The sequence below is a fragment of the Equus przewalskii genome, chromosome 3, assembly GCF_037783145.1.
Source record: "Equus przewalskii isolate Varuska chromosome 3, EquPr2, whole genome shotgun sequence".
NCBI classification, from domain to species: domain Eukaryota; kingdom Metazoa; phylum Chordata; class Mammalia; order Perissodactyla; family Equidae; genus Equus; species Equus przewalskii.
The window spans coordinates 2019333-2091421 of record NC_091833.1 but is presented as its reverse complement, the minus strand read 5'-3'; the positions used below and the strand labels follow the sequence as shown (position 1 = coordinate 2091421).

General features: G+C 47.7%; 1 long non-coding RNA gene across 3 annotated transcripts; it reads right to left on the bottom strand.

Moving 5' to 3' along the window:
* Positions 1–41343: 41343 nt before the first annotated feature.
* On the bottom strand, positions 41344–65450 carry LOC139082629 (uncharacterized). Of its 3 annotated transcripts, XR_011538835.1 has the most exons (5): positions 65330–65450; positions 61939–62095; positions 61166–61344; positions 58550–58687; positions 55484–56879 (listed from the first exon to the last, which is right to left on the bottom strand). It is a non-coding gene; the product is annotated as an uncharacterized lncRNA (long non-coding RNA). The 3 variants fall into 3 exon arrangements; XR_011538833.1 differs by lacking the exons at positions 55484–56879; positions 58550–58687 and adding an exon at positions 41344–41892; XR_011538834.1 differs by lacking the exon at positions 58550–58687.
* Between the last annotated feature and the right edge of the window lie 6639 nt (positions 65451–72089).

Genomic DNA, 72089 nt, shown 5'->3' with positions numbered 1-72089 from the left:
TTGAAACCTGACAGTGGCGCAGACCCCAGCACTGCACTCCCAGGCGTGTCTCGAGAACATGCTGGACAGCTCCTTCCAGCCCCCGGAGGCGGCTCCCAGAGCTGTTGCCCTCTGTGTCCCACCAGTCCTCCCAGCCTCCCTTTGTGAGATGAGTCTTTAAATGGGGAGACAAGTTATCTCCCCTCCAAGCCACCCTAGGAAGACTCCAGCATGGCTCGCACATTGCCATAGAAAGCACCAGGGGAGGAGAATAAATCTTTACAGATCTGGCCTGCAGTTCTGCACAATTTAACAATTGGCAAGGTCGTGGAAACAGGCCAGGGTTGTTACCATGTTAGCATCATTGCCATTGAAACAGATGATGAAACCAGGAGCAGCCGAAAGAGACTCTTGTCCCCCGTGCTGAGCGTCTGAGAGAGGCGATCATGGGAAACTGCCCTTACCCCACCCCTGGGCGGGTCCACCAGGCAGAGTCCACACAGGACAGTTTCAGTGGGCACTGGACAGACTCGGGGAGTGGGTGGCCAAGTACAGTACTGGGGTTCACATGCATAGAAGGCCAGGCTGAATCCCTGACAGATTGCAATGATAACATATTTAAAGCTAAATATATGACCAGACACTACATTTATAAATATTTTTGCAGCAAATAGGGTGGAACTCAGATCTGAACCCATGCCCGATGCCAGACAAAGCTAGGGGCCTCTCATCTGCACTAACAGCTTTAAGCCAGCTTCCCTCTGCCTGTGGAATGCCGGTCCCCACCCCAACCTCATTCATCTGCAGTCACTTCCTCTAGGATGCGCTCTCTGATGACTTACCCTGCCCCAGACTGTTTAGAAGTCACTGGTGGGAGTTTCAGAGTTCCTGCAAGGTACAACTCTGCCCCCATTTCAGCCCTTCTTGCACTCGGTCTGCTGCTCATGCAGCCCAGGAGGGGAGAGGCCACAGGGGTTCATCCGCTGCCTCTGCTCATCTCTCAACCCAGACAGAAGCACTGCGTAATGCTCATAATGAATCAGTCTATAATGGTCTACCCCAGAGTGTCCCAAACTGTAAGGTGCATAGAATCACAGGGTGGGTTGGGGGTGGAGGTTCCACTGAACCTGGGGCCAGCGTAGCCCCGCTGTGACACACCTGGCTCTGGAGGCCAGCCTGTGTAGTTTGTGTCCTGACTCTGCCCCTTACAACCCGTGGGGCCTTGAGCAAGTTACCCCACCTCCCTGTGCCTCAGATGCACCACCTTAACCATGGAGATGATTCTAACATTTCCCTCATGGTGTGGTGAGGGCTGGCCAGGAAAACACGTATTCTGTTTGCGTCCTAAGCGCCGGGTCAACGTCAGTTGTTCTTACTAGTTACTTAATGCACAAGTGGAGACACGTCTCGGCTGGGCCTTGACCCAGAAGAATAATTTCAAGCAGCGCTCGAAGTCCATACTGGAGACACTGGAGGCCAAAAGAGAGCTACCACCCAGGTGTTATGATTTAATTTGCAGAGTCATCTGCCTATAATAACATTTTAAACAAGATACTTGTCCACACGTTGACACATAGTGATGTAAATTCAAGCCATGAATCTCTCCCTAACGGCCAGGTGCCAGTGAGGCTCTGGGCGCCTGACTCGCAGGGCAGGTCACCTTGTCTGGCTCGGACCTGGCCTCACCCTCTGTGGAGGCCCCAGAACCTCAGCCTCCCCTGGGGCCAGCACTTTTCACGCGGCTCCATCTCTCCCTCAAGGGCTTGTGTCCTGACTTTAGCAGAATCGTGGAGCTGAGTGTTGCCAGATGGAAGAAGGTCCATTCCAACCTCACGCCAGGTAGACAATGGCAGGCGCAAGATTGTGATTCATAAGAAATATATGTTTGGTCATTCCAATGGCCAAATACAGTTCTCATACATGTTTGGTCTTTGTCCACGCTTCCTGGCTCAGAGCTCGCCAAACCCTTGGAATTTCCTGAGCAATAAGAGCACGAAGAGCATCTTCTGTTACAATATTTGGTCTCTTGTTCCCAGTTCCTAAAATTACTTCATAGGCATAAAAGTGAAATGGATGTCTTGTTACGCATAACCCATTCCACCCCAACTGAGTTTATGTAAATGAGCTGACTTTTGGAAAGCCCCTAAGGATGAGGGCTGGTTGCCAGGGGAACCAACCAGGAATAGAGGAGTAGAACTTTTGGTCCCACCCCCTGATTTCCACGGAGGGGAGAAGGGCTGGAGGTTGAATCAATCACCAATGGCCAATGATTTAATCAATCATGCTTATGTGACGAAGCCTCGATAAAAACTCAGGAGGGGGTTCAGAGAGCTTCCAGGTTGGGGAATAAGTGGCTTTCACATGCCAGTATACTGACCTCAAACTCCATGAGGACAGAAGCCGCTTTTTTGGGACCTCACCCTATGTATCTCTTCATCTGGCTGTCGGTTTGTATTGTTTAATACCGTTTGCAATAAACTGTGAGTAAACTAGATTCTTGAGTTCTGTGAGCTATTCTAGCTCATTAACGGAACTCAAAGAAGAGATTGTAGGAACCTCTGATTTATAGCCCGTTGGTCAGAAGCGCAGGTAACAACCTGGACTTGCAATTGGCATCTGAATTGGGGAGAGGGTGGTCTTGTGGGACTGAGCCCTTAACCTGTGGAATCTGATGCCGTGTCAGGATAGGGAGTGTCAGAATTGAGTTGAATTGTAGAACACTCAGCTGCTGTCACAGAATCGCTTGCTGGTGTTGGGGGAAAGCCCACCCCTCCCTGTCTGAATTGGTGACCAGAACCTTTAGCAGTTCACAACAAAGCAGAATGGATGAGTCCTTCCTGAAGAGAAGCAGTTACATTGCTTCTGGGTCGATATAATTGAGTCAGTCCTGGCTAATAAAGTGTGTCTTGTCTGGCCTTAAGAAATTTTCTTTCCTCTACACTCCAGGGAGAGAACCCTGGTACTCACCACTATTCTCTTCGTTCTCAAGACAGGGTCTTCTCCCAGGCTGTTCCCTCTGTCTGCACGGCTCCTTGGTCCCATGCATGGCGTGTTCGTTCTGAGAGGTCTCACCTGAAATAGTCCCTTCCTAGACAGGTTTGACATGTGTACCCTGCCATCATTCTCTCTCCGAACACCTCGTTTGTTTCCTGCATAGCACTTGCCAGTATTTCTAATTGCATATTTTTCTTTGTTTGCTTCCATTTTGTCTGTCTCCCCTGCTAGACTGTAAGTGCCACGAGGGCAGGGCCAGGGCCATGTCCATTTTACTTTCTACTCCGTCCCGGCACCCAGCCCACAGTCATGATGGCTAACACATGTTGATGACTCACTCTACAATCATACTTTTCTAAGAGATTTCCCCTGCTTCATCTCCTCCTTTCCTCACACCCCTCTGTGAGGTAGGTTGTATTATTAGACTAATTTTTATGGATGAAGAAACTGAACCATAGTGATATTCAGTAACTTATTCAGGGTAACCTAGGAAGTAGGGGACCCATGCGCTGACATCAGAGTTGGCCCTCATAGTACAGGAAACCATGCCATCTGTCATGTCATAGATGCTCAAAAAGAATCTGCTGACTGAGTGAATGATTAGAAGAACTCAGTTCAATACAACCCAGTTGGAACCCGTCCAACTCAGTTAATTCACTTCAACCAGTGGTCACTGGGTATTTCACAGTGCTCACTGGGTACTTAGCAGTGCTCACTCGGTATTTTGCAGTGTACTAGGGGCTGTGAAGGCCTTACCCTCAGGGATGGTAATGGTGGCTGTGATGAGAGAAGCCCTTATGTGAATGATTCAGTCCACTTTCTCTGGTTCTCTGTCACCCGCCTGCTCAGCTCATCAGGGAACTTGAGTCTCGTGAGTCTGAGATGCACACAGCATTCCAGGGTCCCGGCTTCCACCTCACTATATCCATTTATAGATATAGACTCCAAGGTCCAGAGAAACCAAGTAACTTGCCCAAGGGCACATAGCTAAGAAGGGCCAGAAAGAGGATTTGAATCCCCCCAGACTGGCTCTGGAGCACCCATTACACTACACAGTCTCATAGTTAAAAACAAAAGATTTTTTAAGTCTTTTAGGATGCACCAGATTAATTCAGCCTGAGCTTTCTCACAGGCAGCTGAAGACACAGTCAGCTGCGGGCAGGCAATGACGTGTCTGCAGCGGTATAGCCAGGGAGGGGCTAAGCCAGGGACCTCAGGCCAGCACAGTGCCCAACTAGCTTCCACATACGTGCATCTCCATGGCCAAGATCCTGCCTCTAGTAGAACAAGATGTCAGGGATCAGAAAAAAACAAATGTCCCATTGAATACTTCAAAAACGATGAGACCTGTGCAGGCAAGAGACGTGAGTTCAAGTTTGGCATCTTTTTCTGGAAATTCTCTCCAACAGACTTAGTTCAGCCCTGAAGCCAGTTACCAGAGGTACCAGGTGCAAAGCATCAGTTTCCAAACTTCAGCCATTCCTATTGCTACCTTCCAAGAGTTTGTCACAACCACGGACCACCTACATTGCTAATTACTTAATGCTTTAAATAAACTTAATTGGAAAAAAACAAATAAAATTATTTTTAAACTTATGAAAAATACAGTTATTTAAAAACAGTCGTTAAAAAACTCTAAGTGGAAAATGAGTAATATTAGGTGGTAACAATAAAAATGAGCACAATGAAAACAAGACAATGTTATTAAATTCAAAACGGACATTGTTGCCTAACCTCATCCTGAGGTGTGCTCTGTGCTGGTTATAAAGTGAGTGAAACAGTGACACAGAGGCGCACAAGGCGCATGGGTACCAGACCAAGCCCTTCTCCTGGATGGAATCAAGAATAAGGCAAAATAAAGTTGAAAAGGGAATCATTTTCTCTCTAGATGAATCAATATTATTTAATGCCACTTGATGTCGTGGGCCACCCAAACCCTCTGTGGGCACCATCAGTAGAACACATGGCACACTCTGGGAGACACTGAAGTGGGGGAGGAAAGTACACGGCCTCAGGTCCTTTCTCTGCCCCCTGCTAGCTTTAGGTGACTCACTTGTTTTCTTCGGTCCTCAGTTTTCCCCCTGCAAAACGTGAAGTTAGACTAGAATTCCGTTCCCAGGTGAGCTCTCTTGCCTTCTGAGGCTCAGCTTCTACAACTCAACTCAAGGCGAATGATGCGACTTTGAGCAAGCCGCTGCACACAGAGGCATGGCTGTGCCTGTCAGAGCAGCTCAGAAACACCGATTCCACACAGGGCTCATTCCTGGGCCGAAATCAAGTTTCATGACTTCCTGGAAAGGTTTCCTCCATTGGTAAAGGCCGTTCAGACATGTGAAGAAGAGCTGGGGCCTTGGGCAAGAGGAGGACTCAGTAAATAAAAGCCTATTCGATCCTAGAAAACCAGCCTTAGTGGGCAATTGGAGTGGCTCGCTTTGTTTAGAATATTCTGTAACCAGTAGGATTATCTGTGATGATAAAATTCATACCTCCTAGCCTTCAAATAAAGATGTCCCTGGGAGGTTATTGATGGCATCATTGTTGTTGAAAAGAGACAGGAAGAGTGGCCGGGTGATCCCATTGTGTGTGGAATAAAAGGGCTGAGGAAACAGATCTATTTTCGTATTAGCTAACCGCAGACCATTGCACCCCCAGATCGACTCATTCTTGGGCCATGACGGCTCCCCTCCAGGAAGCCAGGATGTGCTTCCAGCAAACAAGCTCAGGCCTGGACACCCTCAGGGCGAGGGCCTGATTTAGGGGCACAAAGAAATGCAGGCACCGTATGCTCCTACGACTGCCAGGCACGCATGCTCCACACACCTGGGCCCACGGCTTCTCCAGCTGCAGCAGCAGATGGCCCCCCACCACCTTCTCTGCCCATCACATTGTCTCTGGTCACCCCTGGAGGCACAGTAAACTAGAGGACAACACTCGGCCCTGCCCAAGGTTGAGGAATAGCTTGGGAGCCACAAAACCGACAGCTTCATTCCGTGGGACTAAGCATTAATTCCCTGTGTTTTCCAAATTCTGCACGAGGACCACAGGGTGCAGCCAGGAAGTGCCAGAGCCAGGCTGACTGGCCGCAGTCTGGGGTCTTAACCGCGCTGTGCAAGCCTCTGACCACGGCAGGCAGCCACCGTGGGGGCCGAGAGCTGCGCTCTGGAAGGCCGGCAACCTTGGGTTTGACTGAGAGTTGTGCCACTAAGTCCGTCAGCAAGCCTCAGTTTTCTCATCTGTAAAATAGGGGTCGTGACATTCAGTACCTCGCAGAGTGTGAGGAATAAATGAGGTGAAGCCTGTTCTGCCCTCAGCATGGAGCCTGGCATGTGGGAAATGCTCAGAAGAGGCCAGCGATTGGTACTGCACATGAGTTCAGCAGCGACAGCTTCTCCCTCCCCTGCTGACTCCAGGCCTGGCTGGCTCTCACAGCTGCCACCACGGAAGTCCCACATTCTCCTCCAAGCCTCTTCCAACTTCGCCTTGAGAGTCCTGGAGGTCAGAGAGTCCTGGAAATGACAGCAGCGTCCCTCTGGTCGGTTTGCAGATGAGGCTGGAAAGGACCAAGACTTGCCCGGCCTCACGAGGAAATGGCAGAACCAGGAATCCCAGGAGCCTGACACCCGGCTCAGGGCTGGGCTCACCCAGCTCCTTCCACTGACCTGATTCTCACCTCACCCTGAGGCCCTGGGGGCTCCATCCTTCTCCAAAACTGCCTCTCCGGTGGAGCCAGGCTGGGCTGGGGAAGGGGAGCCTGGGCCCGCAACTCAGCCCACTCACACAGCAGCTGCTTCCGGCACAGAAGCCGTTAAATCTGCCCCATCCGCCCTCTGCACCAGCAGCAAACCAGAGCTTCTCCCCTCCCCCACAGGCCTGGGCACCTCTCAAATCTCAGCCCTGCTGCTGCCTCACCCGAGCTGGCGTCCGTCACCTCACCCCTCTTGTGCCCTGTCCTTCCCCTCGCAGCAGCCAGCCCTCCCCACTAGTCAGAGTTAGGGCAGACATAAAAGTCACCAAAAATAATTGACAGACTCACCACCTGCGCAGATAAGCGGGTGAGGCGGGGCCCGCCCCAGACTGAGGAAATGGGTGCTTCCCCACCCATGCCGGGTCTTTAAAGTGCCAATGGGCAGGGCCTGCCCCAGGCCAGGAAGTCAGAAGCCGTGAGGTCCGGGCCAAGCTTGGCAAACCTTTCCAGGCTATTCTAACGCACCTTTGTGACTGAGAGCCACAGGTGAAAGCTCGGTTTCGGGGGAAGGAAGTGAACTTCTCCATGAGCCTTTGCCGGCCACGCTTGGCTGCAGGGGCCTCCCGGCCACCGGCCTGCGTCGGCATAGCAGTCACGACCCCAGGCTGCCTGGGCCCCGGTCCTGTTTGATCACTGACTCTATAGACGTGTGACCTCTGGGGGAGGGTTTGAGCCTCTCTCCTCTGTACACGGGACCGAGAGGGCACCAACATCACAGCGCTCTTGAAGGAGTGAAAGGAGGCGACGTTGCGAGAAGCCCCCAGGGCAGCCCCGGCCACACAGGAGGTCCTCGATGGATGCGGCTCTCTCCGTCTCAGGGCACTCCCCTGCCCTGCGCCACGTCCTTTCTCCAGCCCTGCTTTGGAATCAAACAGTATGAGGACACCCAAATGAGCTCACCAAGCTCCTGCCTCCACTTCTCCTCTCCGTGGACACGTGACGTGTCTACTGGTGAGCTCAGGAGACGCACGCAGGAGCCGAATGCCAAGGATGGTTCCAAGAGTGTTGCTGTGGAAAACAAGGAGAAAAGCTTTCCATCTCTCAGCACTTGTTGGGGCAAAACCACAATGAGACCCTTACTATGTTTTGGTGACTCCAAATTTTGTTTGATGCTCTGGATTTTTTTTTTAATGTGTAGTAATGCTCCAGATTTTTCAAAAGTATGCAATTATGCAACGTGGATACAAACCATCATTTTTAAGAGCTCCGGGCGGTAGCCCTCACTGTAAACACAGTGATGAGCTTGCCTGTGTGGCCTCCGGCTGCAGCGGGATTGCTAACAGGCAGGGTTTTCTTTCTTTGAGGGGCCCGGCCCCAGGAGCTGGCCCTCAGGACACCCTCGGGGGAGGAGGCTCGAGGCACCGTGAGGTGAGGGCCTCTTTCTCCTGAGAGAACCCCTCCAGCCCTCTACAAAGGCAAGCTCGCCTCAGAGTCTGGGTTTGAGCTTAGGACTTTAAGCACCAAGTCCGGCCCACTTTTCTCATCCATGAAATGGGTGACATTTGAATAATGACATTGTCCTCACTGGGCTATTTGGGGGGTTAAGTGAGATAACATATGTAGGAAAACACTCGATTCGCTGCAGAAAATGGATCAGGCACAGCTTGAACAAGCTTGTTCTTTTCCTAAATCCTTCATCCTGAAAAACGCAAGCCAGCTCCTCCTGCCTCGACAGGGAAGCCCTGGATCTTTGGGAGCCTATTAGCTGAGCCAAGTGGAGAGTTAAACATTCAAACTGACAAGGGGGTGCGGAGCTATTTCAGAACACCCCACTGCCTGGCAGATGGTCCTGGGCCAGACGGCTCGGGAGGAAGGGCCGGGGGAGGCAGCCAGGTGTTGGTGGTGGCAGCCGCGATGTGAGAGGGAGAGTTCACTTGTCCACCTCCCGCCGCCCTCAGAGCCTCCTGCAGACGGATGCCACCCGGCCCCGCCAGATGTGCAGTCTGGGAAGGGGTCCAGGCACAGCCTTGGGAAAGGGGGCAATTAACCCCACGCCAGGGCCTGCTCTGGCGAAACAGGAAGTAGGTGAGTGTGTCCCCGTGCCTTTCGGCTCCCTGCTCACGGTCCTCACCATCCACCAGTGGCCGTCCGCCAGGCAGAGGTTGAGTCCCAACTCGGCATCTCCTGCCTCTCTCTCTCTTCAGCGCCACCCACCAGACTTAGCCATCCCAGCTTCATCTGCCCAGGACTTCGTTCCCACCTGCTGAAGCAGTTAATCACTTGTGACAATTCACTCTGAGGCCTGAGAGCCGATGCGTCTCCCTGCCGGGCCTCTCCATGCCTGACTGACTCCCGGTAGATCTTCAGTGCCTCCTCAGGTCAGGGACGGGAGCAGGCGTGCCGGGCTTTTCACGTCGTTTGGGGCGGTGGCTGCTCTACCATGTGAGAGGGCCCTGCAGAGAGAGAGTCAAGGAAGTCGACTCTGCCACGCGCTGCTGTGCAGCTCTCATGAAGTCTAACCTCTCTGAGCCTCCGCTCTGAGCATCCAGGGTTAAACGGAAATGAGAGGAAGGGGTAACAGAGCAGTGCAAAGACCCGGCTGGCACTAGCGTGCAGGTGAGGGAACGCCTCTCCCACACCTATCACCAGGCCTTGCCACCTCCTAATGCTGAGCTGCACTTGGAGGCCAGGGGCCAAGCATGCACTGGACTCACGTGGCACTGAAGGGGTGTACCTAAGGTGCTCTGGTTCGGGGGCTTGTGTGAGTTTCCTGGGGCTGCCATAACAAAGGGCCACAGGCTGGTGGCTTAAACAGCAGAAATGTGTTGTCCTGCAGCTCTGGAGGCTGGAAGTCTGAAATCAAGGTGACCGCAGAGTTGGTTCCTTCTCAGCGCCATGAGGAAGGGTCTGTTCCAGGCCTCTCTCCTTGGCTTGTAGATGGCATCTTCTCCCTGTGTCTTCTCAACCTCTTCCCACTGTGGATGTTCGTCTCTGGGTCCAAATGTCCCCTTTTATAAGGACATCGGACATACTGGATTAGGGCCCACGTTTCTCAGTGTGACCTCATCGTAACTCAACTAATTACTCTGTAAGGATCCTGTCTCCAAATAAGGTCACATTCTGAGGTTCTGGGGGATAGGACTGCAACATATAAATTATTTGGGGGCAGGCGCAATTAAACCCATGACAGGGCTAAACACGGCTCTGCTGTCACCCAAGTCTGGGTTCCAGTGACAGGGACCTTACTTAGATGAGCCCTTCCGTGTGCATAAGCCTCAGTTTCCTCACCTGTCCAATATAGATAATAACAGGCTCTCCCCAGGAGGGGCGTGTTCAGGAAGAGCTAAGACAAAACCTGTAAAGCGTCCCACACACGGCTCGGCCCAGCCAGCATGGAGGGGCTGCTCCGCCCATCCTCCCCGAGTCAGGATGCCTCAGTCCATGTTAACGGGGAACAAGGCGCCAGACTGAATCCTCAGCCGTTCGGGGTCTAACCAAGCCCCCAGTAGCCCAAGCCTCGAGGAAAGGCTACATTGAAAAGAGTAAAGATTGCATTGCAATTAAAATTCCTTTGGTAAAGAAGCAAAAGATTTGTGGGAGCAAGGAGTATGAAGCAGAATTCACCTTTCAGATAATAGCATTGGATGTTATTTTACGTTTTTAACAGAAGTGAAGGTTTTTCCCAAGCTGACTCTTCCTGGAATCTTGGTTTCTTTTGTCTTTGGAGGAAGCAGACAGCTCAGGACTGAAGTTCTGGAAACTTGGAACCATTGTCTTGCAATCCTCACGTTCCTCTCATTTCACAGTCATTTTCAAATATTGTGAAGGACGAAAAGGGAACAGATTCCTGCTTAAATGTGTCTCCAGTCCCCCAAACCTAAAGCTCCCTTGTCTGCAACAGAAAAGCACAATAGCCAGGTTCCTATCCAATTAGGAGCCTGAGCTGATAGAATATTTCCTGCCAAGAATAACAATTCAAGAGAAAGAGAAAGAGAGGTTTTCTTCTTCAAATGTATGGAAAAAAGTCTTTTAATCAGAGAAGCACATCTTTCTTTTTGTTGCTGAGGATAATATGATATGAAATTTGCCTCAAAACCGCACATAATGAAGATAGAAGAAATCACGGGGAAATTCCCTTCTGTTACTGGACAATTCTGACAAGAATGGGAGAGTTCTGGAGTGTTTTAGTTAGTAAATCTGAATTAGTATCTACTTTTTCTCAAAAGAGAATATTCTCTTTTTATTCAAAGAAATACCCCTAAGTGACTGTGGTAGGCTGAATAATGGCCCCTCGAATGCGTCCACATCCTCACCCCTGGGACCTGTGAATGCTACTTTGTGTGCTACGCTGGTTAATTTTTTTTTTTTAAAGATTTTATTTTTTTCCTTTTTCTCCCCAAAGCCTCCCGGTACATAGTTGTATATTCTTCGTTGTGGGTCCTTCTAGTTGTGGCATGTGGGACGCTGCCTCAGCGTGGTTTGATGAGCAGTGCCATGTCCGCGCCCAGGATTCGAACCAACGAAACACTGGGCCGCCTGCAACGGAGCGCGCGAACTTAACCACTCGGCCACGGGGCCAGCCCCTACGCTGGTTAATTTTAAGTGTCACTTCAGCTAGACTATGGTACCCAGTTGTCTGGTCAAACACCAGTCTAGATGTTGCAGTGAAGGTAATTTTTTGACGTGATTAATAGTTAAATCAGTAGACTCTGAGTAAAGCACATTACCCTCCATAATGTGGGTGGGCCTCATCCAATCAGTTGAAGGCCTTAAGAAGAAGACTAAGGTCCCTCAAAGAGGAAAGAGTTTTGCCTCAAGTTGGTCTTCAGACTCATAACTAAAACATGAACTCTTTCCTGAGTCTCTAGTCTGGCAGCCTATCCTTCAGATTTTGGATTGCCAGCCTCCACAATCGTATGACTCAGTTCCTTAAAATGTCTATGTATCTATCTATCTATCTATCTATCTACCTACCTACCTATCTATCTATCTGTCTATCAACTATCTATCTCCCTTATCCATCCACACATCCTACTGATTCTGTTTCTCTGGAGAACTCTGACTGATACGGATGGCAAAGGAGACTTTGCAGATCTGATTAAGTGAAGCATTTTGAGCTGGGGAGGTTATCCTGGATTATCTGAATGGACCAAATGTACACACAACGGTCCTTATAAAAGGGGTGTAGTAGAAGTCAGAGTCAGAGGGGGAGGTGACAGGAAGACAGGACCAGAGACTGGAGCCGTGGGCTCTGATGTGGGAAACGGGGCCACAAACCAAGGAACGCAGGTGGCCATTAGAAGCTAAAAGTGGCAGAGACAAATTCTCCCCTCAGAGTCTCCAGAAGGAGCCAGTCCTGCCGACCCCTTGACTTTGCGTCTTTTGACCCCCACAACTGTAAGAGAATAACTTGGTTGGTTCTAGGCTACTCAGTCTGTGGTGATTTTTGCTGCAGCAGCAACAGGACACTAATATAGTGACCAGGAGCCGCTGAAGAAACCTGGTTGAGTATGTGAAATTAGAAGTGCTTTTAGAGCTGTGTATTTTTGAATATTTACAATTATCACCATTAAGGGTTAATATCCTCACTATGTAAATAGCTTTTATAAATAAATAGGCAGACATCTCACAGCAAAGAGTATTAATGAGAAATTCATAGAGAAAGAAATGGCAATGCCATAAATGTATTGGCCTTGCTGACAATAACATGTGTAAAACAAAAAAATGAGAGGGTATTTTTGGCCTATCTACTTAATAAATGTCTTAAGTGATAACACTTACTGGGAACAAGGCTGGGGTGAGGCAATATTTTCAAACATGGCAGGTAAGGGTATAAATGATACAATCTGTTAAAAAAATTTTTTTAACTGACTAAACTTTCAAGATCTTATTGGCTTTATCCAGTGATTCATGAATTGGGCAGCATCCAATCTAGCAGATAGAAAGTAGCTCCAAAGAGCCAGACAAGGCAAGAGATTTTGCAGGCAGAAGGGAGCAGGAACAAGGAAGTTGCACTGGGCAAAAAGAGTAAATGGAGTGGCTGGCCCAGTGGCACAGCAGTTAAGTTTGCATGTTCTGCTTCAGTGGCCCAGGCTTTGCGGGTTCGGATCCTGGATGTGGACATGGCACCGCTTGTCAACCCATGCTGTGGCAGGCGTCCCACATAAAATAGAGGAAGATGGGCATGGATGTTAGCTCAGGGCCAGTCTTCCTTAAAATAAAAAGTAGATTGGTATTACAAAGTTACTTCCTTATCAGGGATGGCAGTCGTTTATCAGGTAGATTACCTAACTAATGTTGATCAGGTGATTCTTGATCAACCGGCTTAAGATTCCATTTCTGGGAGAGCCAAACTGTAAGTAAGCCTGGGTTTGGTGATATGGGGTTTAGCATAAGCAACTCCACTTTGGGCCTATTTTCTGGTTTTAAACAGATCATTTTGGAATTGTTTTAATAACATACATCGTGATCCTTGAAAGTTTGCATCCTTTCAGCGCCACGTTCTCTTTAGGAATCCAGCCTCAGGAAGTAATCGGGAGCGTGAGTGAAGGGGCACGTGTAAGTGTTGCGGTGCCTTATGTGATGCAACGGAAACAAGCGATGAATGTCCACCAGTACGACAGGGGTTAAGGAAACCATAGCCACTAAATAGACTGTTTTAAAAGTCTCTGTAGTACAGTGATGTCAGCAAAAATGATGGAGTAAGAGATTCCCAAAGCCCACCACTCCTAAAAGCATTGAAAAAACTGGCAGAAATGGTTGGAATCAGTTTCTGACACTGAACTAATAAAGCTTCCAGCAACCAGGGGGAAGCTTAGTCAAGAAAAGTGGCTGAATCTCCATAAGAACAGTGAGCTTTATCGTGCTTTAATTAACCCTGATCTATTCTCTGCTCCCCAGCTCGGTGGCGGCCTTGAAAGTAACAGCTCATATTCCCAAGACCCGTACCAGAGAAACAGAACAAGCCTCAAGAGCAGTACTCATTAGTTTAGACCAGTCTGGTAGTTCCCTGGAAGACTAGCTCAAAAGGCTTGCTGTGGCCTCACCTAACTCAGTGCTCAGCTGGTCCTAACCCAGCTGCATGGAAGCGTTTGTCACAGGTACTTACGGGCCAATGTTTTAGCTGCTGCTGCCCAAGGTGTTAAATAACAATTGGGGAAAACAACAGACCAACCATGAAGCTTGGGAGGAAAGGCTGGGGAATGAGATGCTTTGGGGAGTAAAGGCTTTGAAAAGCTCCAAACTATTTCTGGGAATCTAGAAGATCACGTGCATTCCCAGGGTAGTGCGCATTCTCAGAAAAGAACTCATACAGCCCTAAAATCTCACCTCTGACTGACATTGAGATTCTGGGCAAAAAAGAAGTGAAGACTAAGGCAGAACTGAGAACAGGCGGGCTGCTTGCTGAAGGCATGCTCCAACACACACAGTCCACCTTCATTGGCTGAGAAACTTTTTTATTCCAGGCATTTAACAAAATCTCTCTCCAATCATTATCTGACCACTAAGCTAATGGAACAGAGATTTCAGTAATCACACATGACAAGGAATACAGACTTTATCAAATTAGTCCAGAAAAACCACTATACAAAGAATCACAACAAGCAGCAAGAACAAGCCTGTGACAGGCAGGACCACCTGGCCTCCAGAGTCTCCATGTGATGACATTCAAGACGTCTAGCTAGCAACCAAAATTTACAAGGCTCACAAAGAAGCCAGAAAGCATGGTCTACACAGAAAAATAAAAGTAAACAACAGAAATCGTCTCTGGTGAAGCCCATATATTGAACTTACTCCAATCAAAAGACAGAAACTGGCAGAACGGATAAAAAATCATCCAACTATAAACTGTCTACAAGAGACTCACTTTAGATTCAAAGACACAATAGACTGAAAATAAAAGAATGGAAAAAAAAAATAAACCACACAAGTAGAAACCAAAAGACAGCTGAAGTGGCTGCACTAACATCAGACAAAATAGACTTTAAGACAAAAACAGTCGATCCAACAAGAAGATATAACAAATACACAGAGGCACGGGCACGCACACACAGTCATGTCTCTTAACAGTGGGATATGTTCGGAGAAATGCAACATTAGGCAATTTTGTCATTGTATCAAAAGCATAGTGTTTACTGTAGGGGAACAAAATTTGCCACCCCAAAGTGTATCTCTTTAACATGAGGATTATTTTAGGCTGATTATATTTACGAAACAAAGGACTCAGAAAGTTTTTTTGTTACCTCCTTCTTAACTTCCTAGCAGAATTCAGATAAAAAACCTGTCTCAGGAAGTGAGCTGTCACCCTAGCACAATGTGAACCGGGTGGTAACAGGGACGAACCTAGAAAAGCCTGTTTGTTGGGCTCTCCTCTGTGTCCTTCTGTTTCTGTGTGACCAAACAAACACCTATTTTCCAAATGTTTGCTCCTTTTCACCTACCTGTGAACTGCCTTCCTTCCCTTTGAAGTCCCTCACTCTCCCCACCCCCAACATCTTTTCTCTTTAGCTGAGGATGGTATTTAAGGTGAGGGCTACAGCTATTTTGGTGAGTTTCTCAGTTTTCCTGGGTTTCTTTCATGTATATACATGTTATTAAAACATTGCTTTTCTCCAGTTAATCTGTCTCACGTCAATTTAATTCTTAGATCAGCCAGAAGAACCTAGAAGTTTAGAGGAAAGTTTCTTCCTCCCCTACAGTACTTTACATAAACCTAGACAGTATAGCCTACTACACACCTAGGCTATTTGGTATATGGTACTAATCTTATGGGACCACAATCATATATGTGGTTCATTGTTGACTGAAACATTGTTATGCAACACATCGCATATATGTATGAGATCCAAAACACATGAAGGAGAAGAGGACAGAATTAAATGGAGAATCATACAGGTTAACTGTAATAGTCAGAGACATTGATACTCTGTTTCAACAATGGATAGAACAAGTAAACAGAAGATCAGCAAGCAGAGAAAAGACTTGAACAATACTATCAACCAACTAGACCTAATAGACATATATAAAATACTCTACTCAACAATAGCAGAATACACATTCTTCTCACATGAATATGGAACATTTCTCCATGATAGACCATATGTTTGATGACAAAATAAGTCAATAAATTTGAAAAGATTGAAATCATACAAAATGTGTTCTCTGGTCACAATGGAATTAAGCTGAAAATCAAAAAAGAAGGTAAACTGAAAAATTCACAAATATGTAGAAATTAAACAACACGTTCTTATGTAATCAATGGGTCAAAGTCACGAGGGGAAACTAGAAAACACTTTGAGATAAACAAAAATGAGAAAACATACAGAAACTTACAGGAGGTGGCTAAAGCAGTGTCAGAGGGAAATTTATAGCTGTAAATGTCTACATTTAAAAAGAAGTTGTCTCAAATTAATATCTTAACCTTCAGTCTCAAGAAAGGAAACAATAAGAGCAGGTAAAATCCAAAGCAAGCAGAAGAAAGGAAATAATAAAGATACGGAAGAGATAAATGAAATAGAGTATAGAAAGACAATAGAGAGAATCAATGAAACCGAAAGTTGGTTCTTTGAAAACATCAATACAATAGACAAAACTTTAGCTAGATTGACCAAGAAAAAAAAGAAAATTAAAATTATTGAAATCAGAAATGAAAGAGAGGACATTAGTACTGCCTTTGCAGGAATAAAAAAATATTATAAGAGAATACTATGAACAATTGTATGCCAAGGATTTAGATAATTTAGCTGAAATGAACAAATTCCTAAATCACACAAATTACCAAAATGACTCAAGAAGAAATAGAACATCTGCATAGATCTGTGGCAAGTAAAGAGATTGAGTGAGTAACAAAAAAGTTTCCAACAAAGAAAAGCTCAGGATCAAATCTTTAAAGAAACATCAACACCAATCCTTCTCAACTTCTTACAGAAAATAGAAGAGAAAGAAACACCGCCTAACTCGCTCTATGAGACCAGCATTACCTCGATACCAAAGCCATCACAAGAAAGCTACAGACTACAAGAAAAATGACAATACCCCTTATGAATATAAATGCAAAGATCCTCAACAAAAAATTAGCAAACTGAATCCAGCAGTGAATAAAAAGGATTATTCACCATGGCCAAGTTGGATTTATCCCTGGAATGCAAAGGTTGTTTAACATAAGAAAATCAGTCAAGGTAGTACACCACATTAATAGAATGAAGGTGAAAACCCCACGCAATCACCGCAATTGATGCAGAAAGGCTTTTCATAAAACCCAACACCATTTCACAATAAAAACACTCAACAAAGTAGGAAAAGAAGGGAATTTCCTCAATCTCATAAAGGTCATCTATAAAAAAAACCCACAGCTGACATCTTATTTAATGGAGAAAAACTGAAAACTCTCCCCCTAAGATCAGGAAAAGGACAAGGATGTCTGCTCTCACACATCTGTTCAAAGTGTACTGAAAGTTCTAGCAGGGCAATTAGCAGGAAAAAGAAATAAAATGCATCCAAATTGGAAAGGAAGAAGTATAACTATTTCTATTCACAGATGACATGATCTTATACATAGATAATCCTAATTATATAATCGACAAAAAATTGTTAGAACTGGTAAATGAGCTCAGCAATGCTGCAAGATACGAGATCAATATACCAAAAAAATTGTATAAGCAATGAACAATCCTAAAATGAAATTAAGAAAACAGTTCTATTTATAATATCATAAAAATAAAATACTTAGGAATAAGTTCAATGAAACAAGTGCAAGTCTTGTAATGCAAACTACAAAACATTGTTGAAAGGAATGAAAGAAGACCTAAAAAATGGAAAGATATTCATGAATTGGAAGATTTAATATTGTTAAGATGACAATACTCTCCAAATTGATCTATAGATTCAGTGCAATCCCTATCAAATTTCTAACTGTCATTTTTGTGGAAACAGACAAGCTGGTCCTAAAATTCATATGGAAATGCAAGGGACCCAGAATGGCCAAAGTAATCTCACAAAAGAAGAACAAAGACAGGGAACTCATGCTTCCTGATTTCAAAATTTACTGTGAAGATACAATAATCAGTGGGGTGCTGACATAAGGATAGACATACGTATCGATGAAAGAGAATTGAAAGCCCATAAATAAACCCATATATCTACAAGAGTGCCAAGGCCTTTCAATGGGGAAAGGAAAAAGTTTTTTCAACAAATGATGTTGGAAAAACTGGATATCTACATGCAAAGAATGAAGTTGCCTTTTATTTCACACCATACACACGAAATGGATATATCACCTAAAAATGGGTGAAAGACCTAAATGCAAAAGCTAAAATTATGAAACTCTTAGAAGGAAACATAAGTGTAAATCTTTGTGACCTTGGATTAAGAAAAAGTTTCTTAAATATGGCACCAAAAGTGCAGGCAACCAAAGGAAAAATAAATAATTTGGACTCCATAAAAAATAAAACTTTTGTGTATCAAGGACGCAATCAAAAAAGTGAAAAGACTATTCACAGAAGGGGAGAAAAATGCTTGCAAATTGTATATTTGGTAAAGATCTAGTATTCGGAATCTATGAAGTGCTCTTACAACTCAACAACAAAAGGACAAAAAACCCATCTGAGAAATGGGCAAAGGACTTGAATAGATATTTCTCCAAAGAAGATAGATAAGTGGCCAACAAACATATGGAAAGATGATTAATGTCATTAATCATTAGGGAAATGCAAATCGAAACCACAATGAGATACCACTTACTATCTACTAAGACAGCTATAATCATATAAATGGAAAATAAGTGTTAGTGAGGATGTGGAGAAATTGGAACCCTCACACAATGCTAATGGGAATGTAAAATGGTGCGGTCGCCTTGGAAGACAGTTTGGCAGTTTCTCAAAAACTTAAGCATAGAGTTACCATCTGACCCAGCAATCCTACTCCTGGGTGTATACTCAAGAGAATTGAAAGCATACGTCCACACGAAAACTTGTACGTGGATGTTCATAGCAGCATTATTCATAATAGCAAAAACAATGGAAATAATCCAAGTGTTCATCAACTGATGAATGCGTAAATAAAACGGGGTATATCCATACAATGAAATATCATTTGGCAATAAAGTGAAATCAAATTACTGATGAATTCTACAACATAGGTGAACCTCAAGAAAGAAGCCAGTCACAAAAGACCACATATTGTATGATTCCATTTACATGAAAAGTTCAGAACAGACAAATCCATAGAAACAGAAAGGAAATTAGTGGTTGCCAGAGGATGAGGAGACGGAAGAATGGGGAGTGATGCCTTAATAGATATGGGGTTTGTTTTTCTTGTTGAAATTATTCTGGAATTAAGTAGTAGTGATGGTTGCAAAGTGCACTAAAAACAACTGAAACGTATGCTTTAAAATGGTTAAATTGGTAAAATTATGTTTTGTGAATTTTACCTCAATAAAAAATTTTTTAAATAGCAAAAGGATAGAAGTAAAAATATGCCACTTAAAACTATTAAGTAAATTTAAAAGAAAACTCTCGTGGCACAGGAAATACCTTATTTAACAAAATTATACATGTATCAGTTTCCAATTAGGTAAAAAACCAAAAGTAAGTGTGTGTGTGTGTGTGTGTGCCTAAGTAAGAAAAAAAATCAAAAGAAATTATGCTAAAATGTTAATGATGATTATCTCTAGGTGTTAATTTATATTTTTCTTCCTTATAGCTTACCTACATATCTGTATTTTAAAAATTATCTGAGTGAACATTATTAATTTTTACTTTTTAGTTACATAGGTAACATGAATATTCTCTCCCTAAAAAAATGTCAAACAGTACAAACAAAGAAAAAGGTTTCCCCCCATTTTCCTCCTGCTGCTTGATCGGTTTAATCCTAGTATAATCAATTTGGTTCACGTCTTCCCAGATCATTGTATATACAGAAGTACATGCACACTCAGAAAGACATCTTGCACTTTTTAAAAGCATAAATCATACATGGACTGAAATACACCTGTTACTCTGCGAGCTGTGTCATCCTCTTACTCATGCATTTTGGGGGACTGTCAGTGTCTTCACGGGGCTCTGCTCCATCTTTTTATCCCCTGCTCGCAACTCCATGGTGCGAATGTGCTACATATATTCAGCCAGTCTCTTGTTGGATAAAATGTTGATTGTTTCTGATTTTTTGCTCTCCAAACAAATTTTCTTGGTTGTACCTCTTTGGGTACCTGGGAAAGGGTCTCCCTAAGGGAGATCTCTAGAAATGGCATCGCTAGGTCATGGGTTACCTGCGCTTAAAAATTGTAATAGATTCCACCACCCTGTTCTCCAGAAAGGACATCTCGACTGGCTCTCCCACCTGCAAGGTATGAAATAAATTGTTTTGCCGTTGCTGCTATTATCAATGTTATTATTATTTTTTTTTGCCACATAGTCCTTTAAAATTAGAAAAGAAGTAGGCATTTCCAGTGTCATTTCCTTTAGCTTGGGCATCAGTCGCCAAGATAAGCACCACAGGTCAGAGTGACTCAAGCTTTAACCCTGGTGCTCACTGATTGCTCAGGAGAAATGGACTTTCTCACAGCACCTCCTCCTTTGTCCTCACCTGCAAGTAAGAATAATTAGAGTTGTCCATGAGAAAACAAGACAGTTATTTGCAGTTTGCAAGGCACTTCTGATGCACAAATCACCCTGTGAGCCTTGAGGCACTCAAGCAAAGTAGCGACGTGCTGGGCAGGTGGGGGTCAGAATCCCAGTTGTGCCCCTTATGGACTATGTTGGTCCTCGAAGGCCCCACGCTCCGCGTCTCCAAGCCCACACACCCTTATCTGAGCAGGGCTAGCAGCCACGCCCACCCCACGGCTGGTGTGTCAGTGCCCTGAGACGATGCGCCCGGCGCCTAGCAGGCCTCCACACAAATCAAGCCGCATTGTGACAAGTTAGAAAGACGTGAGTATGCGGCTTGTTTTGCTAAGGCAAGTTAACACTCTCATGTTCTTCCTGCTGCCGTGGAAGGACAGAGTGTGGTTTGTTTCCACCCCCAGGCATGTCATGCACAATTTGCCCTCACAGAAAGAAGAATATGGCCCTTCACATATGTTTTTTAAAAAAATTTGGTTGCTAATGCTTCCATTTCTGAGCTTGATGGGCCACCAAGTTCTAGTGTGAGAGAACCAGGAGAGAGAGTGTCTTGGAGGAAAGCTGGAGAAGAAAGGCAGGTAATCCTGTCCCAACTCAGCACAAGGAGAACCATGCATCCCAGCCTTGGGAGAGGAGCCACAGAGAACTGGCTCGCAGGGACCATGAAGGCTGGCGTGGTGAACCCTCCAGAGGAACCCTCCAGTGCTTCAGATTTAAAGGACCTGTGAGATCTTAAATCTTCGTAAAACCCCAGTACATTTGCACATCCAGAGATGGGAGGAGGGCAGATACACATCTGCCACTCTAGCTGGGCAATTGAAGGGAAAGTATGGTTGTGTCACAATTTTTGTTTTGCTTTTATTTGCTTCCTGCTTTGTTTTTAAAGGCTCCCTCATTTATCACAAGCCTTTTCAGTTATGAATTGTCTACCAGTTCAGTTATAAGTTTAAGATGACCATCACCAAGTTATCATAAATTTTCAAAATTCTTTCAGTTCTCTGTGAAGGTGTTCTGATAGAATAGAGTGAGTCTAGGATGCTCCAAAGCATGGAACACAGGCCATCAACAGTGGATGATATGGTTCTTTGAGGCCCACAAACATTTCTTAGTTATTCATTTTAATATGCATGTATAGACATATTATTTACACTGGTTTTTCTGCTTATGATAGTGATGCGAAGCTTCCTTTATTAATAAATTTGTTTAAGTAGAATGAATCAATTAAAAGTAAAGATATTAGGTGAAGAATAGGACAAAAAGTTCTGGGATACAGCAAAAATTGTCCAACGATTAAGGTTTGGGAAATCTCATTGCAGGCGAGAGCAATCCACCATGCGTGTTGGTAAAAAGTGAGTGTCATAATCTGTTCTCAATCCTCTTTTGGGCTATGCAGAAATAGAAAAGGGAAACAAAGCAGTTCTCACTTAAGATCCCCTCCGCTTGGCACCCATCTCTTTATAGATTTTTTTTCCTCTTTGTAGCAAAGTCCTCTCTTAAATCCATAACATCCAACCAGCTGTCTGCTCCAAGTGAATTTCTTATGGAGCAGACGCGTGTTACCCTCGAGAACGTGCTTGCCCGCCCCAGCGCTAGACAGCAGGCCCTTGGAGCAGCCCCTGCCTCTCAGCCTGAGCCTCAGTGGAGAGCCGGCGGAGGGCTCTCAACTTGTGCCCAGTGATTCCATCTCATAAAATTCCACCAGAAGATCTCACTAGGAAAATTAAAATAATCTACCTAGCATGTGCAAATTGGCATCATTTACAGATATGGAGAAATATAACTCCAGAAAATATTTGATTTTTACACCTTATGGTTTTAATTAGAAACATTAATTGAACACATATACTGACCTGAAGCTGTCAATAGGAAAATGATATTTGTAAAGGATAAGTCACGTGGCGTGTTGTCACGTGACTGGCACAGATGTAAATATCCCGGCCAAAAGCTCATGTTGAGCGGCAAACACGTTAGGCTTGGAGTTTGGGGATGTGAGTTCTAGCCCCATTTTTGTTCTGACTGTCCAGCTATAGACAAATAATTCCCATCTCCCATCCGTGCCTCAGCTTCCTCATTTGTAGAACAGAGGAGCCATGATCTCCTTCACGTGATTGTTGTAAAGGTCCGTCAGAAAGCTTCCGGTGTTTTGCAAAGTCTAAGGTGTCCTCTGGATGCCTCACTGCAATGTCTCAGCCTCCCTGGTTCCAGGAGCTCAGCTCACAGGGCGCAGAAACAGATGAAGGGTTTGCATCCTCGAGCTCCAACTGCAAAGGCAAATAACTCACAGCAGGACTGAGAATTCCAAATACAGACAGCCTCCTTGTGTTTGCTGCTCCTCTTCAGCGCTGGGCAATAACGGAAGGCAAATATCAGGAACCCAGGGGGGAATTAAAGTTAAAAAGATCCCAGTGTGCTGCGGTGTAATTAAGCATGCAATTAATGTCCTCGTGTTGAATTCAGCTGACCGGGGACACTGGCCACTATTTCAGAGACTGCAAAGGTGCCAAAGTTCATTTGCTCCTTCTAAGTTTTATCTATATTTTATGTTTTATGTCATTCCGCTTGTGTCAGGAAAATAGAAAAATGTATGCACGTGTCTATCTTGCTCCACCAGTCTGTAATTTCCTTGAGGGAAGGGGCTGTATTGGGTTCATCTTTGCTTCCCTCTGGGCATCAACCTCAACCTGACATGTGACCAGTCTTCTCCAAACTCAGGGAGGCCGAGGGTCCCCCAGCACCCATTCTGGGAAGTCCACACTCTGGACTGAATTTGCATACACCTCTCCATTGACAGAAATGAGTCCTATGGTTTTTCTAATTCTAAATGAAATAGATGTTCAATTTATTAATAACATGGTACAGTAGTCCCTGGCAACGTGAGCTTCTTAGAGTGGTACCTGGGGCCCACTGGGCATCCATCTATTCAACAAATATTTACGGAGAATCTTTTATGTGCCAGGCAACGTGGCATGAATGTGGGGGATACAATGCTAAACAAGGCTGTCAGGGTCCTGGCTCTCACGAAGCTTGTATTCTAGAGAGGAGACAGGAAGCCAAGAAGAGGACACGTGTCATATGTTGACCATTGGTGGTACATGTAATAAAGGACACCAAAGAGGGGCAGCGAGTGCCTGAGGAAAGCTAGATAGGAAAAGACCTGAATGAGCTGAGCAAGGGAATCACAGACAGATCCAGGGGAGACCACTTCCAGTGAAGGGAGCAATGTGTTCCATGTCCCGGGATGAGGACTGGCTTGACATGGAGTAAGAACAGAGAAAAACCAAGATTTCTGGAACATAGTGAAGGGGAAGAGTGGCAGAAAATGAGGTCAGAGAGATAGGTGGCGTTACTTCCTAGGGCTGTGTGGGCCACGATCCGGAGTGAAGGAGCCTGGATTGCATCCTTGGAGGAAATGGGAGCCCTTGGAAGGCTTTCAGCAAGGGAGCGATGCAGTCTGATTTGCTTCTTTAAAAGTTCTCTCTGGCTGCCATGTGGCAAAATGGCCATGTGGGGCGTGTGTGGAAGCATGCAGTCCACTTGACAGGCTGGTGCAGGAGGAAATGATGGACTCCTGGACCAGATGGTGGAGGTGAAGATGGAGGCGCATGAATATGGAGCAGATTCCTGTCCCAGGTGAGAGAAGTTGGACCAGATGTCTTCCCTGGTCCCTCCCAACCCTGGGTTTTTACAGCTCTGAGATTGTATGATTTCATGACACCCAAGTTCGGGGTCTCACCCCCCAAGGTTGGGCCCAGTTGTTGGTCTGACCATGTTTCTTAGAGCAGGGTGGTGCAGGGGTGAAACCTCATGGCCCTTCCCTATCTTGAACCTCAAAATCAAGGTCTTTTCTTATAACAGACACATCAGTGTCATGACCACAATCTCAGGCCACCAACTCAGGTGGGCAAGAAGTACATTTTTACTTACCTATTCACTGAATGTGGAAAGCAGAATAATGGCCCCCAAAAGATACCCATGTCCTAGTCCACAGAACCTGCAACTACATGGCACAGGGGACTTAAGCTTGCAGATGAAATTAAGGCTACTAATCAGCTGACTTTAAGATTATTCCAGATTATGCAAGTGGGTCCAGTATAAGCACAAGGGTCCTTAAAAGTGGAAGACGAGGCAGAGAGGGAGGTGTGACTATGGGAGAGCAGAGCGATGCAATGTGAGAAGGACTCCACTCACCATCACTGGCTTTGGAGATGAAGGAAGAGGCCTCAAGTCAAGGATTGTGGGATGCCTGCAGAGCTGAAAAAGATGAGGAAATAGATTCTCCCCCTACAGTCTCCAGAAGGAAAATAGCCCAGCAGATATCTTGACTTTAGCCCAGTGAGAAACCACGTCTGTCTTCTAATCTGTGGGACAAATTTGTGTTCTTTCAAACCACTAAGTCTGTGGTGTTTGCTACACTCAACTTAACGATTGCCTCATGCCCCGGGTCAAATAGGTAGTGGAAATTTATACTCAATTCTATATTTCCCCTTTCCCCAGGATTGTTGCTAAATTCTAGTAGCAGGGTTTTGGGGTGCCAAGAGATTGAGGTGGGGTACCTGGTTCCTGGCTGTGATTTATCCATGCCCATGTTCCGTAAATAAGTGCGTCACGTTGACTGATTCTCGGTTGTCAAAACACACAGGTTGGATCTGTGTCATCCTTCACTCCTGACCTAGGGCTTCTCCCAGCCTGGCTGCTGCTGTCAGCTCTTTGCCTGCTCCTCTCAAGCTGGAGGAAGACAGGGGAGGAGACAGAAATGGCTGATCTCCAATCTCACTAGAGAACCCCAAGAAATGCTGAAAGGCTGCCCCGAGCCCTTTCTGCCTGGACATGGTGGCATTCAGCTCTCCTGCTCTCCTCCACGCTGGGTGCTGGAGAACTCTGCATGAGAGGCCCCACAAGAAGGGTGGCCTAGTCCACTTCGCTTCCAGATCTCCTGCGGTGGGGGATCTTTTCTTAGAAAGGCACCAGCTTCTACCTTCTTTATTCCCATCCAATTCTTCTCTCTCCCTCCCAAACTAAAGAATTTTTATATGCTCTAGGGCAGCAAAAACTGCCTGAAACTGCCAAACATTCTTGTAAATCTTTGTTTTAAGCCTGAAGTTTGGTTATGAATCTGATCTCTTTGCTCACTGATTCTGCTGAGACATCCCTCTCTTGAAGACTGGACAGTGCATGGTCCCCTGCCCAAGGGGGGAGTTTCACGAAGTTGTAGAAAATCTTAAGGAGGGGACATCTTGATTAATACCTCTGGATACTTTTCCTCTCTAGTGTCAGCCAGTCACTGTCACCTTCAAAAGGAAATAAGCCCAACCACCTTGCCAGTGTCTGGGGTGGGGCCTTGACCCATTCATGAGGGGATCAGGGAAGTATGGGATGGCCAGGCATGAGAAAACACTGGCGTAGTCATCAGCTGGACCAGAGTCCCTCAGTCTGGAATCAGAATCAGGAAACAGGGAGTGGCCTAGCTGGCTCGCAGTGAGTAGAGAGACAAGAGGGCCCACAAGGAGAAGCAGAGACGCTGAAGATCAGAAGCGTAGTAGTGGAAAGAGGAAATTTGTGAGGAAGATTCACCCTGAGCTAACTTCTGCTGCCAATCCTCCTCTTTCTTTTGCTTGAGGAAGATTCGCCCTGAGCTAACATCTGTGCCAATCTCCCTCTATTGTGTATGTGGGTCACTGCCACAGCATGGCTGATGAGTGGAGCAAGTCCACACCTGGGATCCGAACCTGCGAACCTGGGCTGCCGAAGTGGAGCACGTGGAACTTTAACCACCCAGCCTTGGGGACAGGCCCAGAGGAGGAAATCTGAATGGAGACACAGCCAGAGGGAAGACCGTGTGAAGACACAGGGAAAAGACGTCCATCTACAAGCCAAGGAGAGAGGCCTCAGAGGGGAACTTGATGTCAGATTTCTAGCCTCCAGAACTGTGAGCATCAATGCTTGGTTTAAGCCACCCAGTCTATGTCAGTTTGTCATGGCAGCCTGCGCCGAGTAATACAGGCCTGAAGACCCTTTGTCCTACAGCCCTGTATTTGAGAGACGACAGCTCGCAAGTGCAGAGTGAGCCTTCCTTCTTGCCAGCTCCTGGGAGCTGCCCTGGAAGCTCGCCCCTCCCTCCCAAGCGAAAACCAGTGCCCCCTCTCCCAGCCTACCCTCCCCTACTCTTCCTGCTTCAGTTTCCTACCTGGGTTTCTAAACCCAAAATCCTTGATATCTTTAATGCAAAAGACCATTCAAGTCTTTTTTGAGGAGAAAAATGCATCTCCAAAGCATGTCGAGAGGAGCTGCTTCTTTCTTGCTCTGGTCTGAATTCAGACCTTCCTAGGCCACAAGTCTTGTGCCACGACCCCTCCAAGTTTTTCTGCAGTAGCAAGTTCTTTTCACTGCCTCTGGAGCAGTGTTCCAGAAGTTTCATACCTTCAACGCTGGTCATTCACCAGATGACGTTAGGTAGAATGCAGAGAAACATTTTCCACATTGACAGTTACGTACTTATTTTAATGTATAGTAGAAAAAAATAAAGCCAGCACATCCAACCTGTGATTTCACAGATAACCGTGGGTTATGCTGAGGCCAACATGGGTGTTTGAATGAACTAAGTAAAAACAGACACAAGGGATATGGCAAAAATCAGGGCAGCACGTGAGAATGGCCAAAGCTGTGAGGACTAGGGTTGTCACAGCAAAGCGAGTAAGCACTGACGGTGGGGACGGCAGCGCTGAGGCGTGGAGAGGAGGCCGGGGCCGAGGGCAGGGAGGGGCAGGAGAGGTTCCAGCTGCCCAGTGTCTCCATTCTTCCTCTCTGTGACTGACCCAGGAAACCCTGACACCCGTGTCTGTGTCACAGGCTGCAGCACATGTGGGAAGGTGGCAGGGAACCTCCCGGGGAGGCCAGAAGAGCCCTCAGGAATTCGTGCTGTCCTGGGGTCTTTCACTTCCAAGCCAGTAGGCATTTGAGAGGCAGGATAGGGCTTCATTTTCTCCAAACTCCTGGGCCTTGTCAAGGCTAGCAACCTCACTTGTGAAAGGAATTTGGTCCAACCTGCCTATGCATTAGACAAATGCCAGCTCTTTACCTGAGCCCAGCCACTCAGCAGCACCCTGCAGGGAACACAGCTGTCACAGACAACTGACAGGACCCGCCCTGCTGAGAGGCCGAGGGCGGCATCCTGGTGAGAGTGGGGGGAGGAGGCAGGAGATGGGGACACCTGCAAATGGGCAGTCTGCCAGGCATGGACTCAGCCAAGCATGGAGTCATGTGTCCCCAGGCATGGGGTGGCACAGCAGCTTAGTCGGCCAGGGTTACGTCTCCCTGTGCAGCCAAAAGATCACTTCGCTGCAAATGGTTATGATTCCCTCATTTGACTGAGTTTTAGCTTGTTAGTTCTAAGGAGCCTTTAAAAAATTGGATATTATGGGAAAGCGTGCAATTGTGTTGGCCCTTTCTGATGTAACTGTACGTCTCCGGCTATATTCATCCAATGGCATTTAAGGCTCATTAAATTTTGAATCCCACATCACCTGCCTTTGGCTCAGAATAGTTCTCTGTGTATCTTTTGTCTCCCAACTCCATTTTAGTGGAAATTGTTTCCATTCGCCTCTCTGATGCCTTCTTCCTGCCAGCAACGCCCGATCTTTAATAATCCCCAATGCAGAATTATGCACCCTGTGAACCTGTCGTTTGGAGATGACAGTGGACCTTGACGGATGTAAACAGCTGACAGTAAAGAAGTGAGGAGCGCTCTTAGATGCTGCCTCGTCCTTCTTGCTCTGGCTATGCGGAACGATGCTCGCGCACTTGCTCACCTTCAGTGTTGCCACTGGCTGGTAGCCTCATCAGACCTTAGATCGTGTCTTGTGTCTTAACCCAGGAAAGTTCCAGGGTCTAACACAGGAGGAGCACATACCCCACCTAAAGGCAGCAGCCATTAGTCATAATAAATAAATCTTACACAGCACTTCATAAGTGCAAGGCACTATTCCAAGCACTTATAACTGGATGACGTGGGGACAATCCCTGCTTCTTTGTAGATGAAGAGACTGAAGCACAGATAAGTTAAGTAAATTGCCCAAAGGCACACAGCAATGAAGCTGGCAGCTTGGATTTGAACCCAGGCTGTCGAGACCCAGAAGCCATACTCCTACCCAGTCCAATACATCCACCACTCACCCCTCCCACTGATGATTCCCACCCAGTAATATCAGACGAGAACTGCCACGTCTTCAGAGCTTTTCAGAGGAAGCCAGAAATCTGAACTTCTGTGTGAAATGTCTCAATTTTAAAGAAATTCTCAAGTAAAATCATTTGTTTGAACGCTGCAAGGGCCAAACACAATATGTCCATGAACAGGAGCTGGTTTGTATGCTGTCTGTGGGAGACCTCTGGCTTAAACTAACTCTTTAAAGAGAGCCAAGTGGCCAAATTCAAACCCTTCTGCGCTGACAAGAAACTTCCTCCCTTCAGAGCTGGGCAGAGAGCCTGAAGAGCAGGTGGAATTCCGCGCTGGGACCCAGGCCGGCTGCCCCGAGAGCCACCGGTCTTCCCAGAGCGGGCAGCTCCTCTGACGGTGACCGTCCGGTTGCTCTAAAGAAGGGCTCAGGGAAGCTGGCCTTGCGATTGGTGGACACCTGCACTGTATGAAATCAATGCAGTGAGTGTAGCAGCCAGCGCAAGAAATGTCAGCTCTCATTAGCCTGCAGATGAATCTGCCCCGTGAGAAGCAGCCTGAGGGAACGACAGGGAAAATGCCAGGAAGCGGGAACGTATGTTGATCACACAAAGAGCACCTCTGACGATGGGTGTCTTTCTCCACAGCCTGGGCACCTGGAACACGAGACTTTGTTCTGCCTCGGCAGCCCGCCCGCCCCAAACAGGAGACAGAATCGTGTTTCCTCATCCCTGGTAGGAGGTTCTGCTAAGTGTTTGCTGACACAGCTGAACGGTCACAAAATGTTATAAAGAGTAAATGACTTGATAATGCAAAACGGTAATTAGGATGTGGTACATGTTTATGCTATTTACATATTTTAACACCCTGGTATTAACATATCCTCCCTCACAGTACATAAATTCTCCAGTCTTTGTGCAATTCGTTCCCGGCTGTCACAAACAGGCGTCTAAAAGCCAGCGCGTCCTGCCCCTTCTCCCTCCTCCTTCCGTATCCGTGATCCTGGAAGCCCACCTGGAGGAGAGTGGGTGCTGGAAAGCCCTCCACTGGGTGCACGGGCGTGGATGCCATTGGAGGAGACTCAGGAGACAGGGAAGTTGTGTTCTCGGGGAGAAAGCTCACTGCTGCTGTCTAAAGGGGTAACAAAAACAAGAAAAACCCAAGGAAACAAAATCCCTGATTCGTATTTCCATGGAGTAGACACTTCCGCCACGGCCGGTTTCAAGCTTCCAACACAGAACACGGAGTTAGGAAGAGACGCACACAGGCGGCTCTCAGGAGGCAAGCTGTCTCTCTAGCACACCATTAGTTGGAGGTCACGGGCCACTATCTAATTGGCCTCAGCGGCTGCTTTAACCCCCCTCTGCATGCAGAGAAACATGACAGGACTGTAGCTGCAGAACTGTGCTGTGTTCCAGATATTTTCCAAGGCGCCAGGACCCAGATCTTTTATTATGCCAAAGAGCTTTCATTGTGGAAGTGGTAGGAAACCACATTGTCCTTGTTACACAAATGGGGAAACTGCAGCCCAGAGTGGGGAAGAATTTCTGCAAGGGCACACAGCAGTCTGGCATCAACATCAGGGGCTGGAGCTCAACTCTTCTTATTCTCAACCCAATGCTCTTTGCTCCATGACCCTTTTCCTATCCATCCGGATTTCTGCCAGTAGATATGGCTTTCCTTTGTGCCTTGAGGTCTCGTCCCTCACCAGCCCTGTGTGTATGAGTGTGTGTGTGTGTGCATGTTGGAAGACAGGGCCTGGCAGGCTCACAGAGCCCTGCATGGTGATGATGGCTGCCAGGAGCAGGAAGGCATCATGGCGGGGAACCTTCCCTGGCAGATACTAGTAAATGGGTGCAGTGGGGAATAGGACCTCCCTGGAGGAAGAGAACTCAGCAATGACTGGTGTGAGGGTCCCGAGTCAGAAATGGGGTATACAACCCAAGAAGGAGAGGCAGGGAGACATTATGGCTCAAATGGAACTTGAAGAGGAGCTGGCCGTGCCCTTGTGTACTCAAGAGGGAAACTGAGACCCAGACTAGGAGACTTACCCAAGTTTACACGATTAGTCAGTATCAGAACCAGGGCTACTGGAAGCAGGTGAGGTAGGATCTGGGACTCCCTGTGAACCTCACTGAATCCAAAAGCAACCTCATATGGCAAAAACAGCCCTGGAGGCCAAACACAGGAGGTTAAACAGTAACCGCCACGGCTGCACGTCTGGAATGAGCTCGGCGGCGCTGCCTCTGCCCAACATGGACCTGTCCCTCCCCTTCCCATCCCAGCCCCGCGGCAGGGGAGAGAGCCAGGAGGCACTGAGATGGCCAAGAAGGAATGATGCTGACGTCATGGGGGGCCATGGAGTTCTGAGGGGTCACTTGGCTGAACAGATGGCGGGCAGATATTGGTTTTAACTCACACATGGTTGAGTAAATAATGTCTAAGTTTTCTTGCCAGCCTGGAGAGCTAAGCAGATCGCGCTGAGTGGAGGTGCCTCCACCTCCCGCCAGCATCACCTGCTCTCTCGGGTTTCATTTCCTTCCCTGTTTGTGCTTTAGAGCACGGCTGGCTGGTCAGGAAGCCGGCGCCCTTGGAGGCAGAAGCGTGTGCTCGGGAAGAGGGAGGGAGGGGGCGGAACGGGGCAGAGGGAGGGGGCAGCCTGGCACTTGATTGCAATGTGTGCCTGGGTAGTACCTGTCAGGCATAATCACAGTCAAAACCCTCACAGCCAGTTTGCCTGGGGGGTTGGTAGTGTTTTAATTCTTGCTAACAAAGAACCTCACAAGACAAGGCCAGGGGCTGCCCTGGGTCTGCCTGTCAGTAAGATGGCTTCTCCATCTGTAGATTTAAGAGCTGGATCTGGTGAACCTTCCAGGTGGGACTCCTGAGTTCTGACCCTGACTTAGCCACTCGCTGGTCTCAGGCATTTCCCTTAACTTCTCTGAGCCTCGGTTTCCCCATGTGTCCACTGAGGAAGTGGGCATTGGCCCGACTGTCCTCAAGGGGAAGAAGCGTTTGAATGAATGAAGCGTGCATGAATGGAAGAGGAAGAATGGAGACTCATGTGGTAGATTAGGCCAAAGAGTGTCTGGTGCAGCAGAAATGCATTCACTCAACCATCATTTTGAGCCCCTACTCAAGCAGGCCTTGGGACACAGAAATGAAGAAGGCATGGCTCCATGCCCAAGGAGCTCACCTCTGAGTGGGAAGGCAGACAAGGGAACAAAATTACAACAGTGGTGGTTGTGAAAGGGCTCTGGGGTCAGAATGCCTGAGCTCACATTCCTGTTTGTTGCCTAAAAGCTATGGAAGCGTGGTCTGGTAGCCTCTGTGCCTCAGCTCCCTCATCTATACTATGGGCATCGTAATAGAAGCTACCTCACTGGGAAGTGTGAGGACAAAGAAAATGCAAGCAAAGCCAGTAACACGGTACCCTGACCCATGACAAAGTCTCAACACATGTCAGGTGTTGTTATCACCCAGTTTTAAGCCAGTGACAGCACAAGAAGGCAGAGAACACAAGGAGAAAGGCTCACCCCAGCCTTGAGGAGGCAGTGGTCACGGAGGGCTTCTAGAAGTGTGCACTGCTGAAGCTTGAAGAACAAGTTAAGAGTCAGCCAGGAAAAAACAAATTCATTCAAGAAATACTGTGGAGCAAGGATTTGGCAGAGTGGGGAGCAAGACAAACAAGGTATCTGCTTTCTTGTATCTCGCATTCTGGACCTGGGGCCAGCAAACTTGTTCTATAGAACCCTTTATAAAGGGTGAGATAGTAAATATTTCAGGCTTTGTGCTCCATAAAGTTTCTGCCATAACTACTCAACTCTGTAGTTGTAGTGTGAAAGCAGCCACAGACAATACAGAGATGAATTGGCATGGGTGTGCTCTCATCAAACTTCAATTCTGATTCCGCATGGTGATCATTTTGCAATACGTACAAATACGGAATCATTATGCTATACATCTGAACTAATATAACATTATACGTCAACTTAATCTCAGTAAAAAGACTTTAATTTTGAACACTGGAATTGGAACTTTATATAATTTTCATGTCATGAAATATTACTTTCCCTTTCTTCCCCCCAACCATTTCAAAATGTAAACACCGTTCTTACCTCCTGGGCCTCCCCAGAAATAGGCCATGGCCTGGATTTAGCCACAGTTCTCAGACTTATTTTAGAGTAACAACAGACGTGGAATCAATAGAAACGTGAAAATTTTGGATAGTGGCCAGTGCTAAGAAGATCATTACTCCTTCTACTGTGAGGCAATCATGAGCGGGAGGGTTCCGGTTTAACTAAGGTGGAAGACTCTCTGAGGAGTGAAATTTGGGCTGAAATCAGAATGATCAGATAAAACCAAATATTCTAATGTCTGGACAGAAGGAGGATCCAGTCAAAGGCAGGCTAAAAGCCCTGAGTGTTAGGAGCAGAAAGCAGGCCAGCGTGTGGCTGGAGCAGAGGATTCATAAGGAATGGAGGGATTGGCTGGAAAAGAGAAAGAGGATCCAGACAAATAGATAGTGAAAGCTCGAGTTTACAAGGAGCCTACCTGAGAGTAAATTCAATGTCTGCAGAACTGGCCTTGGTTTGATTGAAGGAAAATATTTGAAAAGGGATTTACTATGTAAATACCTTTTGTGATTTCTTTTGATATGTAGGGACAAAAGGATGGAATGTGCTAAAGCATGCTGAAACAGTCGGTGTTGGCGTTATTATCTGCCAACTCTAAAGAGGCTATTTCTTCCGCAGAGGATGGGACTGGGCTGAGTTCTCCAGGACCACCAGGCATGGACTGTGCATGACATCCTGCATCCCTGTTAACAAGTCACAGTTGAAATGATGGACTCTGCAGCCAGAGCCCCCAGGCACACGATTTTGTTAATGCCTGCCTTGGTTCTTGGGTAGTGTCACCAAAAGAGTGTGATGAGAGAGATTTGGTCAAAATGTCGATTTCCAAGGTGGCTGGGGGTGGGGGGTGTTCTGGCATTTGATGCTTTCAGTGATGTCATGGGTCCTGGCCCTCTTCCCTGCTGGTCCCTCTCACTGACCTGCTACTTTGGTGGAAAGTATTAAATGTTTCAGAAAGAATTTTTTAATTAAAAAATCTGTCGAAAGGTTTTTCTACACATTTCTGGGTTGCAGAATAGGATAGAGGGGACACCTCCATGCTTGGGAAGTTGTACCAGATGAACCTCTAGATTCTGAGAGCTGAGAAATCTGGAATCCCACTTCTCCTCACACACACACACACGCATGCACCACACACGCATGCACGCACACACACACGTACACACACACTCTCATAATTCCAAACTAAGTGGTTTGCACAGCCATACCCAGTTTAACTTGAGCCTCATCTGTTAAATAAGTACTTTTTTTTTGCCATTCTGCAGCTGTTGCCATCTGCTTAATTTCAATCAATTAACTTTTACCTAAAAACATTAAGTTTCTTAATGCTGCAGCATTGGGCCAATTGTACGATAAATTGTGAGTGTGAAGGAGACGAATTGCTCACGTTTGCCTTCCTGCAGAACAAAGCTACCATCAGAGCCATGTCTTCTCAGGAACTCAGGCACCGTGCAAGGAGGGCCCGGAGCCTTGGGGGCTGGGACCAGGACTCGGGCCCAGAGCTGGGCATCCCAACAGTTATCTGGCCGCGCGCCCATCTTGGGAGCTGCAGCACAGCTGGAGTGAACTGCCACATAGGCAGAGCGGGCTGCTCAGTGGAGAGAGACAGCAAGGTTGATTTCGAGACTGAGCATTGGAGAGACAAAGGGAAATGTGGGATCTTGAGCAGAAGGGAGAAATGAGAGAAGGCCAGCAGAGACAGGAGGGAGAAGGATCATTGGAAGTCTCAGGGGAAGAGCGGGGGAGACCCTGCCCCACCCAAGCCCCCTCAGCCCACCTCCAGTCTCCACGTCTCCAGCCCCACGGCCTCCAGTCAGTCTGAAGACACGACCCGATGCTAAAGTTGGGAAAGCACAGATTTTGAGCTTCAATCTAAATGCTATGCACCATCTGGAGGCCCGTGGAGTCCAGCCCTACTCAGCTCCCAGCCTTGTCTCCTGCCGCTCTCTCCCTTGCTCGCTCTGCTGTGGCCACACGGGACTTGGAGATACGTTGTGGACACTCCCCACAAACCCTGCACCTGCCGTTCCCTGCCTGTGGTGTTCTTCCCCCAGACAGCAGGCTGCCCCTCATCATCCCAGTCCCCACCCGCCCTCTGGGTAGCACACCCTCTGCTCCGCATAGAGCATTGTCTTCTCACTTCTTTATCTACAAGTAAAGTGTTGCTTCCCACCCATCTATTCACTGCTGGACACCCTGTGTGTGAAACAGCGCCCAGCACACAGTAGGTGCTCAACAAGTGTTTCCTGTTGGAATAAATGGAACTCCTCAGGCTGGCTTCTGTGCCTTCAGTGACAGCCACCCTCCCGCTTTCTGGCCTTGTCTCCAAGGACTTCCCTCCGTCTCTTCGCATCTGACTGAGGAGGCCTTGCCCTCCCCAAACACTGCTGCCCAGGCCTGCTGCCGAGCCTGCATTCCTATCGGCCCTGCTCCCTGTCCTGAGTGAAATGACTCCTCAGCACACACACCCCCTCATGCTTGAGCTTCTCCTCCTCCAGGAAGCCTTCCCTGGCCATGCCACCTCCAGGAATCATTTCTTCCTCTCAGCTTGAGCACCATGGACTCTCCATCCCGTCAGAATTACCCAGGAACCTTTGAACGCTAGACCCCAGCACCCTCTTCTAGAGACTCGGACTCAGAGGCCCAGATGGATCCGGGGATATTCTTAAAGCCCGCCTGCTGGTTCTGATTGTCAGTCAGGTTTGGGACTCTGGTCTAGTGGCTCCACTTGGTGCCCAGATCATTTAGACTCTCCCAATGAGACAATAAATGGCTGGAAGGTCGTCAGTGTTATTCACTCCCTCCTCAATATCCAGCACATTCAAGCAAACAGTAAGTGTTCCATAAGCGCCACTTGAGAAAACACAGGTCACAGAGAGCCAGCAGGAGCCGCCTGAGTGTGGAGGAGTGGAGCGCCGGGCACAGCGCTGTCAGGGGGTGAAACCTGGTGTTGGGAGTGGAGCAGACTGGGATTGAGTCTTAGCAGTGACGCTCACCACCAGGGTGACTTTAGGCCATCAGCTTCACTCCCTGAGCTCCATTTCCTCCGTCGTAGATGAGGACGATAGCACCTCCACCTCATGGGGCTGTGGCAAGGACTTGGTACCATCTATCAGGGTAGCGCTTGGCATAGTGCCCAGCATGCAGTAAGCACTCAATGAGTGGTTTCTACTCTTTTGTTACTAAAGCAAGCTTTTCCTGAGAGGCAGAGTGCTCTGAACTCTTCCAGGTGAGTCCAGAGCTGACTCAGCAGCAACACAGGAAGCTGCGTTGTTATCGCCCAGATACCCTCCTCCCCACCACCCACCCCTCTAACCCCAGCTCCCGTCAGGGGTCTACTTGGGCAGCTGCAGAAGTGTGCATCCTGCGTGTATCCCCTCCCAGGCCTCCACTCCCACCCTACCTGCCAATCATGCCACATGGCCGCCCTCCCTGCCCGAGGAGCCTGGCCGTGCAGCAGCCTCACAGCACACGCAGGGCTCACACATGCTCGCCGGCCGCCCGGGATGCAGGCCTGTGTGCTGCCATGGCACAGTGCCCACTCCCGGGCAAGAGCTAGGCCAGCGCACAGCCTGGCAGATGGCAGCAGGGCGGGGGCCAGGAGGGGAGTGAGAACTCCTGCTGGTGCTTGAGGTGAGGGTTGGGGTGGAGGTGTGGGCAAGGGGAGGGAAGGAAGCTTGGCGGGCAGGCAAGAGATGCTGTAATGGCTTGTGTCTGTGGAGCGGACTCCCGCACTGCAGTTTCTGGCTGGGTTTTCCCGGAGGCCTGGCTCAGTCTGGCCTTGCTCATGACATCAAGGCCAAGGGCTGAGGAACTGAAGCTTGCAGGTAAGGATGGTTCTGGGACTGAGAGTCCAGACATGCTATCTTCCTCTACTTCTAGGTCTGAAACCCACCCCATCTCAGTACAATTCAGTGAAATTCAGCAATAATTTTTGGAGTGTCTGTCCCAGCTCCATCCCAAGAACCAGTGTGGTGTCCTGTCAGAAGGCTGGACTGAAGTCAGGGAACTCAGGGCTGGTCCCAGCTTTGTCACTGGACATACCTTCACCCCCCAGAGCCTTGGCTGAGGCATCCAGGTAATGGGGTGGGTGTTACAGTGACAGTTAGGTGAGATGAGAGGACCTGAAAGCCACATGTCCCTCAGGAGAGAAGAAGGAAAGACAAATGAGCAGCATCTCAGGGCGAGGGTCGGGGAACACATGTGCATAGAGCTGGGGGACCTCAAAGAAGGGTGGGGAGAATTTTTGCAGGGACCACTTGGCAAAGTGGCCATGACCTTGGGCTCCAAAATCAGTACACCTGTGTCTTGAGTTCTGGCTCTGCCATGGATCAGCTATGGGACTATCAGAAAGTCAGCTGATTTCTCTGCACATCACTGTCTCGATTCAAAAAATGGGATCAGAATAGTTCTTCCTCCTGCAGGTCCTGAGGACCCAGTGAGATGAGCAAGCACAGAGCCCGGGACACAGTAAGATGCTGTGCTCACTACACCTTCAATCCTAAAGGACCACAGAAATCAAGAACTTACCTTCCTCGAGAAAGCCTCTTCACAGTTGACACAGTCCATTAAAGATGACCAATAACCACAGCTGATATTTATGGAGCATTATCCTGTGCCAGGTGTTTTTAGAATTCGCTTCTCCGTTCAACCCTCCCAACACCCTTGAAGAGAGGGCACACTATTACTCTCCTTTTATAGATGAGAAAAACATGGAACCCAAGTTATGTAACATACTCAGGACCATGTCGTTAGAGTTCAACCATGGGGATTCGAGCACAGGCCGTCTCACTCTCCATCCCTAACTAGCTCATTGCACTGCCTGCCCCCGAGAATATTGCAGGGCATCCCCAACCTAATTCCCTGAAACCAGCAGTGGAGCAAGTTTCTCCAGGGAGCTGGCCCTGGGCAGCCTCTCAGGCGCCGTGACCCCAGGACGTCAGCGGAGACAGAGGCGAGGCCAGCCTGCTCTCTCCCGGTGGCCTCCATGGCCCTGGGTGGCCTGCCTCTGCCAAGCCCTTCAGCCTCACTCTTCCTCCTGGTTCGCTCCCGCCCCGTGGCCTCCTTGCCATTGCGCAGACTCTGCAAGATCATCCTTAGCCAGGTCCTGCCCAGCACGGGGCCTCTGGGCTCGCTGTCCCTTCTGCCTGGGACACTTTCCCTGCTCTTCCTGAGGCTGCTTCATCCAAATGTCAGCTCTTCAGAAGTTCCTCCCCTGACATCCCCCCATGCCACTACGTCCCTCACATCTAAAATGATCTTGCTGATCCGTTTCCTTCCTTTCTAGCTGTCTCCACACAGGGGAGTGTGAGCTCTTGAGTGAAGGAAAGTTCTTGTCACCTGCTGGCCGAGTGAGCTCTCCACAGCACAGAGGGCAGTGCCCAGCACAAGCTAGGTGCTCCATTAACCCTTGTGGGCTGACTGTCTGAAACACCCAAAGAAAGGAGGACACTGGGTCGGGTGTTGGGAGGTGTCCCCCCCGGGGCCCAGCACAGGCACCCTTGGAAGAGCTCTCGGTCTGCTAAAGAAGGGAGCCTGCGAGAGGGGGCTTTCTCCTGCCGCCTCTGATGCTCGAGCACAAAGTCTGGGTCAGAGTGACCTGCTGAACAAGGATGAGAAACGCCTCTGGTGGCAAACTTTTTTCAGATGCAAGTCATCACTGAGTCACGGTTCTTCACAGAGACCCCAGCAGGGCACCCAGAGCTCAGGGACTGGAGCCTGCGGAGGGTCAGGGCCACTGTCTGAGCCCCCAAGCCCCTCATCTCTGGTCTGAGCAGGTGCCTTCCGGGCCCCCATTTGATGCTCCCACCTAAACATCATCTCCACGCCCAGGGGCGCTTTCTCCTGAAAGGCCCTTCTATCCAGATTGTGCGCTCACCACGTGGGAAGCCGGAGAGGAACAAGGGTTCTTTGGAGATGCTAGAGAGCCCTCAAGCCTAAAGACTCAACAACGGAGAGCGGGCGCCTCCACCGGCACCTCAGCCTCCCCACCCGCACAGCAGGCCAGGAGTGTGGGCAGCGAGGGGCCTGCAGTGTTACCATCACACCCTATTTCCACACGCTGCTGCCCTGACGCAGGCACAGGGGAACCACATGCGACTCCAAGTTGCTTTACTTTGCTCTTCTGATGGCTCTCTGCCTCCTTCAATTCTCTTCCCTCTGCGCTTCTCCTCTCCTCCAGAATAACCCTGCCAGAAAGCATAGCCTCTAATTAGGAGCTGTGTGATCTTGGGCAAATTACTTAATCTCTCTGTACTTTAATTTCTCCACTGTTAGGTAAAAATAATAAAAACTACCTACCTCATGGAATTGCAATGATTTAATGTGGTAATGCACATAAAGCACTTAGAACGGTGCCCGACACAGAGCAGGCGCTTAATAGATCACTCCTCTTATTGTTTCTGTTGCTTAAGCAAATGACGCCTACTGATAAATGAATCCCCAAATCTCAGTGGCTGAATAAAGTCCAGGATTGTTTCTTGTTTGCATCACAGTCCACTGTAGGCGTTCCCTCTACACAGTGATGCAGACATCCAGGTTCTTTGGCTGTCTGGAAATGGCTGCGAGCTCAGACTGTCGTTGACTCAGCTGTTGAAGGGGAAAGAAGATGGAAGCTCGCACATAGGAGGGTTGGGAGAGTCTGGTCTGGCAGTGCTATACTCCCGCTCACATCCCATTGGCTGGAATTCAGTCACATGGTCTTGCCTAACTGCAGAGAATACTGGGAAATGTAGTCTAACCGAGTGCCCAGGAGGAAGAGGAGTGGCTTGGTGGACAACTGGTCTCTGCCCCAACTATTCTTTCGTATTATCAGGCCATACTCTCACTCAGAAACCATTCCGTAACAACCCCATATCCACAGGTAAAGCTCCCACTTGCCTCATCCTACCCCAATTTGGCACTGCCCTACCTCTTTACCCTACCCTCACTTCTCTGCAATTTACAGCTGCCCCATCCAAACCAGCAACCTGTATACCTGAAGAGGGTACAAAAAAATGAGGATTGAGACAGGAATACAGAAAGCATTTCACTGTGACAACAACTCATTGTGGGCAAAGCCATGCCAAATTTATCTTTGCATTGCCACCTCCCAACACTGTTCTAGGAATACAGTCAGTAGCTAAGAGATGTTAACTGATCAAATCAATGTCTTTATCTCAAACACATTCTGAATTATTTGATAATTGATCCTGCCAGCAGAAGCATAATGAACAATGGCACTGACTCTCAGCTTCAGCGTCAAGAAGACATCTGAGAGTGGTGGGGACTATGGTGAACTGGTGACACAGACACTAACTGAGAGGACAGCTGTTAGTGCTAACTGATTGTGGCCATTTAGCAGCCAAGCATTTCCAAATCTTGTTTTTAAAGCAAGAAAGGTGGAATTTTCATGTGTAATCCCTGGCTTTTTAAGTGTAAGTTTAATAATGCTTAAAACATAGTATGCTAAAAACAATGGCAAAAATATAGCATAGGGAAAAACCCCACAATGTGGGCCAAACAGAGCACATCTTCAGTGCTACACCAGCCTACAGCTATTGCTTTGCAACCTCTGCTATAGACTATGTCTACGGATGTAGTTGAAGAAAGGGCATGACAATTTCAATGGGTCAACATTGCTGTATATTAAAACAAACAAATAAAATAAGGACTCCATGGAGAAAACAGATCTTGGTCCTTTGGTAATGACCCATTTTTGTATTCAGGTAAGGGCACTGAATAATTCTTTTAGTTCCTTCGGATGTCAAGCTTTTGGGTAAATCAGCACTTCTTTTTCTCTCCAACTCATGGGCACTGTGTTAGCCAGAGCTCTCCAGGGAAAGAGAATCAATAGGATATACGGGTGCATGTATATACATGTCTCCACATATAGGTCCTGAACTAATAGGATACATGCATACATATGGGCTCTGTTTCCCTATAGAACTCTGACATTACATGTGTATATATTTGTGTGTGTGTGTGTGAGTCTGCACGTGTCTGTATATATCTGTGCACACATATACAGAGAGAGATAGAGAGAGTGATATAGTTGCAGTCCAAGTCTAAAGGCCTGAGAACCAGGAATGATGATAGTGTAAGTTCCAGTCCGACTTCCAGCAGGCTTGGGACCCAAGAAGAGCCAGAGTCTCAGTTCAAGCCCGAAGGCAAGAAAAGACCCACGCCCTGGCTCAGCTCCGTAGTCAGGCAGGAGGAATTCCCTCTTTCCCAGACTTTTTGTTCTAGCCAGTCTTCAAATGATTGAGTGAAGCCCCACCCACATTCGGGAGAGCAATCTGCTCTACTCAGCCTACTGCTTCAGATGTTAACCTCATCCATAAACACCCTCACAGATACACCCAGAATAACATTTGACCAAATGTCTGGGCACCCTGAGGCCCAGTCAAGTCGACACATAAAATCAACCATCACAGGGGCCTCCCAAGGCTCCTAGCTTCTCCACCCGCAAATATGGACAGAGACAGCATGGTACAATCCAGTGCTCTGGGTTCTAACTTCAACTCTGTCGCCAAATTGCTCTGTGACCCCATACATCTGTGTCTCGCAATCTTCCCATCCTCTGTGACGTGTGAGAGCTGAATTCCATGGCCCACAAGGTCTTTTCCACCTTAGCATTTCCTGCTGTCGTCTGCCATATGGACTTGGAAGCAAAGCAGACCATATTTACCAGGCACACCTCTTGTGACTTTATTGAGTAATTTGCACAAAACCTTCAAGAATAATTTATTCGCCCAGTGGTGTGAGACGAGGGGAAGAAAATCAATAGAACAGTGTCTCAGTTGTTTTTTATTTTCTAAACCTCGAAGAGATTTTATTCCATTTCAGAGTTCTTGCAGGCACCTTACTCTACAATTGTCTTTCTGGCCAAGTTTCAAGAATGACTAAAAGGATTCATTTTAGGCACTGAAATCCCCTGCCTCGCTTGGAAACTGCAGGAGAGACCCCTCCTGGGGAGACTTTTCCAGGGCTTTTCATGACACTTGAGAAATTACTGGAGAAGTGCGAGGGTAGAGAATTTAGGAGGAAAGCAACATTCGCTGGCACTCCCTCTCATCTCGAAGTGATTCTGGGAAGAAATTTAGAGTCCACTTGTTTCAAATTCAATTGCCACCTCTTCAACAACATGAAGCTGTTACACTCACTTCTCTTCCATCAAAGTAACGGGCAAACTGACACCTTGCTTAAACAGACTCGCCACACTGACTGACTGCAAAGAATATCCATAGATTTTGCGTCTTCTTTTATGCAGAAAGTGGAGAGCATCACCAGCCTGGGAGGTTTGGCAGCTTCTTCTGTTTTCTGACCCGAGCTGGTCAGCTGAGAAGAAAGTGAGAGAAAGGCCTTGAATTAAAGAGACCTGGGTTCTAGTCCCAGCACCACCACTGACAAGGCTTGAGTAGGAGATTTAATCTCTTCAAGCCTCAAATTTCTCATCTGCAAAATGGGTATCACAGGTTCTATCCACTTTCTTCATGGAGTTGCAGGAAGACCACAAGGCTAACATCTGTACCTGCTAGGTTTCTTGGTTGCAAGTGACAGAAAACAACACTGTCTGCCTGAACAAAAATTGATCCATTGGAAGCATAAAAGGGGTTCGCAGGGTCCATAGGACACTGCAAAACCAGAACTAGATACGGATAGAGCCAAGGGTCTTGTGTCAGATACCACACCTGCTCAGTCTCAGCCCCAAATCCACTCTTCTGCACTCTGCTCTGTGATGCTGGGGCTTCAACTTTCCAAGCTACACTCCTCCTGCTACCTTCTGCCAGTAGAGGTTGCTAGAGGGAGACTCCTCTCTCCTTTATGTTTTAGCTATCCATTGACTTTTCTCTTATAGGGACATCTGTCATCGGATTTAGGGCCCACCCTAAATTTTGAATGATATCATCTCAAGATCCTTCACTTAGTTACTTCTGCAAAGACCCTTTTTCCAAATAAGATTACATTCGCAGGTTCCGAGTGAACATACCAGCCCACTGCAGTATGTGAACATTCAACCCGCTATAAATAGTGACATCTCTCTCACTTTTCTGATTACTTGCTTAATCTTTCACCTTCATATTAGGAGGACAGCTAGTGTTTCCCTCTTAAGGCCTCTCCCAATCATGGCTTTTCCAGGAATCCTAGGGACCTAACACAGTCCAGGGGGAGCAGATGGTCATCCCAGCTCTCCATATGAAGAAACCTTTAGAGATGGGTCAGTCCACTGTGGCTGTGGACCTTTCACCAATACACTAAGTGCAACTCATTCCCTGGATGCTGGTTGGCTGCTGAAGTCCCTGCCTAGTCTAGATCCCTGCAGAGGCCCTCTCGTTCTTGGGGGAGGAGCAGCAATATCATTCTTTGGTGCCAAACTTGGCCCAGGACTCCCTAGAATTGGGCATGGAAGAGTGCAGCTCATTTTCCTCCCCATCCCACCACCTCCAGAGATTCAGGCAGCTCCTAGGACCCTGGGTCCACCCTGGGTCTATTTCTCACCACCTCTTAGAATGAGAACCATCAATCCTTGCCTCCCAGAGACCCTCCCCTATGGGACACGTATTGCCTGCTTCTTTCTGCTCAAAGCACCACGGCTCTGACTACATAACCCTCCTTCTAACGACCCTGGGCCACAGCCCTTCCTCCTGAGGGAGACCCCAAGTGAATCCAAGGTGTCTACACCTACTCTTTGGAGGATAGAGGAGCTGACCTTCAACAATTCCAAGGTGGTTTGCTGGCACTGACTAGAGGGAGGAAATCCCACAAGCTTAATCTCTGGCAAAGCATAACTCTGGGGTTACATGTTATTATGTGAAAAATCAAATTGCAAAACAGCACAAAGAGTATTGTCCCATTTGAAGTAGATAGATGTAGATCTCAGAACGATACCTGTTAAATTATTTACAGCAGTTCTCTCTAGGTTATGGGATTATGGAGTCTTTTTATTTTCATCATTTTCTTATCTACATTTTCTAAGTTTTCCCCAATGTGCATATATCAGTTTTGTAATGAGACTTTTAAGGTTATATAAAAAAATAATACCAGCACCTTGCAGTCACAGCATGTTCTGCTGCATCTCACATCGCTAATCTAATTTCCTATCTGTGAGGGCAGGAGGGCAGGTATTTTTATCTCTGTTTGATAGATGGGGACTCTGAGGAACAGGACGTGTGAGATATGACCTGCCAAGGTCTGAGGGAAACACTAGGACCAGGACCCAGGTTGGGCTGCCAGCTCTCAGTTCTGGCGGCTTTGCCCGTGCCTGGAGCAAGCCAGAGTGGGTTGGAATTCTCAAAAAACGGCTCCAGAAACTGTGAATTTGTAAAGTCAGGACACCGCAGTGCCAAAGGCACCAATGCCCCTGGCTTTGGCCAGTTGGGAGACTAGTAGGGGCAAGAAGCTGTGGGACTATGTGAGACACAAGCCTGCTGACTCCGGGTCGCCAGAAAGGGAAGGAGGCCTGATGCTCAACAGAAAGGAATTGGGGAGGAGGTGGCCCCCCAGTCGAGGTGCTAATCTCATGTAGAGGTGAGCCCGAGGTGTCAGCAGTGCAATGTCCAGGTGCTGTGCAGCCTCGGGGGAAAACCCTCAAGTTCTCGAGCTAGTGGGAGACCGCCGCAAGTCCACCGCCTCCTTGGCCCATCAGGGGCCTGAGAGAGGGGAGGTAGAAAATGCCCTCCTTGCCCAGACAGGCCCCCCAGTTCTTCCTCTAGGGAGCAGGGATGAAGATGGATGAGGGGGTATACTGTTCTCAAAGCGCTGTGCTCAGATGCCCAGTGCTAGAGGCAGGGTAGCAACTCGACCAAGGTTTGCTGAGTTCGTAAACTCTTTCATCCAAACACACAGCCCCCATGAGACAGGCACGGCATGTGCTATCACCTCCATTTTAGCAACGAGGAAACTGAGGCCCAGGCCATGACTTGCCCAAGTTCACATTAGTGAGCAGCCAGGTAGGGACTTGAACCTGGGTCCCCCAGCTCCCAATTCAACATACTCTCTGCTCCACACATTGGGCAGAGGACCACTTCAGAGATACCTGCATTGGCTCTTTTGCTACCAAATTGTCCCGAGGCAACGTCATATATATGACAGAAAATGACTCCAAGTGCACTAATTAACTCCCAGGGCGACTTTGCATTCCACCTGATCCCAAAGCCCCAAAGCACTCCGGGTTCTGAGTTGCCTGCAACAGAAGGGAAGACAGAGTCTAAGGCGAAGTTCTTACGGGGTGCGGAGGAGCAGGAGGAGGAGAAGGAATCGGATTGATTGTTGTCTTGATTAGAACTTGTTTCATTGCAAGTGAGAGAAACTCAGCCCAAATCTGCTCAGGCAGGAAGGAGAATGTTTGAGAAGGATGGAGAAGTAAGCTCATGTGACCCTGGGAGCACTAGGGCTTCAGCTGGTCTCAGGGCCAGTTGGATCAGGGTGTGAACATCTCCAGGTTCTCTCCCTCTCTCTCCCCACTTTTTGAGTTTCTCTTTTCATTTGTTAGCTTGCTTCTTTCTTGCTGCAAACCAGCTTCCTCCAACTGGGGGGATATCTTGGTGCTGAAAGCTTATGGGCCCTACTTTTCTCAGCTCCGATCACCAGAGAAGGCCTCAACTGCTCCCTCAGGTCTTGCATTTTTAAACCCAGGTAAGGAACATTATTGGCTTATCTGAAATCAGGTGCTCACCCCTAGGCCCATCAACAAGGCCAGGACAAGAGTCGCATCGTAGAGGGCACATCTATCAGGCTAGGAACGTCCAGAGAAGAAGCATCATCAAAAGTTGACTCTATGTGGCTTCCAATTGGATTTCTCATCTTTGAAAACCATTTGTGTCACGACCTGTGCTGGGCTCGTTTGTTGCATGATCTCATCTGTCTTCACAATTGCCCCACGAAGGAGCTATCATCACCCCAGCTAAGAGAAGAGAAAGCTGAGACCCAGAGGGGTTAAGTAACTTGCTCCCACCCTACAGCTGGTGGGCAATGGAGCCAAGATTTAAGTTCGTTTCTGTTTGGCTCCAAAGCATGTTCCCTTCCCTATACCATACTGTCTCTTTAGCTTAATAGGCACTTAAAGAACACCTAATGTGTGCAAAATCCTGTGAGGTATACATAAAGTAATCCGAACTGGTGCCTGCCTTTCTAGAGTCTGTTTGGATGACCTCACTCATCCCCAAGAAGGTGTAATAGCCGCAGAAGAGTTACAGACGAGGTACGAGGTGCCGCACAGTGGGGGAAAGGCAAGGAAATGTGCACTTACTGAGCACTGACTGTGTGCCAGGCCCTGTGCTGAATATTTTCACATTCATCCTCTAGACCTGCACTAGGAGAGCAGCCAGTAGTCAAGTATGGCTATTTAAATTTAACTCAATTAAAATTAAATACAATTTAATTTAATTTTCACTTCTTGTCACTAGCCACAGTTCAAGTGCTCAATAGCCGCTTGTGGCTGGTGGCCACCATATTGAACAGCACAGACATGGAGCATTCCCATCACCACGGGAAGTTCCATCGGACAGCACTGGTCTAGACTGGAAGCTCCATGAGAGCACGCACGGGGTCTGCTTTTCACTCTCCGTGTTATGTCCAGCACCTCGCAGAGTACCTGACACAAGGTAGGCACTCAATAGTCACATGAACACATAAACATATATATTGTAGATTCAAAGGCAACTTTCATTAAGAGACTTGTTGTTTGCTAGCGCCATCGAGTCAATTCTGGCTCCTAGTGACACTGTGCACAGCAGAGTGGAACCCTGCCTCGTCTTTTGCGCCATCCTGTCACCTTCCGGCGTTGTATCAAACAGTGCTCCCCTGCTATCCATATGGTTTTCACGGACAATATTTTCGGACGTGGGTGGCCAGGTCCTTCTTCCTAGCCTGTTTTAGTCTGGAAGCCCTGCTGAGAGCTGTCCACCGTGGGTGACCCTGCTGGTACTGGAAACAACAGCAGCAGAGCTTTCTGCATCACAGCGACACGCAGCCACCACAGAATGACACCCGACAGACAGATGCTGTGGTTCCCTGACCAGGAAATGAACTCAGGCCACGTCAGTGAGAGTGCTGAATCTTAACCACTAGGCCACCAGGGCTGGCATTTAAAAGACAGCATACATTTAATTATAACTTTCTGTAAAAATACAAAGGAAAAGAGGCCAGTGGGGTATGCCTAGAGTCCCTGCAGGCAGCACATTTTGGGGGCAGCCTGAGGCTAGGGGAGGGTTAGAGGTGTCACAATAACCATCCTTTATTGAGTGTCTATCACATTCAACCCAATTTATTGAATTTGTCATTTCATTGACTCCTCTTAACAGCCCTATAAGATTATATCCCCATTTTATAGATTAGGAAACTGAGACTCAAAAAGGCTAAGTAGCCCACTTAAAATCACACACAAATTAAGTTCCAGAGCCTTCAAAGCCCACACTGTCACCCACCACAGTGCCACCATTCCATCTCTTCCCTGTGGAGCTAGGGCCTGCCTTGCTCCCGGTGTGGAGAATTTTCAGACTTGGGGTGAACCTGCCTCAGCCCCCACCCCTGAGCAGGCAGATGTTTAGTTCCCTTTCAGTGTCCCCAAGCCCAGCAGACTAAGTCATCAGCCACACCTGGCCCAGAGGCCGGAGGCCTGGCGCGTTTGCCTCGCCACCCGGAGGAGAGTGACTCTTCCTCGCCCCCTTGTGGCCAGGTGAGGCATAAGCTCAGAGAAATTGTAGTGCAACTGGGAAACCCCAGTGGGTGGTGATCTGGGGGTGCAGAATCAGCAGGGAGCTCGCCTCCATTCTAAGGGCAAAGGGGCTGGGAGAGAAATTACTTTTCTTCAAGTGTCCCCGTTTTCAGGGCCAGTGTGGCTTCTTCCTTGAGTGTGCATTTTCACTAAAGGATAAAGCGTATTACCTTTCCTTCAAGAGTTCTCATCTGCAAGTTTTCAGGGCGTTTCCTTGTCTAATAGCTCTTTTCTTGCTTATTTATTTATTGCCCATATTTGATTAAAACATATTATATTCTCAGGAGTTCCCCTCCCCGCAAGGGTCACTTTCCACAGGCTCGATTTAATTAACCAGTGCTGACTTGAGGATGAAAGGTACAGACAAAAGGTCTTCCTTATCCGATCTGAGCCCAAATAAAACCATATCAACATTTCACCTTTTGTTCCCGTGCAAGAAAAGGCTGTGGTGCATTATGTGAAAAGTTATTGAAATCAATAGGAAAGAAAGAAAGGAAAGCAGTGGACAGCTGTGGCAGGAAATTTGGATCCCCCAAGTCCTAACAGGAAAGAAAAAGGAAGAGAAGGAGAAGGAGGGCGAGGGGAGACAGAGACAGAGAGGCAGTGCTGGCCTAAGCCTTGTTTTAAAATCAAATCAAGAAAAGACAACCATTTTGCACAAAAGCATGTGGCTCTCCTAAAGCTACCTCTGTTTCCCGACGGAGCCCCAAGAATCTGAACTGCACAACAGCACAATCGTGCCTGCTTTCATCGGCACCTCACAAGCCCCTGGAAAAATGCCTGGCACATGGTAGCAACTCGCTAGATATTTGTCAAACACTAATAAACAAACTCCACGCCAGCTGAGTTCTCACTAAGTCTACCTTTAACTCACTCTGGACCCTGAGCCAAGTCCTTCCTCTCTGAGCCTGAACAGCTCCATCTGCAAATAGAAAGACAGTGCTCCTTGTCCTGTGCTCCTGGCAGGGAAGCTGTGAGGATAAGGCAACGGAGGCCCGTTGGAAAGGCCAGAGCATCATGCAACACAAGCCACCACCTTATTACCACTTCCTCTCATGCCCCCCTAGACAAAACCACAAGCTCACGGCTCCCTTTCACCGTCACAGAAGAAAAGTCAAAACAAGGGAAGAAATGAGAATAGAATCACTAGTGCAGAGGGATGGGAAAGGAACAGAGGAGACACCAAACAGAAGCAAACTATTGCTGGGGTCCGACGGGGAGAGGGTAGCTGGGTCGTGTGCTCTCACACCTCAGTGCTTACCAAATTGCAGCAGATGTCTGCCTTCTTGCCTGAATTCTCAAGGCAGTAAATAGTGTGTGACACACGGAGGCCCCTGCAGCGGGTAAAGGTCGCCAGGTGTGTGCCGCTGCAGCGAGGAGTTTATTAAAGGCCCGGCAGGTAAAGCTTCCCACAGACTAAGGGCTTCACAGCCAAGAGTTCCCACCCCCCAGCGCCACCAGGAGGCTGAACCACCAGGCCAGCCATGCAGCCAGTGGGAAAAGGCTTCCGCCTCCAGTTCCCTGGGCTCACACGGGTTGCTTCTCCCCGACAGTGGAGGCAAATTACAGATGTGTCTTCTGCCTGCAAGAGGGGAGTGAAGTATGTTCCTAGCGTTGTGAGTGACAGTATCCGCATGATGAGAAAGATGAATCCAGCCCAGCTAGGAGAAGAGAAGGAACCCTGTGCCACCCTTCCAGCCTGGTCTCCTGCCCCTGGGCACAGAGGCGAGCCCAGTGGCTCCACGTGTTTGACTCTTCTCCAGCCTCTACTTAAATTCTCTAGCCCAAACCCACCAACCAGGACAATTTGTTCTTGCTCAAAACCACCTCTGCCATCACCACTCAGGGAAATGAGAATGAGCCGGTCCTTCTGACCCTCTCGTGAGCTCAGCGGTTGAAGACGAGGCCTCCACCCACCAGGCTGCTGGTCAGCTCTCCAGGCCTTTCCTCTGGCTCGCCTTGCTCTTCATGGCAGCACCTTCAAAGAGCTGCCTTCCTCTCTCTGGGCCTCAGTTAGTCATTTTCATTTATTACTAACATCCTGAGAGGCAGAGAAGCTGACCAAGAGATGACACCTTTTTAAGGAGTTTTAGGTTCCCTAAAGGAAAACAATGATCATCCAGAAAAGAAGTTTCCATTCTCTGGGTGACAGACAACTGGGAGAACTGAGGTGTTGCTGGGCATTCCCTTTGAAGGTTCGCCAAAGATTTATTGAGCACCCGCCACGTGCCAGGCACATCTGGACATTTGGGAGCTGTCAGCGAGCAAGCAGGGCAGGATCCCCGGCTGTGGAGTCAAGATCCCAGGTGATGGGGAGCAAGACACGACAGGCACAAGAAACAAGTAAATGACGTAGTGTGTCCTAAAGTGGTAAATGCCACGAGGAAAGAGAGGGCGAGAGGGCTCAGGAGAGGCGGGACCGCTGGCAGGCACGGAAGTTTCTTCAAAGGACATTTTCCATGGGGAGGAGTGTGTTCCAGCGGTGGGAACAGTGGGGCAAAAGTCACAGGAGAGAGAGCAGAAAGCAAGGGGACTCGAGAGCGGTTCAGCCTGGCTGGAGTGGGTGTCTCATGGGGTGAGTCAGATGCAGAGTGGGGACTAGAGTATAAAGTCCTTAGCTACGGCAAGCGGTCTGGACGTTGTCCTGAGAAGACAGAGAAGGCTGTGGAGGGACCACGTCTGGAGGTGTGTGAGCAGAAGTGATGAAGCAAGGGGAGGACTGTGGATTTCCAGTCCTCCTCTCCCTCCAAGTGCACGGGACTGTTGCATGTCTCTGTTCCTGAGGTTGTATATGGCCATGTGCCCTGCATTAGTCACTGTAATGAAAGCAGAAGTGTCACATGTCCCTTCCTGTGCAAGCACGTAAGAGCTGGTTTGCTTCTCCGTGATGACCGTGCAGCCGTGGGCTAGTCTCCCTCAGCCTGAATCACTGACTCACAGCGTACAGGACAGTTGCCCTGGACAGGTGCCCAGACCTGAAGCTGACTTGATGTGACTAAGAAATCACTTTTGTGGTACTAAGTCAAGACTTGGGGGTTTTTTCACTGCAGCATAACTTGCCTGATCATGACTAACACAAGGATTATTTCAGATAGCCCAATTCTTCACTAGACTTCAATCTTATTCCTAGAGATTGGCCAGAATCATCCCAATCTCAATGCAATTCATGGCTCCTTCCTCACGCCCCGTCAGCGACAACCTAGCTCGCACCCTGCTGTGCCCTGTCGATGATTGTCAGCAGTCCTGATATTCTCTAGAATGTCTTGAAACTGCGTGAGTCGCCTGTTTCATTTCTTTTATCCAATAGTGCTGTGAGCTGGCGAGAGTGACCACAAGGACTCTATTTTGCAGAGGCAGAAACTGAGACAGAGGAGCGCCAAATGACACGGCCGAGGTCACATACAAGAGAAGACGCATTTGGGCCTTGAGCCTGGGCCTTCAAGGTCATTGTCCACCTGTCCCAGGACCTGGTGATGAGCACTGCAGGGGTGAGAGGTGGAGAATGTTCTGGGCTGGAGGCCAATTTCTAATCCTTCTCTGATCGTAAGGGTGCCCCTGCATCCCCCACAGCAGGCTGTGGCTGCGCTGGAGGTGGAGAGGCTGGGGTCCGTCAATAGACTCTTCCCCACCCCCACCCCCATCTGCCACCTGCCCTCCATCTGCCCAGACACGGTGGCCACCTGACGGTTTTGCTCACAGCTCAGGCTGCTCCCTGCCTCACGACTTTGCAGAGGCTGTTCTCATCTCAAAAGTTCTGCTTCTCCCCTGGTTGCCCATCCCAAATCAGCAATCACTCATGCTTCTGCTCTCGGCTGATATGTCGTCTCCTCCAGGTGGGCTTCCCTGATTGCTCAGACAGTGTTGTGTTACCTGCTCTCCACCCCATCCACCCCCTTATAATGTCCATCACCAATGTGCTCACCTTTGGACAACATCTCCCTTCCTTCTAGGCTATAAGCACCATGAGGGTAGGGTCCTTTGCTGTTTTTCTCATCCTAGCATTTTGAACTTGATAAGCCGTGCTAAATATCTGTAGATGAAATGAATAAACTGTCAAAAGCTGGACAGATGGAAGGGATTTTTGTCCGTCTACATGAAATGGAAATTCCACCTTCCACGGCTCAGGCAGCATTTCACAGAGCCTCTCACCATAGGTGTGTGAGTGCATTTTAAATAAAAAGACTCAGTCCCCCGACACCGCGGGCAGCCGCATCAGAGCCTTTCCCAAGTAATGAACTTCCCCGGCATTATTGCTGCATTAAATCGTGTTAATCAAATGGGAAGTGGTAAGCGGTTTTCCTCCCTCTGCAATCTTTCCTGAGCCGTACATTCTCAGTGGGAAAATAAAAAGGCCGATGCGGATCAGAGTCCAGAATGGATCAAAGAGTAGCAGCGGTTTGGATTTGTGTTAATTTTGCACGTACAAAAAAAATCCCTCCTCATTTCTCTTTATTAAAAAGAGGCAGAAGCATGGCGATAACATACTATTTGAAGAGTGACAATCAAACGCAGAACATTTTGCTCTGACACTCAGAGGCAGAGGGAGCAGAAAAGCCACTCAAACAAGATGCTGCTCACCAGCTCTGTGCCCGAGAACAAAGCCTGTTTGCCAAACCACCCTGCAACGACATGTATTTTCAGGTGGGTGCAGGTGGATGGGAGAGTCACTCTCCTTTCCTCAAAGTGGCCATCAGTTCAGGATTCAAATGAACTCATCCCTCCCTCCTGCATCCAGTGCCGGGTACTAAACTCTGCGCTGGACCAAGAGGCGGCCGAGCTGGGCCCGAGCGCTCAGGATGCTCCTCGGCTGGTAGGAGGTGCCGACCAGCCAGACACGTGTACGACGAAGGGGAGAGCGCTCTTCCCACAGAGGAAGGCGCAGACACTGGGCGGCACCAGGGCACAAGCGGGTGGGAGGCGAGGGGATTGGGCCCCCAGAATCCGCACGAGCCTTCCCCACTGAGCCTTGGCCTGCAGTGGGCATGAATAATCAGCTTTTGAATGTCCCCTTCAGGGTCAAGGAGTTTCCCAATTTCTAGGCTCCAGAGAAACTTCCCCAAACATAAGTGTCCTCCAACGGCATCCAGTGTCAACTCACATGGTGAATTTCAAGTCGACAGAGGTCCTTCAGAACAAATCTGGAGAAGGTGAAAAGTCCCATTTATATCTCCCCACGCTCTTATCCCAAAGGAGGCGGGAGAAGCTGCCAGATCACCACCAGCAAGGCCATCAATGTGTGCAGGACATGGGAGCAGGAAAAAAGGCAAGAGGGGAGCAAGCCAAACAGGTGAGGGGGGTTCGAGCGAGACAGGGACCACCTTGATTCTGACAGAGCGCTCCTCCCTTGAACGTGGGGGGCTCCGAGGGAATTTAGACAGCTGTCAACCAGGGTGGGCTCACAGCAGATACTCTCACTGAACCCTGACTGCTCGCCGGGCGCAGGGTGCTCGTCCTTTCATATGCGACATCACCTTAAAGGTGACCCACTTAGCCCTCCTTCACAGGGGAGGCAAGAGGAGCTCTGAGATCCACTAATGTGCCGGAGTTCATGCAGTGGCAGAACCAGACCTCTGAGGGGGTCACCCCAAACCCGTTTCATCTTCACTGAAGCCTGCTGCGGGTTTCTGGGCGTATCTTGCAGTGTTTTATGAAAGTTAGAGAGTGGGAAAGCACAAGCAGCTCGGTTGCCCAATATCTTTTTAAAAAGCAATTACATTTCCCAGACTGTTAGTTGCTATGGCAGACTGTGCCCTTTTGGTATTTGGGAAATATACGAACCAACAAGAATGCAAGGCTGCTGTGGCATTTCATGTGGCGCTGAAAGCTCGATGCTTCTGATGAGGGCCCACAGCCTTGGTGGAATTAGGGGCCCCACATGCTCCAGAGTCATTCCCTCTGGCAGGACAGGGTTGCTGGGATGGGGCAGTGGAGGGGAAGGTCACCAGGCTGGGAGCAAGAGATCCGAGCCCAGGACCCGCCTCTGCCATTAACTGGCCATGGGTCTTTAGGAAAGCTGCATTTGTCCGCATCTGTCCTTCCGAAAAATGAGGCAACTTGTACCTGCTAATTGTGAGGACATCACAATTAGTGATCAAAAATGATGACCATAAACAACTTCCAAAGAGGACTTGGCCCACAAGTGCGGAGGGGCATCAGGTGTTGGCCGAAGCAGGCCTGGAGGGAAGCACGGCGAAAAGGAGGGGAGACTCATTGCTTGAAGGCGGTGTGGGAGCAAGAAGGCAACTCACACAAAGAGAGGAGGACTGGATTTTGCACATGCATACAGACACACATACAAATACATGTGTGTTATATCCATACACTTAATATATATTACAATAATGAGATAATAATATATATATTATATATAATAATGACACGATAATGATAAAGTATACTTTTCTTCTAGTTACTTATTTGCTAAAATATTTCTAATTTACTATGTGCCAAGTACTGTGCCAGGCACTGAAGAAACACCAGTAAAGAAAAGAGACAAAGTTTGTTACCTCCTTGAAGTTACATTGCCGTGGGGAGCTGACAGACAACAAAGGACTTGCTGTGTCATCGGCTCCTGCCCACGGTCCCCGCGTTCCTCCTCAGGATGACTTCTAACGGCTGCATAACACTCCGTTGTTTGGATTATCATAATTTAGCTAACTAGTCTCCTATTGTTTGGTGTTTACGTTTTTTTCAAATTTGGGTGATTGTACACATTTATGTGGGCATTCACGAATGTTTCCTTAGGATATAAGCAAAGAAGAACCGTTGGGTCAAAGTATAGGAACGTTTCTAAGGTTTTGCTGCAATTATCAAGATACCCTCCCAAAAGACAGCCCCAGTTTCTACCTCCAGCTGTAAGGCATGAGGCTTAAAACCTAAATATTTTGGAATTAAACTAGAAATCAATAACAAAGATATCTGGGAAAAAATCCTCAAATGCTGGGAAATTAAATAATACATTTCTAAATAATCTGTGGGTCAAAAGGAAATCTCAAGGGAAATTAGAAAATAGCTTGAGCAAAAATAAAATACAGCATATCAAATTTATGGGATGTAGGTAAAGCACTGCTTAGAGAGAAATTTACAGCATTGGATGCTTTTTTAAAAAAGAAAAAAAGAGAAAGGCCTTATATTAATAACTGAGATTTTCACTTTAAAAAAAAATAAAGGAGAAGAGGAAAGTAAACCCAAAGGAAGTAGAAGGAAAGGGATGATAATGATAAGTGGGAATCAATGAAATTAAAAATAGAGAAAATAAATCAATGAAAACAAAAGTTGGTTTTTTAAAAATATCAATAAAATTGACAAACCTATAGCAGACGCTCAAAGAAACGGAAAAGACACAAATTATCATTATTAGGATTAAAAGAGAAGACATTACTACAGACTACACAGACATTAAAAGTTTAATGAGGGCATGCCATGAACAATCCTACACTGTACACAGAGATTCAACAGCTTAGATAAAGTCGCATCGCTCCTTGAAAGCTGTGAACTTCTAGATTCACCCAGGAAGAATTCGACAACCTGAATAGTCCTGTCTATAAAGAAATTGAAATTATAGTTTAAAACCTTCTGAAAAAGAAAATTCCAAGCCCAGATAGTTTCTCTGTGAATTCTACCAAACATTTAAAGAAGATTCTACACAAATTCTTCCAGAGAACAAAAGAGGAGGGAACACTTTCCAACTTATTTTATGAGGCCAACGTTACCCTGATGCCCAAATCAGGAAAAGATGATACACGAAAACTGCAGACCAATATCCCTCACGAATACAGCCACAGAAGTCCTCATCAAAATACCAGCAAATCAAATTCAGTGATACATAGGAAAGAACAATACATCACAGCCAAACGCCGTTTATCTCCAGAAGGCAAAGCTGGTTCAACGTTTGAGAATCAGTCGTAATCTTCCATATTAACAGATTAAAGGAGAAAAATCACATGGTCGTATCTTTAACCTGAGAAAGGGCATCCATAAAAAACCTACAGCTAATGTCATATCCTGTATATGAACAGTTATAGCAGCTTTATTTATAACCACCCCAAACTATAAAACAACCTAAATATTCTTCGATAGGTGAATGGATAAAGAAACATCGGTACACCCAGACCATGGAATACTACTCAGCAATAAAAAGGAACAAACTATTGATGTGTGTGGCACGTGGCTCTCACAGGCATTATGCTGAATAAAAGTAGCCAGTCACAAAAATTGTACACCGTGATTCCATTTATAAGACATTTCTATGAAAAAGCAAAACTGTAGGATGGAGAGAGATCTGTGGTTGCCAGGGATCAAGGCAGAGTGAGTGCTTTACCACCTAGGGGCAGCATGAGAAAATTTCTGGGGCAACAGGACTGTTCTGTGTCTCGACTGTAGCGGTGTGTAGTGGTGTCTATATGTTAAGACTCAGAGAATTGTACACCCAAAAAAGCAGGGTTGGTTTTGCTGTATGCAAATGTTTTAAAAGTTAAGCCCCTGTCTTCTTCTCATCACACTCCGCTGTGTCTCCAAAGAGGGCAGGCATCACTCAGAGCAACTGCTGGTCCTTCCCAACTTTGCTTTACAGGATATAACGCACAGCTGTTCGATTTTGTCTCCCAGAACCAATTTTCTCCCTTAATTACAATCGTATTTTTAATGGAGGAAACCTCGCTTTCCCATTTCGGGTGTTCTGGGTAGAAAGGTGATTAATTCTGGCCCTGAGAATGCTGTTTTTCTATGTCCTGCCCCTTGATCCTCCCAAACTTCCAGGTATGGTTCCTGCCTGCTTCTAAGCCTCGTCCCACCATGCTTTTAAGTTAGGCTGCTCGTGGCTGTAAATAGCCTTCTGAAAGTAATACGGAGATTTTATTATCTCACATGACCAGCAGTTCAAAGGTTTAGCAGTATCAAGGTTGGTTAATTTTGTGAATACCTGTCCATAATCAGGGCTCTGCCACCCAGGAAGAGGTGGGGGGGAGATGGTACAGGCGTTAGGCAACCAGCAGGGCCTCCTGCCACTCCCTCCTCACCCATCCTCCTAAGAGGCTTCCAGTGAACCGCCCTTTGCTGGAGGTAACCTGTGTCCATTCCCGTGGCTTGTAAACAAGGAATCCTAACAGATGCGCAGGGCCGATGTGACCCTGTGCTTCCACTGGAATATAAGCCCCCAGAGGGCAGGAGCGCATCACCACACGGTAACGAGCAAAAGTGTGACTGCCATGACCAGTCAGCAAAATGACTAGAAGGTAGGCTGCATGAGGGTGTATGGTTTTTTTTTGTTTGTTTTCTTCACTACTGAATCGCCAGTGCCCAGAAAAGTGCCTAGCACATGATCGGTACTCGATAAATATTTGTTGAATAAGTGGATGAAATTTTGGATCATCTGCAATAGACCTGGTGCCGCACTAAAGTCTGAAAATACAGCTGTAAACAAGTCAAACAAATAAGCTCCGACTGCCCGGAGACATTTGGGACACACAAATAATCAGCCTTAGGAGCTTCCTTCTCACAGCAGCTCTCAAGAACAGAGGACAGGAGTCTGAGAATCCAAGGGCAAACCAGGCCACTTTTCTTAGCATTGATCTGCCCTTTCTTATTGCCATCTGCTCTCTTCAGGATGTTCCTGGGGAAAAAAAGAAGAAACCAAATAAAATTAAAGATGTTGCCAGATGCTCCCAGCAGAAGTAACATCTTGGGTGAAAATTCCCCAGGCCCACTGATGCATTAATTGGTGCTGGGAGGTTGGGGACATCAGGAAGAGGCAGATATCAACGTGGATTTTTCTGGAGACAATCTCGGAGAGGAAGGATTGAGGACCCCAGTTAGAGGTCAAGCATCACAGCTCGGAACATCGGCAACAAGCACTGCCAGTCTGAAACGGCTTAGTGGCGCCATCTGCCCTTCCACACTCCACGCTTTGGGTTCCTAAGGACAAAACCTGTGCTTCTCTTTCCCACACAAGTGGATTCATTTTGTGGCTGGTGAACACCTTGCCCTGTCTCTGTTCCATCCAGTCACTGGGTATCCATGGAACATCCCCACCAGAAGGTCTGGAGGGCACTTCTAAGTCAACGTGTCTGAAATGCAGCTCTTTGCTTTCTCTCCTCCAACACCACCCATCACTACTGCTTGCACTACCTCAAATCCCGACTTAGTCATCACAATTCACTCCATCCCCCAAGCAAGAAATTGCAGTCATCCCAAACTCCTCCCTCTTTCCCATCCCCTACTACAGCAGATCTCCCACGGTGGCTTCTGAATGCCTCTACCACCTGCCCTGCCCTTTCATCCTACAGCCACAGTCCTGGCCCAGCTGTCCCCATCTCTCACCTGAGCTACCTCAACAATCTCCCATGTGATCACCTTGTCCTGCGGCTCTGCCCCCCCAAGTCATTCCTCACAATACCCCGAGAATTCTCTTTGGGAGGAACCACCCTGATCTTGTCACTTCCCTGCTCAAAAACCTTTGATGATTTCTCTGTCTTGCTTTCATGGCCTTAAGTACCCATCCCAACCTGGGACCACCCTTCCCTTCCAGCTCTGTTGCCCTCCTCCTCCTCTTCCTCTGCCCCACTCGCTGCAGAGCTCCTTCCATGCTTAGTCCTGCTACAGTGCAGAGCACATCATCTGACAGTCCTTCACATGCCTGTCTCCTCCCCGAGACTGTGACTCTTGGCAATCGAGAACCATGACTAGTTCATGTGTGTGTCTCCCTCTTCAAGGCCTCACTACTTCCCAAGGCAAGCCACTCCCAGCCCACTCAGCGGGACTCACCGTCTCCCTCACACATGATGTTTATTCCCACCTCCATCCTATTGCTCCTACTGTGGCTTCCACCTCATAGTCCTCTTATACTTTGTCCCTAATACCCAAACTACTCATTTTGTAAGCACCCTTCACCCATGCAGACTTTCCTGATGGCTCCTGCACTTTCTGGTTTGCTCTATCTTCCCAGAATGTGAGTTCTACTTGGGCACGTATCTTGCCTGTCTGGCTTACTGCTCCACCCCTCACTGCTTAGAACAAGGCATAGCCTGTTGAAAGAAGATGAGAAAAAGGAAGGAAGGAAGGAAGGAAGGAAGGAGGAAGCGAGGGAGGAGGCCTCCCAGCACCGAGACCTTCTATACGCTACTGTTTGTTCTTCCTTATTATTTATGCAATTGTCTGGTCTAAGAGGTCAGAGAAGGGAGAAAAATCGCTATTGCTCAAAGCGATCCGAGGTCATTTCCTGGCATAGGCAGCACTTACCATGCATATACCAATTCAACCAACATTTACAGGGCCCCTACTCACAGTGCTAGACACCAGGTCCAGTGGTAACTGAGATGTACACAAGGTCCCTGACACGAACGAGGTTACAACCAGCAATCAAGAGCATCTAGGGTAAGGGAAGAAGCAGGGCAGACATCCAGCCCACGTGCACTGGTCGAGCTGTATGGGTTAAGATATTAAAAGAATTCCATACTCATTTTTAAACAGCTATTCCCTTGCACTCCCCCAAGGGCCCCTCTGCAACCTCAGCTGCCCTGGGCCATCTTCTGAGAGTTCCAGATCTTCCCACATCCCAAGAACAGAAGGATTAACACTTGCCAGAGCAGGGCCCTGGTGCTATAACGGACTGGCATTTGTTCTGATTACCTGGTGGCCCTGGCACACAGGTTGTTAAATAGTTTGAATATCCCCTCTGGGTGGAAGGACAATTGGGACACTAGGGTGCGTCAGTCAAGAGTGAGCTTGGCCCTATCTGCTGAGTGGACGGTCTGCAAGAACCGCAGAAGGGGGTGGCTGAGCATCCCCACCTCCCCAGAAGCTGCTGTGTGGAAGTGGTACCTAACCACTGCCAAGAAGGCGAGGAGAAAGCTTAAGGAGCTCAGAGCTTCCCACCTTGAGGACAGGATCCAAACCCTGGTGTTGACTTTCACTGACAACTTCCTTAGTGTGGCCTCGAAGTCCTTGATAAGCTAGCTGCATCCCAGACTTTCTACATTAGGGTTCAGCTTGTTTTAAACTTTGAGTCAAATTTCTCTGTAATTTTTATGTGCTGGTTATCATGGAGGGGTCTCCTCTCTTGTGAGTTCTTGCTCCCCAGATAGAAAAAAGGTTAAAAAAAAACTTGGATAAAGCCAAACTTTTGGAGCTTTGATTTTATTTTTGCATCAATATCAATATCCCAGTTGTGATATTCCATGGTTTTGCAAGATGTTACCACTGGGGGAAACTGAGCAAAGTGCACAGGGGACCTCTCAGAATGATTTCTGACAACTGCATGCAAATCTACAATGGTCTCAATGACAGTTAAAATCTAAAAACACCTGGACCCAATCACTCGCTCACACAGAGGCCCTGATCAGAGACTGGCAGGTTCTTTGTATATTGAGCAGTAGGCCAGAGAGGGTGCAGACCATAGGCAAGGCAAGAGGTCTTTCTGCTAAAGAGGCAAAAGGAGGCCTTCGGCAGCTGTTGGAGCATCCCCTGAAAGCTCGGACCCCAGGTGATGTCTCATCTACTAGGACCCCCAGCTCTGTGGCCCGTTTAGAGTTCTCAAAAAAGATATCATTGTTGTTTCTACCATACAATCCTTCCGTCCTGCAACAGCAAACTGATTCTATGAGTGAACTCCCCTAACCCATTCCACATGTTCTGGAGGGGCTGCCAATCACACTGCCCTACCCCATCGGCCAAAGAATGGGCATATGACACAGGTCTGGCTAATCATAATCTCCCTCCTCACAGACAACCATCACTGCCAAGACTTGGATTCACAACCAGAGTTGGGCCAATCAGAGGCCACTGCAGATTTCTTTTTCCTCCAATACTGTCTGGAGAAGCACTCTTTCTTTTGACATTGCTGAGCTACGTGGTGTCAAAGCTAGAGCTGGATAAGGCAATGCCTACTCTCCCTGTGCTGCAAGGAGAGAGTCAATCAGTGGTAGGAGAGATTGAGGCCAATACATGGAGAGAATCCAAGAAATGAGAGTGCCAGGGAGAGATACAAAGAGACAGAGAGAGAAAGCAACTTCACCTGAGCCTCTGGAGATCTCCCTTTGGCATTTAGTTACATGAGATAGTACATCCTTTGTGCTTGAGACATCTGGAGTTGGGTCGGTCACCAGCTCATAGCTTAACCTTTTAGGAACTGGGCCTGTGAACTTCAACTGCAGTCCTCAGCTCACATCCCTGGGGAGTTTTCCCCAGGGAAAGCCCTCCAATTCTTCCTTAACACCCTGATACTGAAACTAGAGATGTGTTTCTAACAGTGACAACCATTAGTTCCATGGATGGCAAATGGAATGAGACTGACAGACGGGCCATGCTGGGCCAAGATGCAGCAGGCAACCCTCCTGTATGTGTGGATCCCGAGCTGAGATCCTCGCAGTCCCTCTGCTGAGGCGGCTGCCTATTCCAAAAAGTTAATATTGTTTACAAGAGCTATTAGACTCAATGCAGGGAAAGATGAGCCCGGGAGAGAAGAGGCTGTGACGTAAACAACTCCGTTTCTATCTCAGGGTATAGGTTACTGCTCTAGACACTCAGTTCAGGGATAGGGGGCCAAATACTCGGTAGGTGCTGAACAACATCCTAGGCACTGTGGGAATGGAGAGATGAGCGAGACCTGGGTCTTTCCTCCAGGAACTTGGGCTATTTGGGAAAACAGGCACCATCTTGTCTAGGTGTAGTACAAGGTACCTAGGTGCTGTATAGTACAATGATGCATATAGTACAACGAGGTTATAAGCAGGGCTCTGAAATCAGAATGTCTGGGTTCAAAATCCCAGCTTGGCCCAATCTATGAGCAGCCAGGAGCCAGATGCAGACATCAGCTGCATTTCTTTAGCAAGAAACCTAGCCTCCGTGGTCTTGGTGCCTCAGTTTCCTCCTCAGCAAAGTAAGAATTACAACAGTGCCTACCTCAGAATTGTAGTGAGGATTGAATTAGATAACGCATGTAAAATTCCCAGCAGGTAGTACATGCTTGGTAAATGGTATCTGTATTGTCATCATCACCATCATCATCAATCATTGTTACTATTATTATCACCAACACCACAGTGAGGACTTTGGGATAAGCCATGAAGGAGGTCAAAGTTCTGTGGAAACAAGGATGAAAGTGATTTCTTGGGGGCATCCAGAGAGGCTTTCTGGAAGAGGTTCCACGTGAGCAGGACCTTGAAGAATAAGTGGGGCTGGTGGGAGGATATTCTCAAAGCTACAAGGGCAACAGGCGTCAAGAACTAAAGCTGGAGTCATTCCCGCTTCTCTAACCACCCAGGCTTTAGTGCACACCAGCCTGTAGGAGCAAGGACTTACTCAAGTATCCAAGCACCCAAGATCTGAGCCACATCAGTGCACATGACCTTGTCCTTGCTGTTAGATCTACCACTTGGTCCTGGAAGCTAGGAGAGCTCATGTCTTATTCCCAGGCTCCTGAGGCAGTCAGCCTACCACTTTTTCCCTCTGGGCCAGAACTTCAAGCCCCAGAGTTGTGCCCAAACCTTTTCTCCAGGGGCCCTCATTGCCCAGCCTAGGCAAGCCCAGCCAACAGCCCTGAGCACTGTGCCTGTCATTTGATAGGCTCTCAGCACATAGATTACGAATAAATAAATTTTTGGAGACAATTTTCTTGTATCACTTAACCCTGAGCTATAGCTCCAGGAGTGGTGAAGAAATGCATGAAGTCTTGCCTGGCCCGTGGGCTGTCTGATTCATTCCTATGTGTGGGCAGCCAGGAGCCCAGAAATGGACGTCAGTTCCTTTAGGAATATGCTTTCTCTTCTAGGTGGTTTCCTTTTCTTCGGCCTCAAGAGTCTTCACAAAGAGGTCCCACTTTGTCATATGGTTCTAGAAGCAATTAGAAGGCAATCCTTATCAGAGGAAGCCTTAGGTAATGGCTTTCCGCCCAGCACACGCACACATGCACAAAATCTAAGAGCATTCAGTGGATATCTGTTGTTTCTGTCCATCCCTTGTTCTGGCCATGGCCGTTTAACTGTCGTCTAGAGAAGGACCTGTCCCCTCCTCTCCATCCATGTGGTTAAGGTGTGGCCGACACCCCACGGGCACTTATCCCACAGGTGTGCAATTCAGCCAGCCTTAGCCACTCATCGCATTCTCTCCCCCTGGCCGCAGAGATGTGTTCAGGGGTGAGTAGGTGATCCCAGTTGGTCCAATAAGGGGAAAAGCTGGAACTTTTGGAGGCACCATTGGGAATAGAAGTTCTCTTTTCACAGAGGTGGGCCCCTGGCTGCCAGCAGCCATTTTGGTGCCTCACGAGGAGAAGCTGTCTGAGGGTAAAGCCAGTACAGGAGAGCAAAGCTGGGATACGATCAAGGAGCATTTGTGCAGCTGAAGTTAGCCATGCCTGGAGCCACCCTAATCTTGTAAGCCCATAAATTCTCTCTTTTTCTTAAACTAACTTAAGTTGGGTTTTCTATCACTTATAACTGAAAGGTCCCGATGGTGCAAGTGAGGCAGCAGGAACACCATTTCAAACGTGCAAGAAAACCCTGTCTTGGACCTTGGAGATCTTTGTCCTTGGGAACTTGTTGTCTCTTTTGCTCATTCAACAAATGTTTATTGAGCCTCTATGATGGGTGTTAGGAAATTTTTTGATCTTCAAAATCATAAGTATGATTGACGCACTGGATATCAGGTAATCAGGGACGGGTCTCGGAGGAAGTCAGTGGTAAGTGAGACCTGAAGAAGTAAAGAAATGCACAGCGGTCCACAAGGACAAGAACACGTGGGCGGCTCGGGTCCTGGATGCCAGCTCTGACGCTCGCCAGCTGCACGAGCTTCTCGGGCAGGCACCTGGAACTCTCTGCCCTCAGTTCTTCTACTTTTAAAATGCAGATATTAATATCTGTCCTGCTGAAGCCACCTGGTTGTTGCCAAAACAAACAAAAAAAGGTGCTTCGAATTGTTAAAAGCAATATATATTTGGATGAGAGAAAACCATTTTACGAATTGATGTGAGGTACTTTAGCTTCTGGGCAAGAGAGAATAACAGAGGCCAGATTTATCCTCCCACCTTAAATAACTCAGAAACCAGACAAAATATATGGAACAATGGTTTTCAGACATTGTCCTATTGGCCTTGCAGGATTCCTTCCAGAGAAAAGGGAAACAAATGAATTGAGCCCTCTGATTCCTCTAGCTTACTGCCCGAATTAAGTTCCCAGAACGCTGTGCAGGGAGGAACATCCCAGGCAGAGACTGGTGGTCTCTCTGAGTTGAAGAGATATAACTGGAAGTTTGGAAAAGCCCAAGGAGTTAGAATTTTCAGGGCAGAGTACCACAGAGGAGAGCTCTGCGCAAAGAGGAGTCTGGAGATGCCCCGTCTAGGATGCAGCAGAGTATCAACTGAGGATGTAGACAGGGAGGATACCCAGGGCTGGGCAAGATGCCGCTGGAAACGAACAGGCAGCGTAATTCCCAGAGTTCAAACAGCTCAAATAGCTCACATTACCAAAATCCAGAGTAGAGAAATCCATAACACACATGGCCTCAGGTGGACCACTCAGAAAGGTATTGCCTCAGCCATAGAGTCAAACGAACTCTGTACTAAAGGCTCGTGTGGTCCAGCCTGACAAAGCTGAAAGCAAAGCTTAGCAGGATCAAACTGTTTCTACATAACTAAAGTGAGTCTTCGAACAAACCTCAGAAACATTTAAGGGAATAAAAAAATTCAGCACACAACGAGGTAAAATGCACAATGGCTGACACTCCAGCCAAAAATTATCAGATGTGGGGCCGGCCCGGCAGTGCAGCAGTTAAGTTCATACATTCTACTTCTCGGTGGCCTGGGGTTTGTGGGTTTGATCCCTGGTGCAGATAGGGCACTGCTTGGCAAAAAGCCATGCTGTGGTAGGCGTTCCCACATATAAAATAGAGGAAGATGGGCATGGCTGTTAGCTCAGGGCCAGTCTTCTTCAGCAAACAGAGGAGGATTGGCAGTAGTTAGCTCAGGGCTAATCTTCCTCAAGAAAAAAAAAAAAACAGATGTGCCAAGAGTCAGGAAAATAAAAATAATAATGAAAAGAAAAATCAACCAACAGAAAAAGACCCAGAAATTATCTAGATGATACAAATGGTAGACAAAGACATTAAAATAACTGTTATAAATAGACTCCATATGTTCAAGAAGGTAGAAGAAAGCATAAGCATATTAAAAACACACACAGAAAATATAAAAAGAGCCAAATTGAACTTCTAGAGATCAAAAATACCATATTTGAGATGAGAAAATACACTGGAGAGAATCGAATTGACACGAGGGAGATGAGGAGCATCCTAGTTTGGGTACTTTGCTAAGGTGGAACGAAAGCAAACTGTTTACATATGGAAGGTGGAATCGTAAATTCAAAGCAGCTGCCAGGACACACTGGGTCTTTGTGAAAATTTTATAAAGATACCTCAACTGGGAGGACTGTTATAAAAAAGAACAATTCTAAAAGGCATGGCTTCCTTAGGGCTGACCCAGCTCTGAGCTCGGGCTGCACAGAGTGATGAGCAGAGCATCAGCCACATTTCAATCCACGTGCCCGTCAGCCAGGCATCTCGTTTCAGGTCATGATCTGCACAACCACACCACACACAGCGGCCCAGTCTACATCAGTACAAATAGAGGAGAAGGGGTATCACAGGCGTCATGGACCAGTGCTTCCCTAAAGACCCACGGACTGAACCCCAGTTCTCGCTCTGCCTGGGAGCTCTTTCACCTGCTTCTAAGAATCAGCAGAAAACCCACCGGCTAACTGTTCCTTCCTCTCTCTCTTCCTTTCTTCCTCCAACTCTGCCTCCATTCCCCTCTGTCCATCACTCTCCCATCATCTAGGACTTTATTTCACGTTGGCCAAAGGCAATTGTGTGCACCAGGCCTCTGACGCGCAGAAGAAATGAAAGAAGGGGACTTCTCAGCAACATGGTTAACCAGTCGACGGAGTCCCACACAGAGGCTGCTAGCAAGATTTAAATGCTGAAACATCGTTCCCAGAAAATGTCTTCATGCAGATCCCTCTCTAATGAGAATCTATAGTTTCATTTTAAAAAAAAGGAAATAGAAAAATCTTTGACCTGTTACTGGGCGCCTCAGCAACAGCACCAAGGGGTTGCTCAGAATCTACCCAGACGATCTACTCACTTCATATTTGCCAATAAGATGACCCCGTTCTGATTCTATTCAGCCTTAGAACACAAAGGAAAGCCTTAGAACACAAAGGAATATTCAGAACCCTGGAGACGGAAACAATATAAAGACAGTCATTTCTCTCTGAAACAATTTGTATTTTCATATCTTTGATACACAGTCTAATACTCAAATCAATAGGCCAGTGGAGATTAACCCAGTGCAAGTTTAATAATGAAAATAGTTAAAAAAAAAAAAAAGTTTTGGAAAGCTAGAGATATTACCTGCAGGTGTGTAGATTGTGGGGGCAGGGTTAAGTCGGCTCTTCCTTTTTTCCCCAGTGTAATGAAACAGAGAAGCTAAGCCTCCAAGTTCATTATAATCACATAGAAATGGGAGCTTCTGGCTGTTTTCTGCTCCCCCTCCCCCGCCTACCCTTGCCCCAATCAGTATAACCAGTTTTATCTTCTCTGACGAAAGCTCAGCGTTCTGTCTGCAGTTGAGGCTTCCTCACGCCTGCTCTGGGTTTGCAGTCAGCCAAGTCGGCTTCCGAATCTGAGGAATGAGTTTTGGAAGCCTGAAGCGAAGGCCTGCTCTGAAAGGTGGATAGGCAAAACTGATTAAAACAAAATCTACGAGACAGGGCGGAGAAGTTCAGGAGGTCAGGCAGCAGGCAGCGTCTTGCTCTTGCAGACTCCTCCCTTTATCCCATGCCCGTGTCTTCTCCTTAACAGTGCTATGACTCCTCTGATGCCAAGGTCAATCTCAGTTCTCTAAGACAACGGCTCCTGGCTCCTTTAGGAATAAGACGTGTAGCTGGGAAACCTCCATGTCAGTGTTTCAATTGGAGCAGTTCTCTTCTGGGCTCTATCCATTCCATGAAGATTCTTTGAGCACCTACTGTGTACCAAGCACTGCTCCAGGCCCTGGGGATACAGCAGCAAACAATGTAAATTAGCTCATGGAGCTTATCTTCTATAGCTTACATTGTATTTTTTTATATAAGCACACGAACAGGTGAGTAAATAAGACAATATCAGATAGTGAAAGTGCCATGAGGAAAATCTTAAAAGGGCTACTAGAAATTGAAATCGCATTTCTGAAAAAAGCGGGAGATGGGTGTGAGCTAAGATTTGAATGAAAAAAAGGAGGCAGTGTGTGAGGATCTGGGGAGAAGGTGTTTCAGGCGGAGGAAATGACCAATGCAAAAGCCCTGAGGTGGAAACAAGCTTGGTTGGAAGAATAAAGAAGAATTTCTGCATAGCCAGAAAGTAGTGAGTGGGGGGAATCATATGAGATAGTTAAAGAATTCGTCAAGATCCAGGTTGTATAAGAACTCGGGGACTTACCACGTAAGAAGCTGTGACGGGGAACAATTGCCCTGATTTATGTTTTGAAAAGAACTTTCCGGCTGCTGCAAGAATAACAGACTGTTGAGGCTGGGATGGCATAGAAGAGTGGACACAGAGGAAACAACTGGAAGGCTAATGTTGTAGTCTAGGCAAGGGATGATGAGCAGCTGAGCCGGGGTAGCAGCAGAGAGAAACGGAGAGTCTGATGGAATTGGGGTATATTTTGGAGGTAGAGTTAATGGGACCGGCCTATGCATTACATGTGGGAGAAATATAAAGAAAGGATTCAAAGATGACTCTTAGGTTTTGACTTGAGCAGCCGGTTAATTGGATGTCTGTACACTCCTGAGATGAGGAAGAAAGGAGGGAAATCAAGAGTCGTGTCTTGGATGTCTAATGTTTGAGATCCTTCTTTAATATCCAAGTGGAGATGTCAGAAGGCATCTGAATATGGGAGTCAACAGCTCTGTTGTAGGGATTCAAATTCTCTGGACCAGCCTTCTAACCATCTAGCTCTGAACTTCACTCTTTCAGTGAGCTCCTCGTTCACTTATTCAAGGAGCACTCATTGAGTGTCTTCTGTGCTCTGGAACCTATGCTCAGTGAGTTGGAGTGAACTGAATAAGCCTAGAGGCCTGACCCTGTCATCAAGGACAGGATGGTCAACCCTGGATCCTTGGTATAAAATAGGATACTCTAGATTTTGTTTTTCTTGCTGAATGGCCATCTCAGTGAGCATCAATGTTTTACTTATTTACTTTAGGAATTTCCCAGTTTGGTACCCCAAAAGCTCATTTAGGAAGGAATCTTCAAAAGTTATTACTCAAATCTCCTCCAAGTTTTTGCTTAGATCAGACTTGATACCTCCAGTGACGTGACACTCACTGTCTGTGTTCTTTGAAGAGTCCTGATAGATCTTTGGAGTTCGACTTCTGGGAGGGGGCAACAGAAGACATGAGGTCAAATTGCCAAAATTTGCAGCTAAGTGTAAATCGTGGGACAATAAGCAGCCAGAGGGCTTTTAGGGGTGTGTGGAGGGCTGCAGCTGGGGACGTAAGTGTATCATCCTTTTTCGCCCCTGGCCAGCCCACACTCGGAGACTATTGGGTAATGGCCCCCGTTGCAGTGTTTCTGGAAGAAGATAACATGGGTAGTATGCATAACTTTATGTTGGAGATAATTTTTCTCCTGTTCCGAGGTGTCTGCACAGATTGGTCTTGATTAAAATTTATTACCCTCCTGAGACTGACAGAGCCACACACAACACCCATAAGCTTTATTTATGTGCTTTCTTCCCTGGCCACAAAGAAAAGAATGAAATCTTCACTCCTCCCCAGGTGGAGAAAAGGAAGGTCAATCCTTGGGACCTCCATTGTTGCCTCCTACGAGGTCTGCCTGGGCCTGTCTCTACCGCCCACAGACGTTAGCTGCTCCCTCACCCCCTCACCCTCCGTCCCCACCTGCTGTCACATCATCGCAGCTCTCCTGAGTCAGCTGAGCTTTAATTTGGGCTAATCTCCATTCCTGACTCAGATAGGTCTGGTGGTGATAAATCAAAATGAGGACACAGGCTGTCAGTGATAAGACAGGAGAGACTTGTCAGTCTAATCAACGTTATTAGCAGCGAGTCGCAGGAAAGTCTCCGGCAGCTTTTGCTCTCATTTTCCTTGATGCCTCCCTTTAGCCTCCATGAGTTGCCAGCAAAACAGATGCAACCAAGTTGGAGCTGAATTAGTGACGAGGAGCTGGGGAGGCTCCGCGTGGTGTCCCAGCGGACAGACACAAATACTGCTGTGCTCGGGGCCGACCAGCATGGAGGCAGCAGCCTGGCTTTTTCAAGTAGGATTCTGAGGGTCTTCTCCCCCTGTGGATGGGGAAATGGTATAGTTTAGAGACCCAGTTTATAACCTCTAGAATCCTGGAGCTTGCCAGAATGGAAAGACCCCATCTAAGCCAACTTGTTGTTTGGGGCAGGGGAAGATCGCTAACAAGCTCTCCTCAGACCAGAGGGACAGTGCATGTGAGAGAGGAGTGGCTTTGTTTCCTGGTGACTTTGCAGCTCCTGGTCCAGACTTTGCTCAGGTGGTGGTGCTTCATGCCCTGAAGTCTCAGACCTGTGCCCTCATGATGCACCTTCCCTTTTTTGCTCTAGCAGCTTGAGTAGGTTTCTGTTTCTTGCAACCACAGCAGTCCTGATTAAGACTCTATTGAAGCACAGCGTTTTGCGACACGCATATACTGAGCAAGTCTCCAGTCTGGGTTTTTTCTGAGCCTCAGAGCTGTACGTCCAGCTGCATGGTGGACCACACGGGGTCCTACAGGCCCCTCAACTCAACGGCAATCCTATTGTAAACATTCACACACGGGAGGCAGAGCTAAAGCCTCCTGAACTCCAATCCTTTCCTTGGAGGTCAACACCATTATCCATGAGTACATGTGTTGCCAGGCCTTTTAGATGCATTTATACACGTACACACACGGAGATAGATATAGACATATAGAGATATGTGTGTTTGCTTTTGTTTTCTTAAATAATATTACATTCTACATATCATTTGACAACTCACTTTTTCCTACTCAAGATGTCCTGGCCATCTTTCCACATCAGATATTTACCTCAGTCTTTTTGACTGCTGTGTGGAATCACGCAGGCCGGCTATACCGTAATTGATTTAGCCATTCCTCATTGCAGAACATTTAGGCTGTATCCCCCTTTCATTTTTCAATTACAAACAGCACTGCAGGGAATTCCTTGTAAAGACTCTTTGGGACACGTGCAAGGGCTCCTCTGGGAGAGACTTGCCAGCTCCCAGAGAATAAAGCCACTTCTATCCTCCTTGCCCATCACCCAGCCCAAGGAACCCATACGTCTTTGTTCTCCCTTCCAGCCAATCACGGTACTAGCCAGGGTCCCTGCCTTGCCTTCCAAACTCTTGCTGTCAGTCTCACCGGCCCCTCTCTCCTTCAGACCGTTCCCCTCCTGCCTAAATCACCACCACCACCGCCTTTTTGCCCACTCCCCAAGCTCAGGCTTGGCCCCTCTGACCCACCTCTACCCTCTGCTGGAGAGACCCACTGAGAAAGGAAATGTGGTGGGATTGTCTGCTGCCTACCACAGGCCCCCAGTGCCCCAAGGGAAAGTCCAAACTCCCCACTGTGGCATGAAAGGCCCTTTGTGGTCTGAGCCTGACTCCCCAGTCCAGGTCATTTCTCTGTCACCTCTGCCTTTAACTCTCCAGAAACAGAGAACTGGCTGTAGTTTTTCACCCACCTCTAGTCTGCTATTTCTTGGCTCCTTGCTTTTGCTGGTGCTCTGCCTTCTTGGAACACCCTTGCTCTTTCCCCTCCCTTGGATTAACCCCTACTCGTCCTTTAAGGCCCAGCTCAGCTGCCCCTCCTATGTTCCTATGTCCTGAGGAAGCGTGCTCCGCCCCCGGTAGCACTGTACTTCTTACCCAGATTCTAATTGTTGACTTAAGTGTCTGTTCTCCCACCAGATGGTGAGTGGGCTCCCTGAGGGCGAGCACTTGGTTTCAGCCACCTCTGTGCCTGCAGAGCACAGAGGCAGCTCTCTCCCACTCTTACTCCATGTCCCTTTGAGGTGCTGGCCCCATTTCCCATCCCCGAGAGGTTGCTGTGGGACCCAGGCTTCAGTTAGTAGGGATGGGCATCAGGCCCAGAACCTTTTGTTCAAACTGTTGGAGAAGAAAGGCTCTCTTTTCATCTGGACTTGGCATTGTAAGGATATAAAGCCAGTGAGGCTGCAGCCATCTTGCCACCTTTAGGAGTTCACCCATGTGAGAATGGAGGCCAAGAGAAGGAAAGAATAAATATCGAATCCTGATGGCATCATTTGAGCAACTAGGTCCAGCCATGTCCACTCCACTGGACTTCCCGTTTCTGTAAGCCAATACATTTCTTTTCATTTTAAGCTGGTTTGAACTGTGTTTTTTTGTCACTTACAACTGATGGAGTCCAGTGAACATGCAAAGAAAGGGCGTGCATGCCTCATGCCCTCATGTAGTCCCCTCCTGCCTTGAGTAGGCTGTGGCCAACAGGATACTGCAGAAGTGACTGCGTGTCCCTTCCATGGCTAAGCCAGAAAGAGCCCTGTAGCTTGTACCTTGCTCCTTCTTAGCTTTCTCTCTGAGGGATGACAATGCCATGTTGTAGGAACACTCCAGCAGCCCTGTGGTGAAGCCCACGTGGGGAGGAGCCGAGACTTCCCAACAAATTCTTGGCCGTGTAAGAGAGACCCCTTGGAAGCAGGTCCTCCAGCACCGCTCGAGCCTTCAGAAGACTGCAACCTCCGGCGAGAGCTCAGGCAAGCACCCCACCTGAGCCACTCCCAAGCGCCCAGCCCACAGACACGGGGAGAGAGTACATAATTGTTGGTGGAGTCGCTCAGTTTGGGGGTAATTTGTTACAGAACAATAGATAACTAATTCACCTCCTAAATCTGCTGGCCCAACATGGAGCTCCCGACACTCGGAGCTCTTCAACGTTTAAATGGTGCCAGCATTCATCGAGCTTTTCAGTTAAAAATCACAGGCGTCATCCTTGAATCCTCTATTTCCCTTACAACCCACATCCAGTCCAAGTATTACTCCTGTTGGCTTTGCCTCCACACTTTACCCTGAATCCCACCATTCCTCTCCGTTTCCACCTCCGTAACCCTAACCTCGCCACCATAATCTCTCAGCTTGACTGACAAAATGGTCTCCTAACTGGTTGCTCTTGGCTTCACTCTTACGCCCACTTGAAAGTTTCTTGTGGATGGAATTATCGTATCAAAATCCACAGCAGATCCTATCATGCCCTGGTTCCGGGGGCTCCTCAGCCCAGTCCTCTCTGATCCGCTGTGCCCTCCGTCTGCCCTGCAAACACCCCAGGACTGCCGAAGATCAGGGCCCTCTGCCCGGACGGCTCCTTCTCCAGATCTTCACGCGCCTGGCCCTCCTGCTCATTCAGGCCGTCAGAAAGTCGTGGCTGGCCTGCTTCAGCACCTTCAACCTCCTCTGCCAGTGGCCTTTTCAATCTCTTTTCCATTTATACTTAACCTGAAACAATACCATTTTTTTCAAGCGTCTTCCCAGCCTCCCCCACAAATGAAATGAGCTCTGTGAGGGCAGGGCCTTGTCTCATTATTCACTGCTATTGTCCTATTGCCTGGATGAGTGTCTGGTTTACAGCACATGTCATCCCAGCAGCTGTCACGTTCTGTGGAACAGACTTTGGGCAACACTGAGCCAAGACATCTCAAAGGTCTGTCGCAGCTCCCAAAATGATGCTTTTACTCATGCAGCCTGATTCGGCTCCCCTCAGCCAAACACGCAGCCCATGAGAGGAGGAACAC